This window comes from Bos indicus x Bos taurus, chromosome 20 (assembly GCF_003369695.1).
Source record: "Bos indicus x Bos taurus breed Angus x Brahman F1 hybrid chromosome 20, Bos_hybrid_MaternalHap_v2.0, whole genome shotgun sequence".
NCBI lineage: Eukaryota > Metazoa > Chordata > Mammalia > Artiodactyla > Bovidae > Bos > Bos indicus x Bos taurus.
The window spans coordinates 44,031,110-44,103,198 of record NC_040095.1 but is presented as its reverse complement, the minus strand read 5'-3'; the positions used below and the strand labels follow the sequence as shown (position 1 = coordinate 44,103,198).

General features: G+C 37.7%; 1 protein-coding gene across 1 annotated transcript; it reads right to left on the bottom strand.

Moving 5' to 3' along the window:
• Positions 1-30,844: 30,844 nt before the first annotated feature.
• Positions 30,845-65,341, bottom strand: LOC113879041 (histone H2B type 1-N-like). Its single transcript, XM_027520298.1, has 3 exons — positions 65,291-65,341; positions 35,914-36,236; positions 30,845-30,851 (listed from the first exon to the last, which is right to left on the bottom strand). The coding sequence occupies exons 1-3, from the start codon at positions 65,339-65,341 to the stop codon at positions 30,845-30,847; spliced, it is 381 nt and encodes a 126-aa protein (XP_027376099.1).
• Between the last annotated feature and the right edge of the window lie 6,748 nt (positions 65,342-72,089).

Here is a 72,089-nt window from a genome sequence, read left to right as displayed (position 1 = left end):
CATACAGGCTATAAAATGTGAAGATTCACATGCTCTGTGTTCATCTGATCTATTCCTAGTGGGCTCCAACATCCAATTTCTCTTGCCATGACTCTTCTGATTGCATTTTGCTAGTGGGGAAAGACAGAGAGGTTGAAATATTTCTCCCACATCTTTCCCTCCGTCAAAGATCTTCTATTTACTGCCTTCTTCCACAATGATTCTTCTTTTCCTGTGGTTGTTCTCAATGCCTTTCTTCTTTCTCTGGATTTTTCTAACATCATTTTCTTTCCTTGCCCTGTCATACCTATGGAGCCTTCCTCCTGCTCCTTATTGAGTGCTTCATCATCCTTTTCTGTACCCTAACTCCTACTCATACCTCAGTAAAAATTCATTCCTTAAAATTTCCTCATGATCCAAGGTGATTGTGCCATCTACCTCTTATTGGAACTGTACTAAATATAACACAATTCAAAAATATTTGTGAAGAGCGTACTTGACAAATTATACTTAATATTAAGAGTTTGTTGAGGAGAGAAAAAAATTTTATAAGATGTGGGATGGAGTGGTATTCATTAAGTGACATATCAACTGGGCCTGATTGCGACTTGGATTGGATTTCAACAGCTATTGAAAATTATTTTAACTTCTTCAGGAGGATGATATGTGATTATTGATTACACTAAATGTCCCTTGAATAGATCATTACAATTTTTCTATATGCTTAAGTTGAAATAAGTAATGGAGAATAAAATTCATGCAGTCATTACACATGATTACAAGCAGAACATTTTCAGTAACCTAATAAACTCTAGTTGTGTCCTTCCCAGCCACAAATCCTTTGTATTCACCCTTTATGCAACTTTACTCAAGCATTTATAATCTTTTTCTTGCAATTATGTACAGTTTCTGTACAGAATATGATTTAGTATTATTTGGTATTGGACTTTACATTTGCTTACATTTTCTATTGTAGGCCATTCTTTGTTGAACTGTTCTCAGTTTTCAATTTTATTGTTGTATTGTTGTTGTTCAGTTGCTCACTCTCATCTGACACTGTAACCCCATGGACTGCAGCATGCCAGGCTTCCCTGTCCTTCACTATCTCCCAGAACTTGTTCAAGCGCATGTGCATTGAGTAGGTGATGCCATCCAACCATCTTATACTTTTTCATCTTCAATCTGCCTTCAATCTTTCCCAGGGTCTTTTCCAGCGAGTAGGCTCTTTGTATCAGGTGGCCAATGTATTGGAGCTTCAGCTTCAGAATCAGTTCTTCCAATGAATATTCAGGGTTGATTTCATTGAGGATTGATTGGTTTGATCTCCTTGCTGTCCAAAGGACTCTCAAGAGTCTTCTCCAGCTTCATAATTTGAACACCTTAATTATTCAGCCTTCTTTATGATCCAACTCTCACATTCGGACATGGCTACTGGAAAAAATATAGCTTTGACTAGATGGACCTTTAATACGCTGTCTTGGTTTGTCATACCTCCCCCCCCCCCCCGCCCCCAAAGAGCAAGCATCTTTTAATTTCATGGCTGCGGTCACCATCTGCAGTGATTTTGGAGCCCAAGAAAATAAAATCTGTCACTGTTTCCATTTTTTCCCCATCTCTTAGCCATGAAGTAATGGGACCGTATACCATGATCTTAGTTTTTTGAATGTTGACTTTTAAGCCAGATTTTTCACTCTCTCCTTTCATCTTCATCAAGATGCTTTCTAGTTCTTTGTTTTCTGCCATAAGTATGGTGTCCTCTTCATATCTGAGGTTATTGATATTTCTCCTGGCAATCTTGATTCCAGCTTGTGCTTCATCCAGTCCAGCATTTCTCATGATGTACTCTACGTATAAGTTAAATAAGCAGGTTGACAATATACAGCCTTGATGTACACCTTTCCCATTTGGAACCAGTTTGTTGTTCCATGTCCAGATCTAACTGTTGCTTCCTGACCTGCATAGAGGTTTTTCAGGAGGCAGGTGAGGTTGTCTGGTATTCCTGTCTCTTTAAGAATTTTCCACAATTTGTCATGATCCATACAGTCAAAGGCTTTGGCATAGTCAATGAAGCAGAAATATATATTTTTCTAGAATTCTCTTGCTTTTTCTATGATCCAGTGGATGTTGGCAATTTGATCTTTCGTTCCTCTGCCTTTTCTAATCCACCTTGTACATCTGAAATTCTCAGTTCACATACTGTTGAAGCCTAGCCTGAAGGATTTTGAGTATTATCTTGCCAGCATGTGAAATGAGTGCAATTGTGCAGTAGTTTGAACATTCTTTGGCATTGCCCTTGTTTGGAGTTGGAATGAAAACTGGCCTTTTTATTGTTATAGCTATCTTTATTCCCAAATGTTGTTATTAATAGTAGTCCATGATACATATTATATGTGAATGAATATATATATATATATATATATATATATATATATATTCAGATAGATGTATAGCTAGAGATGAAATTACTTTCTTGGAGAGTATGTACTTTTTAAATTAATGACCTTTAAATATAGTGGTTGTATTGATTCATATGGATGATATTCCACATCTTCACCAGTATCTGGTATTGTCAGACATTTTAGTATTTGCGAACTAATAAAATGTTATGATACTTGGCCCAACACAGTTCTGCTTTTATAAATACTCTGTATATTCTTGAAATAGAATATATTGAATGCTTGTTGTATATACTGTGAGATGCCTATCTTCACCATTTGATCTAAATCAGATGTGATGCAGATATAAATCAAGGGAAAACTCTTTTGCTTATACAAAATTATATCTAAAGAATCATAAATGTGAAATGAAAAAAGGCAAATATAAAGGAAGTAACTCAATAAATATCCATTTTCATTAATATAAAATTGCTGAAACACTCTTTGTTTTAAAAAAATTTACTCATTTACTTAGAAACATAATTTTGGCTGCACCAGGTCTTCTTTGCTGTGCATGTGGGCTTTCTTATTTTGGAGAGCCAGGGCTACTGTTCACTGTGGTGCATGGGCTTTACCACTCACCAGCTCTAGCTTGTGGGATCTTCCCAGGCCAGGGGCAGAACTCATGTCCCCTGCATTGGCAGGCAGATTCTTAACCACTAGACCACCAGAAAAGCCCTGAAGCACTCTCCTAAATTTTATTTGTATGTGTATATGGAGGGAAATATTTTACATAGGTTGAAGTTTATTATAAATAATAGATGGATATTTTAAAATATACAATCCAAATATTTAAACTTTAGATACAACAAAGGCTTGTATTGCTTATCAATTTTGAGTTAATTTTGAATGTAAATTTCTTACCAAACCTAATTTTATTCATCATTTATATAGATTTTTGGTATTTAAGGTTTGGTTACAATCAATGGTCATACTTGTGTTCGAGATATGAGTGCCACTCACTGATGTTTCTGTACTTCTCTATTCTGAGAATTGAGTTGCAGTAGTAGGAAAATAGAAACAGGTTGAGGTGTTTAGAAAACAAAAAAAGTATTCATTAATGTCACCACTTATAAATGATTCAATGTACGTTATGCAACAGATCTTATTATTTTCCACTAAATATAAAAAACACCTCACTCATTACAGAGTCATGTGTCTGCAAGTATGAGGTTATGTGTACGTGGCTGATAATTTTTAAATTAATTTAATTTATATTAAATAGTGTAAAGGGTTTCTTTGCCACTGTCCAGATAGATTCTTGCTTTTATACATAAAACAAGCCACATAAATTTGCATCTATAGCAGAGAAAAAAGCTACTGTTAGTAAATGCTAAGTGAATGAATTCATATTACAAAATCATGCTCATTCTATGGCTTTCACCTGCCCTTCCTTTATCTGTGGAAGTCACAGGCTGCTCTGATTCTGCCTTGCCCCTCTCAACAGGCAAGTCCTTGTACACAGACAGCAGCTGTGTTTGGTGACCTATAGGAGCTGTGTCTTGCTTTCCACAGTCATCCTGTGGGCAGTATCTCCAGTTCCCATTGTGGTGTACATACTGCTCTGCCTTTGTTGCACTGTCCCATTATCTGCAGCCCCAGAGTCCCTCACTCTAAGACAGGCGGGCTGGAACTGGAGGAGTCACTGGAGCTGTTCAAATGGCAAGACTACCACTTGGTTTCTGCCTAATTGCTGATGGCTAGGCAGAAACTAAGTGAAAGGGTTCTTGTTTTGTTTTTGTTTTTTCTTCTGATAAACCTGCAGAAAGTATTTTTATTAACACTTGTCATTTTTATTCATTTCCAAGTGAGACAGCAACGTTTCCCAGTCCCTCTACTCAGTACACACCCTCAGGTGACTGTGCTGCCCCTCGCTGTACAGGATAACTCGGCTGACCTAGTGGGAAGGGTCAGCCTGACATTTCTAGAGTCATTATTGTCATAACTAGAATGAATCCCAAAGTTATAGTGTTCTTTTCATTCAATCCTTGAACAACTGTTAACTAGGCATCATGCATTTTCTTGACCTTTTGCAACTTAATCAGAATAGCCAAAGCACCTTTCTTCTTTCTGAAAGTTTGTGGTTAGACATAAACAATTAGAAGAATAAACTAAATATGTAATACAGAATTATAGGTTAGTAATAATTGTTACATAGTCTAATCAGGGTGATATGACAATGAAATAGTAATCGGTTGATTAGACAGGCACTCTAAAGAATTGTCTTGCAGCAGTTTCCCCCAAATTGAGCATTAAGCATGAAGGTCCTGTATCAGGGAAAGCAAGCTGGAAACAAAGGGCAGTCAAGTAGTAAGGGACCAGGACAGTGAAGCAGCAAGGGGCCAGACTCGATCTCAGATTTTTGTAAAAGTGTGATGGGACTACTTTGGAGAAGTGAGATTACAATATCACGATGAGTTGTACAATAAAAAATGACGTTGGTTGCTTTCTGGAGAAGAGATGGAAGAAAGACTAGATAATAGCAGCAGACAGATGTGTAAAAAGTATTTAGTGTCACTAAAGTGAAAGGTCTCATTTCACATAAGAAATGATAAGCAGATGTCCTGTCTAAAGGTGAAGAAAAGCACATTTTCTAATTGACTGGAATGGCATAGATGATGGTATAAATGGAGTAAAGATGGTACAGTTTACAACGTGGAAAGCTACTGGAATAGAAGCAGAATTGGGAGGATGCAGATTGAGAATTCGGTTTTACTTGTTAAATTTGAGATACCTCTTTGATGTTCAAGGCAGTTGCAAAATTGACTGTTCAAAGAGGAGCTACAGTTAGAGATATACATTAGGTGTTGTGTGTCCACATCTTAGCACAAGGAACAATTTTATGAACATCTGGTAAGAGTATAAATCAGCACAATCAATCTGGAGGGAAAAAAAAAAAGATGTATATATGCTATGTCATCCTGGGATCACTTCCTCCATTCCACCCAGTAAACAATTTACTGGGAATGTGATTGTAAAGGCAGAATGAGGAACAGATGAATGAACCAAGGGAAAAGAGTCAAATATGAATATATTATCAATTTATTGGATGCTTTAGGAATTGGATGCTTTAGGACCACTCACTGAAGTGAAACTAAAGGGAAATATTTATCCATTAGCTCTAGGGATTCCATTATTCAAGAGTTGCTACATGGGTGTTAACTCATTGATATGTCTAGATGGAATGTATGTGAACATCATACCAGGTTCCTCTAGGCATACGACATTTTCCAAGAAGTTCCAGGAAAAGTGAAGTCTTTCCAGGGCCTGAAGACTGATACTATCAGTTGAATTTTTATAAAGCTGAACAAGTCCACACTGGTAAATAAGGCTGTCCCTGAACAAGAGTTAACACAGAGAGGATTTGCAGTGGTGTAAGAGACATCCAATGAGTGACTAAGCAGAGCACACAAGAGGCAGCCAAGGTACCTGTGATGTTGAAATTGCATTCCTATGTGTATATCTGTAAGGAAATGAATGTCTATGTCCTCACCAAGCTCATATATTGAAATCTTAATTCCCAAGATGATAATACAGGAGGTGGGACCTTTGGAAGGTGGTTACATGATTAGGAATGTGATTAGTGCCCTATAAAAGACATGCCAGAGAGACTTTGTTCCTAGTCACATGAAGATGCAAAAAATTAGAAGTTTTCAACCTGAAAGACAGCTGTCACCAGAAGTCAACCATACCAGCACTTTGATCTTAGATTTATAGCCTCTAGAACAGTGAGGAATAAATTTCTGTTATTTACAAGCCACTCAGTCTATGGTACTTTGGTATAGCAGTCTGAACTGACTATGACAATATCCTAGAGAAATTCTGACCCATTTGTATAAGAATACATTCTCACTGAGGCTTTCCTGGTGGTTCAGATGGTAAAGAATCTGCTGCAATGCAGGAGCCTTGAGTTCAATCCCTGGGTCAGGAAGATCCCCTGGAGAAGGGAACGGCTACCCACTTCAGTGTTCTTGCCTGGAGAATTCTATAAACAGAGGAGCCTGGCAGGTTACAGTCCATGGGGTCTCAAAGAGTTGGACACAACTGAGCAACTAACACTAACACATTCTCATAGAAGCTATTTTTAAAATGCCAAAACACTTCAGAAAGGTGAACGGGAATATATTGAATAATGGATAATTTTATTGTGATGTTTTCATACAATGCTTGAGTGTTCAGTCATGTCTGATGCTTTACAACCTCATGGAGTGGAGCCCACGAGACTCCTCTGTCCATGGAATTTTCCAGGCAAGAATACTGGCGTGTGTTGCCATTTCCTATTTCAGGAGAGCTTTCCAAACCAGGGATTCAACCCGCATCTCCTGCATCTTCTGCATTGACAGGTAGATTCTAAATACCATTTAAAATAATGGGTAAGACATGTTAAAACAGATGGATATCATTAATGTCTAACGTGGAACAAAACAAAGCAAGGTATAGGTAAAGATATACATTTTTAACTTTTAAAAATACATAATCATCCAATTTTGTATATATACAAACTGGAAGATAAATAATTACAGGAATATATTCATTACCAAATTTAAAGCCATGGTTTATTCTATGAATAGAAAAGGAAATTTGATAAAAGTTCCCAGGGGCCTCCAGCTGAATTATTAATTTATACTTAGCTGAGTGGTTAATATATAAAGGTTCTTTGTTTTCTTTATGATTTCCATATGTATTGATACTAACAAAATAAAAGGACTAGCCTAAGAACTGGAACTTAATGTTTCTCTGATATGTAGAATTCTACAGTAGTAAAAGTTCTTGGGATATTAGCCCTTAGCTCTGAAGTTTGAAGCATCCTTCTAATTTTTTTCCAGTGCTTCCTAGACCTTTTTATCTTGGTGTTTTAAAAGTAAATATGGCTTCCAAATTGTTTTTTTAAAGGGGATATTTTTAGACAAATTAGGAATGATAGAGTACAAGTGTATGGCAGAAATCAACAAAAGAATTTTGTTCTCTTAGATAAGTATAACTTATAGCTCAGTTTCAAGAGGCTATTCTGGAAATGGGACTATGTGTGTGTGTGTGTGTGTGTGTGTGTGTGTGTGTATATATATATATATATATATATATATATATATATATATATATATATGAAGTTGTTGGGTCTCTCCTTATACACACTCCTCTCTGCAAAACCCTAAGTAAGTCACTATGCATCACAAATTCAAAATTGGGTAAGAAGTGCATCAAGGCTGTATATTGTACTGTGCTTATTTAACTTAACATCATGTGAAATGCCTGGTTGGATGAAGAACACAAGCTGCAATCAAGATTGCCAGAAAAAATACCAATAACCTCAGATATGCAGATAACATCACCCGTATGGCAGAAAGGGAAGAGAAACTAAAGAGCCTCTTGATGAAGGTGAAAGAGGAGAGTAAAAAAGCTGGCTTAAAACTCAACATTCAAAAAACTAAGATCATGACAGCCAGTCCTGTCACTTCATGGCAAATAGATAGAGAAACAATGGAAACAGTGATAGAGTTTATTTTCTTGCGCTCAAAAATCACTGCAGATGGTGACTGCAGCCATGAAATTAAAAGATGCTTGCTCTTTGGCAAAAAAAAAAAAAAAGGTATAACAAACCAAGACAGCATATTAAAAAGCAGAGAAATCACTTTGCCAATAAAGGTCTATCTAGTCAAAGCTATGGTTTTTCTAGTAGTCATGTATGCGTGTGAGGGTTGGACTATAAAGAAATCTGAGCACTGAATAATTGATGCTTTGAACTGTGGTGTTGGAGAAGACTCTTGAGAGTCCCTTGGACTGCAAGGAGATCAAACTAGCCAATCCTAAAGGAAATCAGTTGTAAATATTCTTTGGAAGGGCTGACATTGCAGCTGAAGCTCCAATACTTTGACCACCTGATGCGAAGAGCTGACTCATTAGGAAAGACCCTGATGCTGAGAAAGATTGAAGGCAGGAGGAGAAGGGGACGACATAGGATGAGATGGTTGGATGGCATCACAAACTCAATGGATATGAGTTTGAGCAAGCTCCAGGAAATGGTGAAGGACACAGAAGCCTGACGTGCTGCAGTCCAAGGGGTGTAAAGAGTCGGACATGACTGAGCAACAACAACAACAAATGGTAGATGAAAACACAGGGTAAAAAGTCATTGCAGGGACACAAGCTTGGGGAACGGCTTTGTAATAAATTCAAGTCTTCTGAGTTAAGATGAGTTACTTACTAAGTGCAATCAGTCCTCAGAAGCATGATGTAGGAAAGTGTTAAGCTCTCCACCACACATAGGTTTTATTCTTTGGGTTACAAATGTTGGAAGGATATCATTTGTATTTTCCTTTATTTTTTTCCAATATGTCTTATGATCTTCATTCCTATTCCATCCTCTCTTACTAGAAAAAAAATCTGTGATTAATGGAAGTAATATATTAAATATTTGACACTGTACTAAACATTACTAATATTTTATCTCCATATTACTCTTGACAGTACTTGAGTGTAGACAATATTTCTAATACATGAGTCATGAGGATATTGAAGAATAGAGAGTGTAAACTCTGTTTGCTACTACTACTAAGTTGCCCAGTCGTGTCTGACTCTCTGCGACCCCATAGACAGCAGCCCACCAGGCTCCCCCGTCCCTGGGATTCTCCAGGCAAGAACACTGGAGTGGGTTGCCATTTCCTTCTCCAATGCATGAAAGTGAAAAGTGAAAGTGAAGTCGCTCAGTCGTGTCCAACTCTTCATGACCCCATGGACTGCAGCCTACCAGGCTCCTCCGTCCATGGGATTTTCCAGGCAAGAGTACTAGGATGGGGTGCCATCACCTTCTCCGCGTACTATATATACTGTTGTTCTACAAGACCATGTAAGACATCCAAACTCTGTTTGCTAAGTTGCTTCAGTCGTGTCCAACTCTGTGTGACCCCATAGACAGCAGCCCACCAGGCTCCTCTGTCCATGGGATTCTCCAGGCAAGACCACTGGAGTGGGTTGCCATTTAAGAAAGGATACAAATTCTGATATCTGTGACTCTTTATGCTTTTTAAAAAAATCATTATACTCTACTGTCTCTATGATCTGAGGTGACCATTCCTAATGCATTTCTTAATAAACTATTTATTGCCCAGTATGTTATAGGCTTTTGAAATACAGCACAAAAAAATGTTAATGATACAAACGAACTTCTGACAAAACAGAAAGAGACTCATAGACTTAGAAAGTGAACTTATGGTAGCCGAGGGGAAGGGATAGTTAGAGAGTTTGGAATGGTCATGTACACACTGCTATACTCAAAATAGATAACCAACAAAGACCTATTGTATAGCACATGAAACTCTGCTCAATGTTGTGTGCCAGCCTGGCTGGGAGGGGGACTTGGGGGGAGAATGGATACATGTATACATACGACTGAGTCCCTTCGCTGTTCATCTGAAAGTACCACAACATTCTTAATCAGCTATACCCCAATAGAAAATATAAAGTTTAAAGTTTGGAAAAAAATAAAAAGAAATCTCTGTCCTCATGGAACTAATACTCTAATAAGGAAACAATATAATAATCAAAAATGTAAAATTTACAGTGTGTAAAATGACAGTAATGCTATGGTAAAAGTCAAGCATGATAAGTATCTATTGAGCACAGAGGAATTTAATATTTTAATGAAATGGCATGGAAATTGTCATGCAGAAGATGGTATCTGACCAAAGACATCAAGAAGATACAGGGCAAACTGTATCTGTTGCCATGTTCTGTAATAAACAAGAGGCTACTGAACTTGAAACTGAATGAGAATATGAATGACCCAAGAGAAGGCTAGAAGTTCACAGAGAAATTGAAGAGTTCATACAATGCAGCATCTATAAAACATTTGTACAAACTCTGGCTTCCACAATCAGTGAAATGAAAATAAATTTTAAACAAAATTGAGTCATAAGCTGAATTATGTTTTAAAGTGCATTTTTGAGATATGCTGAAGGACTCCTGACTCAGAATCAAAGACATCTGCTTCATACGACTGTAATAATCCAGATGATGAAAGGCAGGATGCTAGCAGTGGAAGTAACAAAAGGTAGCCAGAACCTCACTGCATTTTGAAGATACAATCAGTGGGATGTGATGATGAATAGATTCTGAGGTGTGACAGACTGTGGGATTGAACATTCTTATTGATTTCATGTTTAAAATTAAGTCATAATTTTAAAATTACATGTGGATGTCAGTAAAAAGGTGGCTCAGGGAAAAAAAAAAATTCCAATATTATAACCGGAGCTCTCTTCCATTGCTTTGAAATGGTATTTGAAATGGAAAACAAATATGGTTTTGGGAGACAATTATACACACTTTGGTCTCATTGACAGATTCATTGACTTAATTGTGACAGAGCAGTGAAGTAGAAAGAGAAAGAAAAAGGAATTTTGGAAGACAAGACCTTAAATTTATTCCCTCCACAAAAAGTATAGCTAATGTTGATAATGATAAAATATGTCAAATGCTTTTACTTGCATTATCTCATCCTCTCAGCAAATCTTGCAGAGTGGACATTGATTTCATTTGTATATATGAGAAAAATCATGACACTGAGAGTTTAAGTAACATTTTTCATGAGACAGTCAATATGCACATTGTAGAAACATTGGGAAAGCTATTTAAACTTAGTGAAATTACAGTCTCTGATTTTTTAAATTGAGAGTACACACCTAGATCAAATTAAAGTTGAAATATTTCACTTATGCTTAATACGTATATGATTTTAAAACGTGAATTGATCCCAAATATCTTTATTCTTTCAGTGGGCATAGAAAATTTAACAGATATCTGGTACAATGTTACAATGAAGTACTAACTTTCCTTAAAATTGAAAGGAACTGCTCTGAGAGTATTTCCAATAAATGTACAGAGGAAAAGTATTTTGGCTCATTTAATTTTGCAAGACCTCTCTCTTGTACATAATTCAAATTCCTTTTTTTGCCCATAGGAATAGTGAGGCAGGTATGCATTAATTCATGTCATAGTACAAGAATAGGTAGTAATAAAACAGTGGCATTTTCCAAATTGCCAGTATAAAGAATTGTCAGAAGAACATGAGTATTATCTTCAGAATCTCCAAGGGGTTAACCTTTATGTTATCTGTTAAATATGAATTATGTATTAGCTCCTCATATTTCCATATATAAAACTTTGTGCCTTGGTCCTGTTCCTTGGAATGACCTTGATGTAATCAAAGATAATAGTGTTCTTTACCAAAGACATTAATCAATAACTTTATAGTATGAAGCACTATGAATATTTAATAGCTAAGGCTTGAATAATTCAGATTTTGTATCTCTAAAAAATAAAGTCAATTGAGTGACTGAGACTTCTAAATCTCCTCTTTTGCTGTTCTATTTACTACTCCAATTTGAGGAAGGTATGGAATTATATATATAGGTATATATATATATGTGATATAATGCCTCTTATGCTCTCTTTTTGTGTATGTATAATTTCTATTTGTTATTCATTTCACTGCTGAATATGAGCAGCCATTTTGTTAAGTTCACAATTCAAGCACGAGTTCATATGGAAAGCAGTTTTAATTCATTGAAAGGTACTCTAAAATATATCTTAAAATTTTAACAGGTGAGACCATGAAATATCTATTTGAAAATAAAAATACAGAATCATAAATGCCTAATAAAATTGCATTGAGATCTTAAAGAGTAAATGATTGCAGATAAGATTGAAATTCAGTGTATAACTCATCTGAGAAAAGCCTTTGTGAAATTCCATTGAAATAGAATGCCAACATGAAATACATAGGCAACTCATTAATAAATGGAAATATATGTTGATATATTACATAAATGCTTATAATTGTAAGCCAGAGATTGGACTCTGTGTGTGTTTGTGTGTGTGTATGTGTGTGTGTGAGAGAGAGAGAGAGAGAGAGAATAACAGCTTAGAAAAAGTTTCTGTTTACAACTCTTCATTTCTGCTCTATTTCTATTATTGAAGAATGAAACCTGACCCAAAAAAAGATTGTGAGTTAGTTTTTGTTTGATTTTTTTTAAATTTTACAACACATGGGAAACTTCAAGCTGGAGGAATAAATTAGCAGATCTATATGGGTAGAGAGACACTTGCTAATTGCAAAACATATATCTTTATATATATATATATATATATATATATATATATATCCATATATATGCAAAAATATATCTTTACCAGTGAGCCACCTGGGAAGCCCCTAGTAGAGTAAAAGATGAGGCCAAATATATGACTTCCAATAATGAGAATCAATAAAGACAAAAAATGAAACTTTGTAATGAATAATGATCTAAATATTCACCTGAGGATTTATTCCTTTGTTGCAGGTTTTGGAGCAATGGGCTATATTGTTTGAATCAACACTGATGTGTATTGCCATAAATAAGGGATTTTTCAAGCTGGTTCCATGTGGTCTAAAATTATTTTATTTATTACTAAAAGGAATGCCTTAGACAAGTCCTGTGGTAGAAACAAATTTATTGTCTGTGCTACTCACCTGTGTTATTTCTCCATATATTACCATTGATATATATTATCCATTCTTCACAGCAATGGCTTTGCAGTGAGAAATTAAATATCTCATTGTCTTTCTCCATCCATTTTACATTATAATGTTTCTGAGCAGACTTTTACAATTCTCTCAGAATTATAGCAGATCTTTAAATAGAAACAAAGTTAAAACAAAAATTTTAAGATTTAGTTGAAAATTTCTTTTTTATATGTGCGATGTTTAAAATATGCTTTCTTCTAAAATATGCTTTCTTCTATTTTTAAGAAGAAAACAAATAAGTGGTATGCCAGTGGAATTATCTGGAGCTGACTCCGTCTTAAATAAAAGCAAGACTAGACTAGAGACAGTCTAAAATAGATATTGTGACAGAAACAGGAAAAATAATTATTTATTTTGCATTCCTTTATTCTAACATTTTAATCTATTCTATACTATGCTATACCACATGTTATAAAATGTGAAAATCAATAAAAGGAAACTTCATGTGAAGTTGTATCAGGAAGGTCTGAAGGCAGCACTCTCATGCACACACCAGACTGAGCCAGCAGAAGGAGTTCAGAAGTGATTGTAATGAGGTCTGTTTGTATAGAATTCTTTGTGTAACATTCTCTGGGTTTCAACTATTTATCCATGATGTTACAAACGTTACTGTTCTTCTGGTACAAGGAGGGACATGTTTTACACAGGAATTCCACCACCTGCTTTTAATAAAAGGAAAGAAGATCCCTCCCTGTCCTGGCAACAATGCATAAACCACCAGCAAGAAGCCAAAACAACCTTGAAGTCGGTTTTTCTCCGGTGAACTTTTATTCAAAAGGACCCTCCCCAATCTCCTCATTTGAACCTTTCTAGCAACCATTGTGAAGGATTGATTCCTGACAAATCTAGATAAATGGTGCTTTATATGTTATGTACTTTTCTGCATGTTTGAAATATTATATGATTGCATTGTTTTAAAAATGATGATTTTGTATTTCAAAGTTTTTTTTTTTTTTTTTGGAAATTTCCAGATCAGATTGAATTTTAAGGACTATAGTAATGATTTTCAAGGTGAAAATGATTTTATACCAACTCCATTAGATTAGCAATAGATATTCCTAGATACATCCACAGCAAACCTTTCTTTCTATGTATGCAAAGATTCTTGGCTAGCTTTATCTTTGTTGCTAGGGAATATACAAAATCATTATAAATTAGCAAAAAAATATCCATGCACAATGTATATATCTTCCATATGTGTGTGTGTGCTAAATTGCTTCAGTCGTGTCCAATCCTTTGCGACCCTATGGACTGTAACCACCCGCCAGGCTCCTCTGTCCATGGGCTTCTTCAGGTAAGAATAACGGAGTGGGTTGCCATGCCCTCCTCCAGGGCATGGAACCCGCGTCTCTTATGCCTCTTACAGGTGAATTCTTTATGACTAGCACCACCTGGGAAGCCCTGTCTTTCATATACCACTATCTTGAAAGGGGTTAAATTAAAATATAATGTATATATATAAATGCACAAATTATAAGTGTATAGTTCAATCAATTTGCACAGCATAAGGACATTTATCACTTACACAGTCCACAGAGCAGTACCTCATTATACTTCTCCTGCTTCTCCCTCCAAATAACCGTTGTCTCTATTTCCAGCAGCTTAGATAATTTTGTCCAGTTGTGCTTGATCTGTGTGTGTGTGTGTGTGCATTGTGCATGGTGAAGGTGTGGATTGTTGTTTATGAATGTATAATTGTGTATCAATATATGTCTTCTTTAGTCTACTTTTGGGTTGATGAGATTCATCGGAGATGTTGCTTGTAGCAATACTTAATTCATTTATGTTGATTTGTAATTTCATATTATAGAAATCTATAACAATCGATTTATTCAGTGCATTGCTGATAAATATTTGGTTTGCTTCCAGTTTAGAGCAAGTATAGTCAAAGCTTCCATGTTTATTTTTGTTTTGTCTCTTAATGAACATATTATGCATTTGTTTGATACATACAATTGAAGAAAAATGTTAGTACATGGGTATCAACAATAGATAGTGCCAGTTTTCCATTTTTATCTACCTAACTGTAGCTCCATCAGTGATATATGGGTTATTCTCAATCCTATTAACTGCAGCAACCTAGTGGGTGTATAGTATTACCTTGTTTTATTTATTTTTCCTCAAGATAACTATGTCTTATATTGCCCTCATGATTAATGGGAACATTTTCATACAGTAATTGACCATTTGGATGTTCTTTTTATTTAAGTGCCTCATCAACCATCCTGTCCATTGCTTATGAGATTCTCTCTATTTTCTTATTGATCGGTAGGACTTTATATATTGTTCTGGAGATAAACTTTTGTCAGTTATATGCTTTACAAATATTGTTCCTTAGTTTGTGACTTGAATATTTAATCTGATATATATGGTATTATATTAACTAGTACATTATTATATATCTTGTGGTGTTTCAAAAATTGACAAAACAGTATCTGTTGAACAGACCATCCTTTCTTTATTGTCATATATCATGTCCATATATGTGAGTGTTTCTGGACTCCCAAATCTTTACTGTTGTTTTTTGTTTTTTTGCTTAAACTTAAACCAAAACATACCTTTCTAATTTATTTTCCAGTATATGTAATAGTCATTAGAATAATCCACCAACTCTTTATTTTTAACTAATTACTTTTGCATTACTTATACTTCACATTTTAATATCTATTTTACAATATCCACAAAAGAAAGTCATTGTAATGTTTGTCTTGTGCAGCATGTTTAGAACAATCTGAGCAGATTAACATTTATCAATTTTGAATCACTGGTTGCAGGAATAGGATATCATCCTGCATTTATTTAGGTCTTTTTAAATGTACATCAATAAGCTTCATGGTCTTTAGTTCAAAGGACTTTTTCATTTAATATGAATATATTTCATGCCTCTTGATTTTGATGTCAGCTATATCATTTTGTTTCCATAAGGCTTATATCTGGTATATAGATTCAATCAATTGTTACACAGTAGTCACATACTAATGGCATATTAGTAACATACTGACAAAGTCTGAATTTCAAAGGATGCTTCATTCATGGACTAATAAACCCAAAGTGTTCATAAAGAATTGTCATTCATATATATTGTTTATATAAATTTTATTTAGTATTTAGGCATACTCACTTCTGAGTGAGAGATTGACCTGAATTTAGCAAGCAATTCTTTGTCTGATCTTCGCAGAGTTTGTAGAAGATTTACACCTTTTTTACTGTTAAGTTTCAAAGAATGTGTCAGAAAAATGCATTGGCCTTCTTGTGGAAATTTAATCAGATCCTCAAGTTATTCATTGGTTATAGTGAAGTGAAAGTGAAAGTCACTCAGTCGTGTCCGACTCTTTACGACCCCACGGACTTGTAGTCCGCCAGACTCCTCTGTCCATGGGATTCTCCAGGCAAGGATACTGGAGTGGGTTGCCATTTCCTTTTCCAGGGGATCTTCCCGACCCAGGTATCGAACCCTTGCCTCCTGCACCGCAGGCAGACTCTTTACCATCTGAGCTATGAGGGAAACCCCTTTCCATATGCTATGTTAAACTACTTCAGTCGTGTCCAACTCTGTGCGACCCCATAAACGGCAGCTCACCAGGCTCCCCGTCCCTGGGATTCTCCAGGCAAGAACACTGGAGTGGGCTGCCAATTCCTTCTCCAGTGCATGAAAGTGAAAAGTGAAAGTGAAGTCGCTCAGTCATGTCCGACTCCTAGCGATCCCATGGACTGCAACCTACCAGGCTCCTCCGTCCATGGGATTTTCCAGGCAAGAGTACTAGAACTATATAAAATCTTCTTTCTTTTTTTTTTTTTTTTATTACTTTTAATGAGTAGTAAGTTGCTTTACTAATGTTTTTCGATGTACTGAGATACCCAACTCAAAAACTCTTTATCTTGTTTAGATCAGAGTGTAACAAAATTGAAAGAGCAATAAAGTAGAGCTATATCCATTAATCCTAAGAAATTCTTTTTTATCTAAGTCCTTTAGAATTCTCCACAATTAGTTTTCTTTCTGTGTGGTTGTATTTATGCCTCATCATTTAAATATGATTTAATACATATAAAAATTTCTGTATAAGTGGTGATAGTTATTTCTAGGTTATCAAGGTAAATCACTAGTAATGTGAAGGTACTTGGACCTATGTTTTTGACTCTTGCTTTCATCTAATCTGATTAACACTTTGACATGAATAAAAAGTAAAATAATGATGTGCATGCATGCTAAGATCTTCAACTATGTCTGACTCTGTACAACCTATGAACTGTAGCCCACCAGTCTCCTCTGTCTCCAGGCAAGAATACTGGAGTGGCTTGCCTCCAGGGGATCTTCATGACCCAAGAATTGAACCCACATCTTCTGCAGCTCCTGTACTGCGGGCGGATTCTTTACTACTGAGCCACTGGGGAAGCCCAAAATAATGATATTTTATTGCAAAAATATGAAATAATATTTAAAATTAAATTTTTGGTTAGTTGGTGTGATGATGCAGCTCTTTGCATATCTCAGAAAACATGAGATGAAGGATGCCATTTATATCATTTTAGGTTAACTTCAAAGAAGAATCCTATGAAATATTAATGGGAGCAAGATTAAAGTATGTATGGGTTATTTCTAAAGATTCTACAAAGCATTTCTGCAGAGTCTGTAATAACCTGTAATACCAATAATTGGATAAACAGGATTATTATTTTCCCATATGATTTTCATTTTGCACAAGTACAAATTTAAATGATTCAAAATTTAAATATAGTAACAGGAAGTAACCAGTCCCATTATAAACCTATAAATGTAGATTTACAGGAGCCCAAGTGCTAGCTTATTCCTGCTGCTTCCCTCAAAGTAATTCTTACAGAAAATACTAGTCACATGTATAAGCTAACAATATCATTTTTTTCTTGTGACCTATCATTTAATTGTAGAGAAGTATATCATTAATCATCATTCTGATTATAAAGTTAAAGCAAAATGAAAATTCAGTTTATTTATTCAACACATGGAAATAACAATATTCCTTGTAATATTAAGGAGACTATAAAATACATCTCAGTCTCACCACAATTACAAGTTACATCAGTAAATATAATTGCTCTGTACCATAGCAATTACTTTAAACTACTTAGCCTTCAGTTATATGAGGGTTTTGTTTTTTGAACAGTATCAGGTCATTAAATGTGCTGAATGGTGTTATCATTTCATTTTCCTTTCCTTCTGAAGCTCGTGACAATGAAAGCATTTCTGCAGATTCTATACAAAGTCACAAACAAAGTCACCGGGCTGGAGCTTGTCACCCAATAATAGACTTCGTCATTTATGAGTTCCCACTTTATGGCACTCCTGAAATGCTTTCACCTGAACCATTACTGAGCAACCTGAATCATGAGGATAAATCTGCCACTGTGTTCTGCATACAATGACAGATCATCTAAAGGGCGAAAGAGTCTCACTGAGAAGAGAGCCACTTCTATTACACCTCCCCTCTGCCTATCTATATGCATGCCTGAGTAGGAGGAAACTCTTGCTTTCTTACAATATTATTTATTGGAAGCTGTTACTCCATTGCATTTTTCACTCACAATTTGACAATTCCTCCTACAGTGTAGTTGCTGCAGCAAACACATACTTCTCTTCTGTAGTAACTGCTGTCAGCAAAGGAGAGTTAATTTCCTTCTTGCTGATTCTCAATTTGAGCATCTATGTGCCAGGCATTCTGCCTGCATTTTGCTTCATTATTTCATTTAGTTCTCATGGCAGACCTATGGAATGGATATTATTATTTTCATAATGTAATGGATATTATTTTTTTTCATAAAAAAAAAATCTCAGTTACAAACCTAGTTAAGTAGTGCAATAACTATTCAACCTTGATTTTCTCTGATTCCAAAATCTGCCCTTTCAATGGGCTGTGTCTCTAGCTTTTGTGCACATAATGTATGATTAGCATTGTATTCTTTTCATTTTTTAAACCATGAAATATATATACATAGACATACATACAAGTATGTAATCAGCTGCTGCTGTATATAACTTAGATATGCAATTAAATTTGATGATAAGCCAAACAATATATTTAGAAGTCAGCTTCATACCTTAAAAAAATCCTTGTTTGCTCCCTGTCAAATTCATTCTCTTGGGAGTAATAACATCACTTTTTCCAAATTACGTGTTATTAAACATCTCTCTTTTCTTTAGAGTTTTACTATCTGTGTTATGTATACATAGTTACTTAGTTCATTTTTTTCATTTCCAGTGCATTTCCAATTTACATAAATGAAATTAGTTTTGTTCTTTTGAAGCTTGCTATTCTCAGTTAATGTTATGCTTTGAAGATTCATCCAATCTGACACATGCACCTGCAGTCTTGGGCTTCCCAGTTGGCACTAGTGATAAAGAACCCACTTGCCAGTTCAGGAGACATAAGAGACATGGGTTCGATCCCTGGGTGGGATAGATCCCCTGGAGGAGGGCATGGCTATTCACTCCAGTATTCTTGCTTGGAGAATCCCATGGACAGACAGAGCCTGGTGGGCCACAGTCCATAAAGTTTGCAAAGAGTCGAAGACCACTGAAAAGACATAGCATGCACGCAGCTGCTATTTTTTTTCCATTGTTGATGGAAATTTGGTTTCCAGTGTTTTACTATTATGAACAGGACTGGAAGGAAAATTATGATTTCATGTCCACAGAAGCACATGTGCAAGATTGTCTCTAGGGTATACACCAAGTAGTGGGATTGCTAGCTCATAAAATATGCACATGTCAAATATATGGGTAGTGGTTTAGCCATTAAGTCATGTCCAGCTCTTGCCACTGCCTGGACTGTAGCCCTCCAGACCCCTCTTCCATGGAATTTTCCAAGCAAGTACTGGAGTGGGTTTCCCTTTCTTTCTCTAGGTGATCATCTAGACCCAGAGATAGAACTGGGGTCTCCCGCATTGTAGGCAAATTCTTTACCAACTGACCCACCAAGTATTGTCACAATCATATGGCTTTCTTTCTTTAATTTGTTAATGTTTGAAAACATATTGATCAATTTTATGTTGTTAAATTAATCTAGAATTTTTGAGAAACAAATAGTTCATTATTTATTATCTTTTAATATATAGTCTTGAATTGTCTTGGTATTTTTGCTCTCAATAATTTTCATTTTTAGAAGCTTAACATTTTGTTTGTTTCTTCAACTCTCTGCAAGTACATGTGTGAGACTGGACTTAAATATCTCTTGATAAATGCTTAGAAAAAAATAATTCTAATGCTATCTGATTATTGTGTGGAATATTAAGAGGTTACTGATTTAGACTCTCTAGAGTTAAATATACATTTAAATTTTCTAGTTCTTTACATCTTAGTAAAATTATATTATTCAGAGAATTTATCCACATAAGTTTTCAAAACTACTAGCACACAGACATTCAATTTTAGCATGTAATATATTTAAATTTTAATATCCTACTTTTGTACTTTTAGTTACTTCTTTATTCCTGTTGTAGTACATTTGTATATTCTCTTTTTATCATTATCTTGCCAAATTTGGTCTATTTGTCTCAAACATAATCCAAACACTCGTAAGTAAATATATCATTTTAAAATAATTAAAAAGCCTCAGATATTTAAAATTACTCAAACCAATGGAAACAATAAGAAAAAAGTCTAGAAAATTAATGTTTATTTGACCCCAGTTTCATATTTAAGCAAAAAATAAGTAATTATAAACTTTGGTTTCCTGTTATGAATGATATAATTTCATAAACAAAAAGTTCATCCTTCTAAAAATTGAGATTTAAATATATTAAAAAATTAAAGATTTATTTTAAAATAATGAATGCTGTTTCTATTTTAGGTAAAGGTATTATCACATGGTTTTGTTTTAGAGTACTATCTCCATATAAAGGCCTACCCTTATTTCTCTAAGATATTATGATACAAGCGGGATACTCATGAATGAGCCACTCCTTCAAGCAGTAGAAAATCATCATGGTGACAGAAAATGTAATGTTTACAAAGGGAAAATGCTATACTTATTATAAAATAGGTCATTTACTCCTAAATTTAAGAGTCATAAATATTGTACCAGTACATATTACTCTTTTAATAATGCTTTTATATTATCCACCTTGTAATAAAATTTTGAATCCCTTTTGAAGAAGGAAAAGGCATATGGTTTCCATCTTGCAGAAGTATAATTTTATAAATATACTTGCAGGAAAGAGTTGCTAAATGATAATAAGTAACATGCTGTGATGTTTTAATGAATTCAGGAAGTCATTTGCTTTTTCAGTGTGAATGTCTTGAAAAATTTTTGAATATTAGTTGAATAGTGATGAAAAAGTAAACACTAAATTGCTTTGAAATGATAGAAAGAGCTATTTGACATTCATATACAATGGAGTGACTATTTGAGGGTGTTAAATATTTTATCACCTGCAATCCTTAGTTAAAAATTGTACCTTGACCCCCAGTAAAAATCATACCATGGAGAAACTATGATCATAAAATTTGTACATAAGGCAGAATTTTTTAATACCCCTTATATAATGTTTCCAATAACCCTGTAATATGCCTGCTGCATTAAGGTAAAGGGAGGATATAGCAAGGAGAAAAGTGAGATAGACGACCGTCCTTTCTGATCTAAAGAAATTGAAGGAGAAAGTGAGTAAAGTACGAGAGCCCATTGCTCATATATCTGCTTCCTCACAATGAAACCTCAAGGTGGGATTTGGAGTTCTAGGAGAGGCCTCAAACCAGTGGAGACACCTGAAGCTGCAGATTCAGGAGCCTGAAAAACAGATTGTCCAGTGGGACAGATTCAGTGAAGAGAGAGGGTAGGTTTGGCAAAGGGAAAGAATCGCCAGTGGACCTTGCAGCAGCACGGCTGCATCCATTTGAACTGTACATTGTTTAGTAGGTCAGTATCTTCCTTGTTTCCTGTTTGTGGCCAAAGTACCAGAGGACCATGGAGTAGCAAAGGCAAATATCATGACCAGTCACTAGCAATGAAGTCTTTAATCTAGCACAGCGAGCTCTAGTTTTTGGTGACAGCAAGGCATAGTTTAAGCCAGGTGCAATTACTTATACCAGAACGGGGTCCAGTCAAGCGGAGACAGAGATTCCAGATAGAAAGGAGGGAGAATTTTGTAGTTATAGTTGTGAAATCTCAGGCCTCCTGCCCTCCACCCACAAAATGTTAAGGCTTAGAAGCCACAGAGCCTCAATCCCACTTATATTTGGTGCATTGTTATAGAAGATATTTATCTAATCAGAAAGAAAAAATAATTGTATCAAGATAAATTTATCAACGTCAAAAACAGATTAATGCCCCCCACCAAAGATGTCCATGTCCCAATTCCCAGAACAGGGGGCAATGTTACATCGCGTGGTAAAGAGGAAAGTAAATTGTAGCTGGAATTAAGGTTATTCATCATCTGACCTTAAACTAGGGAGAATGGCTTGAAGGAGCCAGGTGTGCCTAATGTAATCACAAGCCTCTTTAAAAGTGGATGTGACGGCAGAAGAAACAGTCAGTGATGTGAGCTGAGAGCTCGCTCCATCAATCTTAAAAAGTCTTCCCCCAAGAGTCACCAGAAAGGAACACAGACCTGCCAGTACCTTGAGGGGAACACCCAAGCTACAGAAAAGAAAGTAAGCTTGTGGGGGATTTTTTGTTTTGTTTTGGCTGTGCCAGGCAGGCAGCATGTGGGATCTTGGTTCCCAGACCAGGAAAGTTTGTGTTTTAATTCACTCATGTGGTAATTTGTTACAGCAGCTCTAGAAAACGAAAACAGTGAGATTAAACCAAAGTTGTTTTATGTTTTTATTTCTTTGTTTATTTTTCTCTGTATTCAATGATGGGGTATTTATGGGGAAAAAATTAACTTGGTTACACAGAGGTAGAAAGAAATGTGAATATACTTGTAACTCTGACAAACAGCTCTCAAAGATGGAGAAATGACCAAATTTACATTTCCTGATAAATCTTTGCAAGTGCCTAATGAAATTTGAGTTTTCTTCTTACAACTTAAAGATATTTTTCATCTATTCCCCTCAAAATCTACCCAGTATAAGTTCTCCTAGTATCTTAATGTCTAGGCTTCATTTTTCTTTTTTTTTAAAGCTGAAAAGCAGTTTCATGTAGATCTTGGATAATGAACTGGTTTCTGAAACTCATTATCTCTGATAGCAAGTTAATTGCATTCACTTCCAACCTGTTTTGGCAAGAGCACACTATGTGTGCTTTGTTAAGACTTTGCTACTTACATAGCCATTGAAATTAAATCCTTGGGCTATGCTTTACTAATAACTTTCTTCTATCATGTCCACCTGGTCTCAGGCCTCTTGAACCTGGCATTATTCTTTCCTTCACCTTTGCCACAATCTCAGATTATTCTCACCATTTCTCACCTGGACTATGGAAATAACATATAGTTGGTCTCTCTGTTGCCATTCTATTTCCCTTCTAGATAGAGGCATGCTCCTGTGACGCTTCCCTTTCAAAATCCTGCTTTGGATATCAATTTGTTGGAAGTCATCACTGTATCTCTGCTCCCTACAGGCCATAGGCCATCACCACTCCTTCTCTACAAGTTACATATTGTGATCTCTTCATACTCTGTGCTCAGTCATGTCCCACTCTTTGTGGCCCAGTGAACTGTAGTCCGACAAATTCCTCTGTCTGTGGAATTTTCCAGGCAAAAATACTGGAGTGGGTTCCCCTTTCCTCCTGTAGAGGATCTTCTGAGCCCAGGGATTGAACCTGCGTTGGCAGGCAGATTCTTTATCACTAGCACCACCTGGGAAGCCCTCTTTTCTACTGTAATGTCTAATAAAGAGCTTGGAAAACTTAATGTACCAAATAACGTGTGTAAATAAATACTTCAAAATAGTTAAAACCAATACTTTATACAGTAATGGATCAGAGATTATTTTGATCTTTGCTGGTATTCCACTGACAGAGGAAGAAAAGGAATCTTTTTTATCTCTTGCAGCTGAACTTGCATTAATCACAATCAACACTCGATTATATTCATTTTTGACAAACTAAAATTTGATCTGTGTAGTATGAGACTGATATAACTATTTTAAGAGGCTGTTGTTAATTAACCTAGGACCAAGGAGACTGAAATTAGCACATCAAAAAATACACCTTCTGTCCAGTGACTTCTCTGTATCTTTTGTTCAATGAATAATTTTTAGCATTATTGAAAGTTGTGGCTTCACTCAGTCTATTGATATTGATATGATCTACGGTTCATAAAGTTATCAACACCTTTAAAAGGGTGTTTAACTCACCTTTAAAAGGGTGTTAACTCACCTTTAAAAGGTCGTTTCCTGGGATTAAAAAAATAGGAAAAGTATAACAAAGCAGTTCACTATTTGTTACCATCCTTAACCACTGGTCCTCACCTGATTATTCCTAACAGGCCATTGTTTTTCATTCTCTAAGTTTACTTTTTTTTCACTTGCTGATATTACTATTTGTTTCATGATTGATTAGTGTAACTTTAAATTATGGCACCCTGCCTAGCATGGAACCCAGTCAAACTGGGACCAACCCAGACTTTAAATGGATCCTTGTTTATTTTCCCTGAGCTCTTTGTGAGGGATAGAAAAGCAAAATGTTATTATAAAATTGTTCCCTTGTTATAAAACCTCTCCATTTGTAAATTATACTGTTTCAAGAAGTCTTATACTGTCTTTCATATTACTTTACCAAGCACCAGTGTTAATAAAAAGTATTAAAAAGGCACATAACTGATGATAAAAAGGCTGAGGTTTATAATAGAAATATAAGTTTTCTAGGTCACTCTGTGTATACTTTCTTTAAAAAAAAATAGAGACAAGTGTTTCTACTTAAGAGAATTTGGAGATTCTACCCTCCTTGTGAGAGGGTTGTAAAGATGACAAATGACCTATACGTCTATGCTGAGATCAGGATGGAGTTATATATCAGTGAAATAAACTAGTTTGCAGTGAAAATATATAGGCTCTTTTAAGATTTTGAACATTTGATAAAACTTAATACAGATTCCATGAAAAACGCTAGCAAAGTAGAAAATTCAAAGGAGAAATGTTTGAAATTCCAGATTTTTCCTTTCTTAAGGAAAACTGCTGAGTCCTTAATCCTGGTTTCATTTTTTTTGTTTTTTAAGAAACTTTGCTATTGTTGTCTTTAACCTTAGAAAATTATCTTTCAAATGAGAAATAATGCTTCATTTTATTTATCCCTGTTATGAGCAAACATCTCTCACAATGTTAGGTCATTCAATTGTCAGTGAAGATATGGAAATTTAGAAAGCTTACAGATTTATTCCAGCTCCCAAATAAGGAAGCAGCAGAGTAGGTCTCTAAGACTAGCTTTCTCAACTACAAATCAAGTCTTATCACTACATAATACAATGTATTAGTTTTCTTGTTTTTGTTGTTTAGTTGCTAAGTTATATCCAACTCTTTTGCAACTCCATGGACTGTAACCCACCCAGCTCCTCTGTCCATGGGATTTCACAGGCAAGTATACTGGAATGGGGGCCATTTCCTTCTCCAGGGGTTCTTCCTGAATCAGAAATCCAACCTGCATCTCTTGAATTGGCAGGCAGATTCTCTTACCAATGAGCCACCAGGGAAGCCCATTAGTTTCTTAGGGCTGTTGAAACAAAACACTATGAACTGTGTGGCTTCAACAAAAGAAATGTTTTCTTTCACAGTTCTTGAGGTTAGAAGTCCAAGATCAGGGTGTCAACAGGGTTAGTTCCCTCTGAGGGCTGTTAGGGGAAATCTGTTCAGTGCCTCTCTTCTAACTTCAGGTAGTTTGGCAGGAATTTTTCACATTCCTTGACTTCTGCTGCATCACTCAGATCTCTGCCTTCATCGTCATGTGACATTCTCCCAGTGTACGTGTCTGCCTCTGTGCCTGCCTTTGCCCACTTTGTGTTGTTGTTGTTGTTCAGTTGCTCTGTTGTGTCCAACTCTTTGAGACCCATGGACTGCAGCATGTGAGGCTTCCCTGTCCTTCACCATCTCCCGAAGTTTGCTCAAGTTAGTGTCCATTAAGTCCGTGAAGCCATCCAACCATCTCATCCTTTGACATCCCCTATCCTCCTGCCTTCAATTTTGCCCAGCATCAGGGTCTTTTACAAAGAGTTGGCCCTTCCCATCTGGTGGCCAAAGTATTGGAGCTTCAGAATCAGTTCTTCCAATGAATATTCAGGATTGACTGCCTTTAGGAATTAATTGGTTTGATCTCCTTGCAGTCCAAGGGACTCTCAAGAGTCTTCTCCAGAACCACAGTTCAAAGGCATCAATTCTTCAGCATTCAACTTTTTTCATTGTCCATTTCTCACATCTGTACAAGACTACTGGAAAAACCATAGCTTTGAGTATAGGGAACTTTGGAGGCAAAATAATGTCTCTGCTTTTTAATACACTCTCTAGGTTTGTCATTGCTTTTCTCCCCCCATTTGAAAGATTCTAATTAAATTGGAGTACAGCTGTTAAGTAAAAACTGCACCAGACAGGACGAGTGGCCAAAGAAGATTGTATTCACAGATATCGCAGAAGTTGTCTAGACTATTACAATAGAGAAATTGAACTCAACTCTGTTGAGACAAATGGCAAGAGAATTTTTAAGCTCTGGGGTGAGCTAGTGAAAAAGTAGTGGCAGGGATATTAGTGGAGGGAGGTGCACTGGCTTCCGTGACTAGGCCATCTGTGTCTGCTAATTGGGGCCTATTGTAGTCAGGTCCCTACCCTGCCACAGAGACTAGGAGAAGGGCCTCTGTCTTAATGATTATATTTCAAAGGGATGACTCCCAGGTCTTTGGGAAAGACATTCTTAGTTCTAAATCAAGGTTATTTCAAGGTTAAAAAGGCTGGCAAGAGGCTGAGAGAGGATTTACATCTTAATGGAGCAGAAATAATTTACAATTGCAAGCTTTCTTTAATGTCTAAAAAGAGAGGTCAGGGACCCAGAGTTAGGAAGAAATCTATCTAAAGCTTAGTCAAGCTAAGCAGAACTATTAAGGTCCCTTTAGGAAGAGAGAGCCCACACTAATGACAACACTGAATTTATTCCCCGAATAAAGACCCTCTTCCAAATAACCTCACTTTCTGTTTTAGCACTTCAATGTATTTGAAATGGTGGTGAGGGTAGGGGAATTCAGCTCAAAACACATGGATATGTAACTCACTAATCACTGAAAAGGAAGAGAAATATTTCTAAAATATTTTTGATTCTTGAGATATTTTAATAGGTCAAACTAGAAAAGTTTTATAATAGAAAAGTATAAATTCCAGTGTCATGTTGAATGTTATTTTGATGTCTTCTAATGTATAGCAGAATTTTATGAAAGGAGTAATGTACAATAATGGTGAGTGAATAAAGTGTTTTATCCATTATAATGTGGATGACAAAAATAAACAATGAAAACAATTTATGAAAAATTAAATGTTAGATTTATTATGGTAATATAAAAAAACCCTACAATAAATTTAGCTAAACCTCTCAAGATGAATAAATATAAGCAAAACAAACATTATTCATATACTTGTATAATTATGCTTGGAAAAAATTAAATTTTAAAAACATCAGATTTCCAGGACTCTTAAAAATTCTATGACCCAGCAATCCCACTGCTGGGCATACACACCAAAGAAATCAGAATTGAAAGAGACACATGTACCCCAATGTTCATTGCATCACTGTTTATAATAGCCAGGACATGGAAGCAACTTAGATGTCCATCAACAGATGAATGGATAAGAAAGATGTGGTATATATACACAATGGAATATTGCTGCTAAGTCACTTCAGTCGTGTCCGACTCTGTGTGACCCCAGAGATGGCAGCCCACCAGGCTCCCCAGTCCCTGGGATTCTCCAGGCAAGAACACTGGAGTGGGTTGCCATTTCCTTCTCCAATGCATGAAAGTTAAAAGTGAAAGTGATTTCCCTCTGTCGTGTCCAACTCCTTGCAACCCCATAGACTGCAGCCTACCAGTCTCCTCTGTCCATGGGATTTTCCAGGCAAGAGTACTGGAGTGGGGTGCCATTGCCTTCTCCGCAATGGAATATTACTCAGCCATTAAAAATAATACATTTGAATCAGTTCTAATGAGGTGGATGAAACTGGAGCCTATTATACAGAATGAAGTAAGCCAGAAAGAAAAACACCAATACAGTATACTAATGCATATGTATGGAATTTAGAAAGATGGTAACAATAACCCTGTATGTGAGACAGCAAAAGAGACACAGATGTATAGAACAGTCTTTTGGACTCTGTGGGAGAGGGAGAGGGTGGGATGATTTGGGGGAATGGCATTGAAACATGTATAATATCATATAAGAAACGAATCACCAGTCCAGGTTCGATGCAGGATACAGGATGCTTGGGGCTGGTGCACTGGGATGACCCAGAGGGATAGTACGGGGACGGAGGTGGGACAGCAATTCAGGATGGGGAACACATATATACCCATGGCAGATTCATGTTGATGTATGGCAAAACCAATAAAATATTGTAAAGTAATTAGCCTCCAATTAAATAAATTTAAAATTAAAAAATTCTAATTCAGATGGTACATGTGTAAGATGTGTAATTTGTATGTAACCATATCCCATGTGGTGATGGTTTTTCAGTCACTAAGTTGTGTCTGACTCTGTGATCCTGGGACTGAAGCACCATATGCTTCCCTGTCTTTGAGTTTTTCTCCAAATTTACTCAAACTCATGTCCATTGAGTCACTTCAGTGATGACCCCAACCATCTCATTCTTTCTTGCCCCCTTTTCCACCTCTCTTAGCCTTGGAAGGAAAGTTATGACCAACCTAAATAGCATATTTAAAAGCAGAGACATTACTTTGCCAACAAAGGTCCATCTAGTCAAGGCTATGGTTTTTCCAGTAGTCATGTATGGATGTGAGAGTTGGACGATGAAGAAAGCTGAGCACCGAAGAATGGATGCTTTTGAACTCTGATGTTGGAGTAGACTCTTGAGAGTCCCTTAAACTGCAGGAAGATCCAGCCAGTCCAGCCTAAAGGAGATCAGTCCTGGGTGTTCATTGGAAGGACTGATGTTGAAGCTGAAACTCCAATACTTTGGCCACCTGATGCAAAGAGTTGACTCATTGGAAAAGACCCGATGCTGGGAGGGATTGGGGGCAGGAGGAGAAGGGGATGACAGGATGAGATGGTTGGATGGCATCACCGACTAGATGGACAAGGGTTTGGATAGACCCCGGGAGTTGGTGATGGACAGGGAGGCCTGGAGTGTTGCGATTCATGGAGTCGCAAAGAGTCGGACCTGACTGAGCGACTAAACTGAACTGAACAGCCTTTCCCAGCATCAGGGTCTTTTCCAGTGAGTCAGCTCTTCACATAAGGTGGCCAAAGTATTAGAGCTTCAGCATCAGTCCTTTGAGTGAATATTCAGGGTTGCTTTCCTTTAGGATTGACTGGTTTGAACTCCTTGTTTTCCAGGGGACTTTGAAGAGTCTTCTCCACACTACAATTTGAAAGCATCAGTTCTTTGGTGGTCAGCCTTCTTTATGGTCCAGCTCTCAGACCCATACATGACTACTGTAAAAACCATAGCTTTGTTTATATGGACTTTTGTTGGCAACGTGATGTCTCTGCTTTTTAACTTGCTGGCCAAGTTTGTCATGGTTCCAAGGAGCAAGCATCTTTTAATTTCATAGCTGCAGTTAAACATCCACAGTGATTTTGGAGCCTAAAAAAATAAAGTCTCTCACTGTCTCCATTGTTTCCCCATCTATTTGCCATGAAATAATGGGACATGATGCCCTGATCTTAGGTTTTTCAATGTTGAGCTTTAAGCCAGTTTTTTCACTCTCTTCTTTCACTTTTATCAAGAGTCTCTTCAGTTCCTCTTCACTTTCTGCCATTAGAGTGGTGCCATCTGCATATCTGAGGTTATTGATATTTTCCCCTGCAATCTTGATTCCAGCTTGTGAGTCATCCAGCCTGGCATTTCTTACGATGTCCTCTACATATGTTAAATAAGCGGGGTGACAATAGACAGCCTTGAGGTACTCCTTTCCCAATTTGGAATCAGTCAGTTGTTTCATGTCCAGTTCCAACAGTTGCTCCTTGACATGCATACAGGTTTCTCAGAAGGCAGGTAAAGTGGTCTGGTATTCCCATATTGTTAAGAATTTTCCAGTTTGTTGTGATATACATACACAGTTTGTTTTAATCTTATGTGATTATTATTAGGGGATTTTTGACAAAATAAGATTTAAAGTCCTTTAAAAAAAGGTGGAAAAGGAAACTTTTTAAAGGTAAGAAATATGATCAACTTTGGGAGAAGATTATTTCTGCAAAAGTACATCATGAATTTGTTCATATCAAATATGGTTAAATCTAGCCGGAAAACTTACAAAAAAAAAAAAAAAAGCTATTTCATGCCATAAGAAATTAAGTGATTTTTCTGAATAATAATGGTCTTTTGGACTGAATATACAGCTTCTGACTAATCATTTTCTTCCAATGGATGTATTAAGTGCTTAAAATATGTTAAACATTAAAACTGAAATACTGTCATCTCTTCCTTTAAATGATCTTCTTCATTGCTTGGTAGATAATTTAGAAACTCACAGCTTTTCTGTATATAGAAACAGAAGGTATAGGTGATATTTATGTTACATATCTGCATGTAATTCTACTTCAGTAACTGTTAAAATTATTATTGGTCTTCCCTGGTGGCTCAGTGGTAAAAACTGCCTGCTAATGCAGGAGACATCAGTTCAAGCCCTGGGTCAGGAATGAACCCCTGGAGAAGGAAATGACAACCTACTCCAATATTCTTGCACGGGAAATCCATGAATGAGGAGCCAGGTGGGCTACAGTCCCTGGTATTATAAAAGAATCAGACATGACTTAGCACCTAAAAAACAACCACCATGAATAATTATTCATGATAGGACATATTTGTGGACTTATTTTGGAGCCTGTGTATAAAATAACAAGCCTGTATGTAGAATAACAGGGCTATCTTCTGAAGTTGGTCATTCTTTGGATCCAGTCCAAAGGGTGTTGCGTATCTCTTAGCTCAGAAATGAATTTGAGTTGGTGGCCCCTAGCTTGGAAACAGTGTAAGATAATATCTTGAAATTGGTTTTATTTCTTGGAGGCTAGTTTCATTGTGAAGGTAAAAATATGGATATAGACATGTGGAGAAATAATCAAATCTAGAAAATAAACAAAAAGCTGGCAAAGTTGTACCACCCCAAAGACATCAAGAAGTTAATCATGTTTTTTTTTTCCTGGATTTGCAAAGCATAAAATAGAATTGCAGACACAATTCAAGCCTGTCACTTTTCTAAGTTGAAGGCATGTTACCGTAACTTGATCATTCTGTAATGAAATCCATGAAACAAGAAAAAGAAAACGAGGAAAAGTTACCTGAAGTTCAGTTCAGTCATTCAGTCGTGTCTGACTCTTTGCTACACCATGGAACACAGCACACCAAGCCTCTCTTTCCATCATCAACTCCCAGAGTTTACCCAAACTCATGTCCATTGACTCAGTGATGCCATCCAACCATTTCATCCAATGTCATCTCATTTTCCTGCCTTCAATCTTTCCCAGCATCAGGGTCTTTTCAAATGAGCCAGCTCTTTGAAATAGGTAGCCAAAGTATTAGTTTCAGCTTCAACATCAGTCCTTCCAATGAACACCTAGGATTATCTTTTTTAGGATGGACTGGTTGGATCTCTTTGCAATCCAAGGGACTCTTCACAAGTCTTCTCCAACACCACAGTTCAAAATACCAATTCTTCAGCATTCAGCTTTCTTTAGAGTCCAACTCTCACATCCATACATGACTATTGGACAAACCATAGCCTTGACTAGACGGACCTTTGTTGGCAAAGTAATGTCTGCTTTTTAATATGCTGTATATATTTTTCATAACTTTACTTCCAAGGGGGCAAGAGTCTTTTAATTTCATGACTTCTGTCACCATCTGCAGTGATTTTGAAGCCCCCAAAAATAGTCTCTCACTGTTTCCACTGTTTCCCCATGTATTTGCCGTGAAGTGATGGGACCGGATGCCATGATCTTCGTTTTCTGAATGTTGAGCTTTAAGCTAATTGTTTCATTCTCCACTTTCACTTTCATCAAGAGGCTTTTGAGTTCCTCTTCACTTTCTGCCATAAGAATGGTATCACCAACATATATGAGGTTATTAATATTTCTCCTGGCAACCTTTATCCCAGCATGTGCTTCTTCCAGTCCAGCATTTCTCATGGTGTACTCTGCATATAAGTTAAATAAGCAGGGTGACAATATACAGCCTTTACGCACTCCTTTTCCTATTTGGAACCAGTATGTTGTTCCATGTCCAGTTCTAACTGTTGCTTCCTGACCTGCATACAGATTTCTCAAGAGACAAGTCAGGTGGTCTGGTATTCCCATCTCTTTCAGAGTTTTCCACAGTTTATTGTGATCTACACAATCAAAAGCTTTGGCATACTCAATAAAGCAGGAATAGATGTGTTTCTGGAACTCTCTTTCTTTTTCCATGATCCAGCAGATGTTGGCAATTTGATCTCTGGTTCCTCTGCCTTTTCTAAAACCAGCTTGAACATCTGGAAGTTCACAGTTCACATATTGCTGAAGCCTGGCTTGGAGAATTTTAAGCATTACTTTACTAGCATGTGAGATGAGTGCAATTGTGTGGTAATTTGAGCATTCTTTGGCATTGCCTTTCTTTGGGATTGGAATGAAAAGTGACCTTTTCCAGTCCTGTGGCCACTGCTGAGTTTTCCAAATTTGCTGGCATATTGAGTGTAGCACTTTCATAGCATCCTCTTTCAGTATTTGAAATAGTTCAACTGGGATTCCATCATCTCCATTGGTTTTGTTGGTAGTGATGCTTCCTAAGACCCACTTGACTCACCGTCCAAGGATGTCTGGCCCTAGGTGAGTGATCACACCATCATGGTTATCTGGGTCATGAAGATCATTTCTCTACAATTCTTCTGTAATATTCTTGCCACTTCTTCTTAATATCTTCTCCTTCTTTTAGGCCCTTAAAATTTCTGTCCTTTATTGAGCCCATCTTTGCATGAAATGTTCCCTTGGTATCTCTAATTTTCTTGAAGAGATCTCTAGTCTTTCCCATTCTATTGTTTTCCTCTATTTCTTTGCATTGATCAACGAGGAAGGCTTTCTTATCTCTCCTTGCTATTCTCTGAAACTGCATTCAAATGGGTATATCTTTTCTTTTCTCCTTTGCTTCTTTTCTTTTCACAGCTCTTTGTAAAGCCTCCTCAGACAGCCTTTTTTTTTTTTTTTTTTTGCATTTCTTTTTCTTGGGGATGGTCTTGATCCCTGTCTCTTGCACAATGTTATGAACCTCTGTCCATAGTTCATTAGGAACTCTATCAGATCTAGTCCCTTAAATCTATTTCTCACTTCCACTGTATAATCGTAAGGGATTTGATTTAGGTCATACCTGAATGGTCCAGTGGTTTCCCCTACTTTCTTCAATTAAGTCTGAGCTTGGCACTAAGGAGTTCATGATTTGAGCCGTAGTCAGCTCCCAGTCTTGTTTTTGCTGACTGTATATAGCTTCTCCATCTTTGGCTGCAAAGAATATAATCACTCTGATTTCGGTGTTAGCTATCTGGTCTGTCTACTCTTGTGGTGTTGGAAGAGGGTGTTTGCTATAACCAGTGCATTCTCTCGGCAGAACTCTATTTAGCCTTTGCCCTGCTTCATTCTGTATTCCAAGGCTAAATTTGCCTGTTACTCCAGGTGTTTCCTGACTTGCTACTTTTGCATTCCAGTCCCCTATATGCAGGTCAGGAAGCAACAGTTAGAACTGGACATGGAACAACAGACTGGTTCCAAATAGGAAAAGGAGTACGTCAAGGCTGTATATTGTCACCCTGCTTATTTAACTTATATGCAGAGTACATTATGAGAAACGCTGGACTGGGAGAAACACAAACTGGAATCAAGATTGCCGGGAGAAATATCAATAACCTCAGATATGCAGATGACACCACCCTTATGGAAGAAAGTGAAGAGGAACTAAAAAGCTTCTTGATGAAAGTGAAAGTGGAGAGTGAAAAAGTTGGCTTAAAACTCAACATTCAGAAAACGAAGATCATGGCATCCGGTCCCACCACTTCATGGGAAATAGATGGGGAAACAGTGGAAACAGTGGCAGACTTTGTTTTTCTGGGCTCCAAAATCACTGCAGATGGTGACAGAAGCCATGAAATTAAAAGACACTTACTCCTTGGAGGGAAAGTTATGACCAACCTAGATAGCATATTCAAAAGCAGAGACATTACTTTGCCAACAAAGGTTCGTCTAGTCAAGGCTATGGTTTTTCCAGTAGTCATGTATGGATGTGAGAGTTGGACTGTGAAGAAGGCTGAGTGCTGACGAATTGATGCTTTTGAACTGTGGTGTTGGAGAAGACTCTTGAGAGTCCCTTGGACTGCAAGGAGATCCACCCAGTCCATTCTGAAGGAGATCAGCCCTGGGATTTCTTTGGAAGGAATGATGCTAAAGCTGAAACTCCAGTACTTTGGCCACCTCATGCGAAGAGTTGACTCATTGGAAAAGACTCTGATGCTGGGAGGGATTGGGGGCAGGAGGAGAAGGGGACGACAGAGGATGAGATGGCTGGATGGCATCACTGACTCGATGGACATGAGTCTGTGCAAACTCCGGGAGTTGGTGATGGACAGGGAGGCCTGGCGTGCTGCGATTCATGGGGTCGCAATGAGTCGGACACGACTGAGCAACTGATCTGATCTGATCTGATAGTGAAAAGAACATGTTTTTTGGGTGTTAGTTTTAGAAGGTCTTGTAAGTCTTCATAAAACTGTTGAACTTCAGCTTCTTCAGTGTTACTGGTCGGGGCATAGGCTTGGATTACATTGATATTGAATGGTTTGTCTTGGAAACCAACAGAGGTCACACTGTCGTTTTTGAGATTGGCATCCAAGTACTGTATTTCACACTCTCTTGTTGACCATGATGGCTACTCCATTTCTTCTAAGGGATTCCTGCCCACAGTAGTAAATATAATGGTCATCTGAGTTAAATTCACCCATTCCAGTCCATTTTAGTTCACTGAGTCCTAGAATGTCGACGTTCACTCTTGCCATCTCCTGTTTGACCACTTCCAATTTGCCTTGATTCATGGACCTAACATTTAAGGTTCCTATACAGTATTACTCTCTACAGCATCAGACCTCGCTTCTATCACCAGTCACATCCACAACTGGGTGTTTTGGTTTTCCTTTGGCTCTGTCTTAAAGTTACCTTAATATTAGTGAAAGTCTCATAAAATCATGTTTAACATATTTAAATAAATGCATAATTATTTAACCTGCACATATTTACATTTTTGTTTAACATGCTGAATTCTTACAGCTAATGCTTATAATGTCTTTGTTGTGTATTTCCCTTAGTTTTATTCTAAAAATTGTTAGAAATATTATCAAAAGTTGTGGCCTTACATAACATTCACTAGTACACCTTAATGAATGCTTATTATGTAAAAGGCATTACTCTGAAGAGTGTCCCTGTATTTGCCTAACTCTTACCAGTTTATATAGATCCTCACAAATGAATAAAATGATACATGGAGAACTGGATACATGGAGAATTTGAATGTCTTTCTCGAGGTCAAATACATAATAGTTGATGTCATAAGATTCACAGCCAGTGTCTATGTTTTGTTATGTCAGAGAACCTTAAATGTTTAATGTTCACAAGTATAACACATATATTTTATATAAATATTTTGAGTGAAAGTGAAGTCGCTCAGTCGTGTCCGACTCTTAACGACCCCATGGACTATACAGCCCACCAGGCCCTCTGTCCATGGGATTTTCCAGGCAAGAGTATTGGAGTGAAATGTCATTGCCTTCTCCATTAACAGCGGCTAGGCATATTGTATTTACTTGGAGCTGGTATACTTGGTGACAGCCTTTGTGCCCTCGGACACAGCGTGCTTGGCCAGCTCCCCAGGTAGCAGCAAGCGCACGGCGTTCTGGATCTCCCTGTTTGTGATAGTCGAGTGTTTGTTGTAATGCGCCAGGCGTGATGCCTTGCCAGCGATGCACTCGAAAATGTCGTTGACGAAGGAGTTCATGATTCCCATGGCCTTGGACAAGATGCCAGTGTCCAGATGGACTTGCTTCAGCACCTTGTACCCGTACACGGAGTAGCTCTCCTTGTGGCTGCACTTGTGCTTCTTGCTGTCCTTCTTCTGGGCCTTGGTCACAGCTTTTTTAGAGCCCTTTTAGGTGCAGGAGCAGACTTAGCTGGTTCAGGCATGTCTATAATGACAACACCCAACAACACAGAAAGATCTTGAAATAAATATTTTGAAAAACACCCCAAATTTCAAGTAGATAGGTTTTTAATCTTTATGATTCTTAATATTCTATCATTACAGGTTGTGACAAAACAGCCTCTAAACTATCCTAAGTGTAATAATGAGTTTACTACTTGCAACTCTATCTCTCCCTCACTAAGGAATAGTGTAACAGTATACTAGAAGTACATAAAAGAGGCAGTACTATGGAGATTTACAGTCCCTGAAAGTTACATTGAAATATAAATTATTTGCTGTTCTATGCAGGATATATTTTTAGTGCCCCTAAAAACAATTACCCACCCTAGATGGAAGTCATCCATGAGACTGATTCTGGTATCCTCTTGTAGTTCTAGGTTTGTCCAATGGGGAGCAGCAGATGGCTGTAGGTGGAAATGTGTGTAGTAAATCTGGATATTTATCTGCTAACCATCTTTGGGGTTACCACAGGCTGATTACTGACTGGATCCAAGAGCACAGCCTCTGGTAGTCAGTTGTTTGGATACAGTTCATGACTGTGTTCAACATCATAGCCCATCTAAGTGTGTCTTGAGAGCTAGGGGTGTTAAGAGTCCTGCTTTTGCTAGCTCCAAAGTATTGTAATTTTGTGGGTTTTCTATACCGTGGCTTTATCTTGTAATTTTTTTCCTTTATTAAGCTCTTCCAAATTACAAAATTTCCGTGTGCCATCTGTTTCCTGTAGGAACCCTGCCTGGTACCTTCACTATAATTGAAAATAACTTAGTTATGGAATCACTTTGATTTTTCCTTCAGTTAAGCATTTAAATCACCCCCATTTTATTCCAGTACTATCCATCACTATATACTTTCATGTATTCCAATGCATAATAGATTAGATTATTATGCAGTAAACTGTCACTCCTCTGCCCTACCAGAGTAATACTCCTTTGGACAATTTAAGCCTCCAGGCATAGTGTACAGTCTACTGTTTGGGTTTAATCATATCATGAGATTCAGTCAAGAAAGGATCAGCAAGTGTTATGAAATCAGAGCTTTTAAATATTCTACTGTATTTACTTACTCACCTGTGCTTCTATTATCTATTATGCTAAGAAAATATCTTGGGTTGATGCTGCTTCCAGGGGAACAAGGAGATACATGGAGCATCAGTTCAGTTCAGTCGCTCAGTCATGTCTGACTCTTTGCGACCCCATAAATCCCAGCACGCCAGTTGGAGAAGACTCTTGAGAGTCCCTTGAACTGCAAGGAGATCCAACCAGTCCATCCTAAAGGAGATCAGTCCTGGGTGTTCATTGCAAGGACTGATGCTGAGGATGAAACTCCAATACTTTGGCCACCTCATCCAAAGAGTTGACTCATTGGAAAAGACCCTGATGCTGGGAGGATTGGGGGCAGGAGGAGAAGGGGACAACAGAGGATGAGATGGTTGGATGGCATCACCGACTCTATAGACATGAGTCTGAGTGAACTCCGGGAGTTGGTGATGGACAGGGAGGCCTGGCGTACTGCGATTCATGGGGTTGTAATACTCGGACCCAATTCACAGAGTCTCAAGAGAGTTATACACAGTAAGGCATATGATGGGATTAGCATAGTGTCTTTAACAAAGGCTCAGTGCTAGTTGTAGCTCTTACCACCTGATTTGAACATGCACTTCTATAAATATATTTTTACCGAATTTTCTCCATTTGCTTGTGATAAAAGCCAGTTCCAAAGTCACATTTGAATCTAAGTTTCTACAAGGATAGCCTGTGGTTTTTATTTGGTGGGGGAGGTGGAATCAGCATAACACACAAATATTATATTGATACTACTGAGATTTTTGCCTATGCCTCAAGGATGTCACGAAGAGAGATACATTAATTACTTAAAGAATTTATGTATTTGACTATTCAAGCTGAAGTGAATAATTAAAAAACTGAAGATGACATATTCATATTTTACCTTGAATGCTTAAATCAACAGCCTCTGATAATCACACATACCCTTTTTTCATTCCTCCACCTGCTCTTGAGTCTCTGCCAAAACATGTGTGACCGCCTGTCTATAGTAAGCTCTGCATGAAGAGTCTTTGCATTTCTAAAAAAATAAAAATAAAAAATAAGGTAATTGGAATACTGTCCTGTACCTGTCAAATTGGTTTAGTAACAAAATGTTTGCTATGTATGCATTTCCTAAAAGAATGTTTATTACTATGCTGCTAGATTTTTGATCTATAAAGAAGACTAAAAAATGGTCTGTTTTGGAGAGATTTCTAGTCTATTCTAGAAAAGAGTTGCATAGTAGGTGGTTATAATTCAGTTTAACATATTAGTAAGTGAATGTGGATTATAAAAGCATAAAACAGTGCATGAATCCCTTAATATTGGCACAGTGTTAATCTGATTTGAATGACACCTATTCTTTTTGGGCTCAGCTTGGTGGCTCAGATGGTAAAGTGTCTGTCTACAATGCGAGAGACCTGGGTTCGATCCCTGGGTCAGGAAGATTCCCTGGAGAAGGAAATGGCAACCCACTTCAGTACTCTTGCCTAGAAAATCCCATGAACGGAGGAGCCTGGTGCAGGCTACTGCCCATGGAGTCGCAAAGAGTCGGAAACGACTGAGCGACTTCACTTTCACTTTCACTTTTGCATTGCTTAGGCCTGCTTTAAAAATTACACTATCTTTGCAGCTTCTCAATCTTCCTCAATAAATTTATGTATTCTAAGTTACAGGAAAACAACACAGTCAGCTCTGAAATGCCTAATATATATAAGTAGGTCAATCACAATCCCTAATTATTCAAACTCTCCCCATCCTGGTCTTAGCCCTTTATATTCCTTTACAAATCTTGCATAAATTCATTCAGCAAGAACTTATTAGCATTATCACTCTAGACAATAAGTATATAAAGTTTACAAGACAGAGAAAATACAGTCTATATTCTAGTAGAGGAAACCAACATAAAAATAATAGTCTTTTGATTGTGAAAATTTTCAGATATTTTTTACCAGTTTACTTTTCACATTTATTTATTTGATCTTCACTGTATATATGGTTCCATTTCTTCATTATACAAATACATTGTAAGTGTATGTCCTAAGAAAACCATTCATTTACCACAAAGAAAAAGAGACAAATGATTATTTACTTTCCTATCTTCCTGCTTCCATTCAAACCACTATCAGACTTGCTAATTCTCTGATCACCTTCAACACCTAATACATTGGACTTCTGGTTTTCCTCCAACATTCTCTGGAAATCACTCTTACTGAAGCGACTGTGCCCTGTGATTTTTTCTCAGTCAGTGAGCCCTGTATCTTTAGGATTTAGACTACAGATAAATTTCCATGTACTAAATATAATTCAATCCTTTTGTTTCTAACTCAAGAAATCTCATCAAAGGACATCAAAGTTTTATAACAACTCATATCAGCTCTAAATTATATTGAAAATGAAGTTATTTGAAAAAGCACAGTATGAAAGCAGTGACTTAAAGAAAAAGTGTGTTACCCTTTGGCAAATATTTAGAACATTTTTTGAAATAATATCTTCCTTTTGAGGTCTATTTTTAACTATCACTATCCTTTAAAACATCTGGCCACTAACTCCTGTAAAACAGTTCTTGCTTATGGGGTGGATGTGTGTGCTTTGTACCACAGTCACTTTTATCCTTAATAGTGAATAGGCACATAAACTTTGGTTTTATATACCATAATAGCATAACTACAAATACATTAAGAATTTTTAAGAATGTTTAATCTGAGAATGGAAATTAAAAGTGTATGCAAATCACACCTGTTAGAGTGTGGCAAAGAATATGCTCTCAAAAGATAGTGATTGTTTAATACAATGATTAGGTTCCCCCCCCCCATATACTTTTTAAGAATATTTTGAAATACCTCTAAACTGATGTTTTTGTTTGGAAATAACATTAAACTTAGTATTTCTTGGGCTTCCCTTGTGGCTCAGCTGGTAAAGAAGCCACCTGCAATGTGGGAGCCCTAGATTTGATCCTTGGGTTGGGAAGAACCCTGGAGAAGGGAAAGGCTACCCACTCCAGTATTCTGGCCTGGAGAATTCATGGACTGTATAGTGTGTGGGACCTAAAGAGTGGGATCTGACTGAACAACTTTCGCTTTCACTTTCATTTAGTATTCCAGTGAAAATTATGCCTGTTGCACCTCAAGAAAAGTGAAGAAGAAAATTACTTTTTTATTAGTAGGGAATGAAATTGAGCATTTGAGGGGAAGGTAAATCTTATTTCCCTTGAGGAAGGTAATATCAACCAACTGAGGATAAGCGCTGGCCCAAAGGAAGTGGCCAAATACAGATATAGTCAGCTGTCCATATCTGGAGGCTCTGCATCTGTGAACTCAACTGCAGGCTGAAAATATTTAAAATTTCTGAAAGTTCCAAAAAGCAAAATTTGAACTTGCCATACCCTGGCCCATTTACATAGCATTTACATTGTATCAGGTATTATAAGTAACCTAGAGATTATTTAAACTACACAGAAGGATGTGTGTAGTCTATATGCAAATACTAGACTGTTTTATACAAGGGATTGGAGTACCTGCACATTTTTACATCTACCAGAGTCCTAGAATCAACCCTTCCTGAATATTGAGGGATCATAGATCCCTTTAAAATTCTTCAGGGAGACGAACCAATACAGGTATGTTATGTTTATAGAAATGCTAAAAAATGAAGCCAGAGCATATATAGATGTAAATTGAATTGGCTAAGTGTCATGTATAGAAAGTGATGCAGTATGTTTAAGAAGATAAGCAATCAGAAATAAGAACTCCCCTGAAACTCACCCTTTTTTTTCTATTTTAATTTTTAAAATTTCTATTGAGTTATAATTGTATACACATCAAGGTAAGAGAAACCCAAGTAAGATGGTAGGTGTTGCAAGAGGGCATCAGAAGGCAAACACACTGAGACCATACTCACAGAAAACTAGTCAATCTAATCACAGTAGGACCACAGCCTTGTCTAACTCAATGAAACTAAGCCATGGCCGTGGGGCAACCCAAGATGGGCGGGTCATGGAGGAGAGATCTGACAGAATGTGGTCCACTGGAGAAGGGAATGGCAAACCACTTCAGTATTCTTGCCTTGAGAACCCCATGAACGGTATGAAAAGGCAAAATGAAAGGATACTGAAAGAGAAACTCCCCAGGTGAGTAGGTGCCGAATATGCTATTGGAGATCAGTGGAGAAATAATACCAGAAAGAATGAAGGGATGAAGCCAAAGCAAAAAGAATACCCAGCTGTGGATGTGACTGGTGATAGAAGCAAGGTCTGATGCTGTAAAGAGCAGTATTGCATAGGAACCTGGAATGTCAGGTCCATGAATCAAGGCAAATTGGAAGTGGTCAAAGAAGAGATGGCAAGAGTGAATGTTGACATTCTAGGAATCAGCGAACTGAAACGGACTGGAATGGATGATTTAACTCAGATGACTATTATATCTACTACTGTGGGCAGGAATCCCTCAGAAGAAATGGAGTAGCCATCATGGTCAACCAACGAGTCTGAAATGCAGTAATTGGATGAAATCTCAAAAACGACAGAATGGTCTCTGTTCGTTTCCAAGGCAAACCATTCAATATCACGGTAATCCAAGTCTATGCCCCAACCAGTAATGCTGAAGAAGCTGAAGTTGAACGGTTCTATGAAGACCTACAAGACCTTTTACAACTAACACCCAAAAAAGATGTCCTTTTCTTATAGGTGACAGGAATGCAAAAGTAGGAAGTCAAGAAACACCTGGAGTAACAGGCAAATTTGGCCTTGGAATGCGGGATGAAGCAGGGCAGAGACTAATAGAGTTTTGCCAAGAAAATGCACTGGTCATAACAAACACCCTCTTCCAACAACACAAGAGAAGACTCTACACATGGACATCACCAGATGGTCAACACCAAAATCAGATTGATGATATTCTTTGCAGCAAAAGATGGAGAAGCTCTACACAGTCAGCAAAAACAAGACCAGGAGCTGACTGTGGCTCAGACCATGAACTCCTTATTGCCAAATTCAGAGGTAAATTGAAGAAAGTAGGGAAAACGACTAGACCATTCAGGTATGACCTAAATCATATCCCTTATGATTATACAATGGAAGTGAGAAATAGATTTAAGGGCCTAGATCTGATAGATAGAGTGCCTGATGAACTATGGAATGAGGTTTGCGACATTGTACAGGAGACAGGGATCAAGACCATCCCCGTGGAAAAGAAATGCAAAAAAGCAAAATGGCTGTCAGGGGAGGCCTTACAAATAGCTGTGAAAAGAAGAGAAGTGAAAAGCAAAGGAGAAAAAGAAAGATATAAGCATCTGAATGCAGAGTTTCAAAGAATAGCAAGAAGAGATAAGAAAGCCGCCTTCAGCAATCAATGCAAAGAAATAGAGGAAAACAACAGAATGGGAAAGACTAGGGATCTCTTCAGGAAAATCAGAGATACCAAAGGAATATTTCATGCAAAGATGGGCTCGATAAAGGACAGAAATGGTATGGACGTAACAGAAGCAGAAGATATTAAGAAGAGGTGGCAAGAATACACAGAAGAACTGTACAAAAAAGAGCTTCATGGCCCAGGTAATCACGATGGTGTGATCACTGACCTAGAGCCAGACATCCTGGAATGTGAAGTCAAATGGGCCTTAGAAAGCATCACTACGAACAAAGCTAGTGGAGGTGATAGAATTCCACTTGAGCTATTCCAAATCCTGAAAGATGATGCTGTGAAAGTGTTGCACTCAATATGCCAGCAAATTTGGAAAACTCAGCAGTGGCCACAGGACTGGAAAAAGTCAGTTTTCATTCCACTCCCAAAGAAAGGCAATGCCAAAGAATGCTGAAACTACTGCACAATTGCACTCATCTCACATGCTAGTAAAGTAATGCTCAAAATTCTCCAAGCGAGGCTTCAGCAATATGTGAACCGTGAACTTCCTGATGTGGATGCTAGTTTTAGAAAAGTCAGAGAAACCAGAGACCAAATTGCCAACATCCACTGGATCATCAAAAAAGCAAGAGAGTTCCAGAAACACATCTATTTCTGCTTTATTGACTATGCCAAAGCCTTTGACTGTGTGGATCACAATAAACTGTGGAAAATTCTGAAAGAGATGGGAATACCAGACCACCTGATCTGCCTCTTGAGAAACCTGTATGCAGTTCAGAAAGCAACAGTTAGAACTGGACATGGAACAACAGACTGGTTCCAAGTAGGAAAGGGAGTATGTCAAGGCTGTATATTGTCACCTGTTTATTTAACTTATGTACAGAGTACATCATGAGAAACGCTGGACTGGAAGTAACACAGGCTAGAATAAAGATTGCTGGGAGAAATATCAATATCCTCAGATATGCAGATGACACCACCCTTATGGTAGAAAGTGAAAAGGAACTAAAAAGCCTCTTGATGAAAGTGAAAGTGGAGAGTGAAACAGCTTAAAGCTCAACATTTAGAAAACGAAGATCATGGCATCCGGTCCCATCACTTCATGGGAAATAGATGGGGGAACAGTGGAAACAGTGTCAGACTTTAATTTTCTGGGCTCCAAAATCACTACAGATGTTGACTGCAGCCATGAAATTAAAAGACGCTTACTCCTTGGAAGGAAATTATGACCAACCTAGATAGCATATTAAAAAGCCAGAGATATTACTTTGCCAACAAAGGTCCGTCTAGTCAAGGCTATGGTTTTTCCAGTAGTCATGTATGGATGTGAGAGTTGGCCTGTGAAGAAGGCTGAGGGCTGACGAATTGATGCTTTTGAACTGTGGTGTTGGAGAAGACTCTTGAGAGTCCCTTGGACTGCAAGCAGATCCACCCAGTCCATTCTGAAGGAGATCAGCCCTGGGATTTCTTTGCATGGAATGATGCTAAAGCTGAAACTCCAGTGTTTTGGCCACCTCATGCGAAGAGTTGACTCATTGGAAAAGACTCTGATGCTGGGAGGGATTGGGGGCAGGAAGAGAAGGGGATGACAGAGGATGAGATGGCTGGATGGCATCACTGACTCTATGGACATGATTCTGAGTAAACTCCGGGAATTGGTGATGGACAGGGAGGCCTGGAGTGCTGCGATTCATGGGGTCGCAAAGAGTTGGACACAACTGAGCGATGATCTGATCTGATTGTTTGTATAAGTTATTTGCACTAATATATTTGGGGTATTAACCACTTATTCAACATATCATTTGCAAATATCTTTTATTAAGTAAGGGGCCTTTATGTTCAGTTTATTTCACTGTGCAAAAGCTTCCTAGTTTAACATAGTCCCATGTATTTATTTTTGCTTTTGTTTCCCTTGCCAGAGGAGACATACAAAAAAATTACTTCTAAGATAAATGTCAAAAAGCATATTGCCTAAGTTTTCTAGTAGGAGTTTTATGGTTTCAGGCCTTAAATTTAAATCTTTAATCTATTTTAAGTTTCTGTATATGCTGTGAGAAAATAGTCGAGTTTAAAGCATTTGCATATAGCTGTTAACATTTTCTCAGCACCATTAATTGAAGTATCCCTTTTACCCATTGTATAATCTGCCTCCTTTGTTGTAGATTAATTGACCAAATAAGTATGGGTTTATTTGTAGACCCTCTGTTCTATTCCTTTGACCTATGTGTCTAGTTTTATGTCAGTACTCTATTGTTTTGATTACTGGAGGATTTTAGGATAGTTTGGAACTGGGGAACATGATACTTCCAGATTTGCTCTTAAGATCACTTTGGCTAGTTAAGGTCTTTTGTGATCACAATAAACTGTGGAAAATCTGAAATAGATGGGAATACCACACCACCTGACCTACCTCTTGAGAACCCTATATGCAGATCAGGAAGCAATAGTTAGAACTGGACATGGAACAACAGACTGGTTCCAAATAGGAAAAGGAGTACGTCAAGGCTGTATAATGTCACCCTGCTTATTTAACTTATATGTAGAGTACATCATGAGAAACCGTGGGCTGGAAGAAGCACAAGCTGCAGTCAAGATTGCCAGGAGAAATATCAATAACCTCAGATATGCAGATGACACCACCCTTATGGCAGAAAGTGAAGAGGAACTAAAAAGCCTCTTGATGAAAGTGAAAGAGGAGAGTGAAAATGTTGGCTTAAAGCTCAACATTCAGAAAATGAAGATCATGGCATCTGGTCCCATCACTTCATGGGAAATAGATGGGGAAACAGTGTCAGACTTTATTTTTGGGGGCTCCAAAATCACTGCAGATGGTGATTGCAGGCATGAAATTAAAAGACGCTTACTCCTTGGAAGGAAAGTTATGACCAACCTAAACAGCATATTCAAATGCAGAGACATTACTTTGCAAACAAAGGTCTGTCTAGTACAGGCTGTGGTTTTTCCAGTGGTCATGTATAGATGTGAGAGTTGGACTGTGAAGAAATCTGAGCACCCAAGAATGGATACTATTGAACTGTGGTGTTGGAGAAGACTCTTGAGAGTCCCTTGGACTGCAAGGAGATCCAACTGGTCCATTTTAAAGGAGACCAGTCCTGGGTGTTCTTTGGAAGGACTGATGCTGAAGCTGAAACTCCAGTACTTGGGCCACCTCATGTGAAGAGTTGACTCATTGGACTGTGATGCTGGGAGGGATTGGGGGCAGGAGGAGAAGGGGATGACAGAGGATGAGATGGCTGGATGGCATCACCAACTTGATGGACATGAGTTTGTGTGAACTCCAGGAGTTGGTGATGGACAGGGAGGCCTGGCATGCTGCGATTCATGGGGTTGCAGAGCCAGACACGACTCAGTGACTGAACTGAACTGTGATTACATATAAAACCTTAGAATTATTCTAGTTCTTTAAGAAAACTTTTGGTATTCTTATAGGGATTGCATTCAATCTGTAGGTTGCCTTGGAGTTTGATTATCTTAAAAATTTTCTTTTAATCCATGAGGATTTTAATCCACAGCATATCTCTCCATTTGTCTGTTTCATCTTCAGTTTCTTTCATTAGTATAATAGTTTTCCAAGCACAAGTCTTATATTTATTTTGTGAAATTTATTCCTAGGAATTTTATTCTTTTTGGTACAGTTGTAAAAGTGATTGTAAGTGGGATTGTTAATATCTTTTTGATAGTTTATTGTGTGTCCTGTGCTAAGTCGCTTCAGTCATGTCTGACTCTTTGAGATCCTATGGACTATAGCCTGCCGGACTCCTCTGTCTATGGGATTCTCTGGGCAAGAATACAGGAGTGGGTTGCCATGCCCTCCTCCAGGGGCTCTTACAGCCCCAGGGATCGAACTCTGAGTCTCTTATGTCTCCTGCATTGGCAGGAGTGTTCTTTACCACTAGTGCCATCTGGGAAAATAGTATATAAAAATGCATATTTACTGTGCACTCTTGAAAATTTATTGAATTTATTTGAGGTCTGTTTTGGGATGTAGACTTTAAGATTTTACATATAAGTCATATTGTTCACAGATAACTGACAGTTTTACTTCCTTTTCCAATTTTATTTTTCTTTGAATGCATTTTATTTATTTTCCTTGTCTAATTGCTCTGGCTAAGACCTACAATACTGTGGTGAATAAAAGGGGCAAGAGTGGGCATCCTTGTTTTGTTCCTGATCTTAGAGAAAATACTTTCAGGTTTTCACTGTTGAATGTTATGTGAGATGTGTGTTTGACATATGGCTTTTATAAGGTTGAGGTATGTTTCCTATGTATGTACATTGCTGAAAGTAATTATCATAAATGAATTATTATGTCAAATTTTTCCTGTGTCTATTGATCATATAAATTTTACTCAGTTTATGTGGTATATTAGGTTGGTTTGCAGATATTGAACTTTCCTGTTATCCCTGGGGTTAATTTTACTTGAAGATTTTATGGATGATCCTTCTGATGTATTTTTGAGTTCAGTTTACTAATATTTTGTTGAAGATTTCTGCATCTATGTTCATAAGAAATACTGACCTGTAATTTTTGTGTGTATGTGTGTGTGCATGGTGTCTGGTTTGGGGATCAGCATATGATGATGCTCTAGTAGAATGATTTTGGAGTCATTCCTTCCTCTTGGATTGAGAGAGACAGGAATTAACTTTTCTTTAAATGTTTTGTTGACTTCACCTGTGAAGTTTTTTGGTCCTGGACTTCTGTTGGCAAGGAGCTTTCTTTTGTAATTCAATTTAACTGGTAATCAGTTTGTTTATATTTATTATTCCTGATACAGTAGGGAGAATTTACATTTCTAGGAATTTATCTATTTCTTCTAGGTTATCGGTTTAATTAGCATGTAATTGTGTTCAGTACTCTCTTCTGAACACTTGTTTTTCTGTGATGTTGGTTGTAATTTATTTCTTATTTTATCTGAACCTCTTTTTTCCTTGAGGGTTTTGTTAAGGCTTTATTACTGTTGTTTTCTAAGTAACAGGTCTTAAGTTTTGTCCCCACACCCCATTCTCTATTTTATTTCCACTCTGATCTTTCTTTCCTTGTACTAACAAGTAGGTTTTGTTTGTCCCTTTTCTAGTTTCTTTAGAGATAAGATAGGTTATTTCAGATTTGTTTCCTGAGGTATACTTGCATCACCATAAACTTTAATCTTAGAAATGCTTTTGCTGTCTGCAATAGATTTTGGATCGTTTTATTTGTGTTTTCATGTCTCCAGGTATTATCTTTTATTTCATCAGTAACCCATTGGTTGTTCAGTAACATGTTTAGATACCATATGTGTATTTCTTTCACTTTTGCTTTTCATGTAGTTAATATTTAGTCTCATGCTGTTGGTGGTTGGAAGACATGCTTGATGTTTAAATTTTAATTTATTGAAACATATGATCTATTCTGGATAATGTTCCATGTGTACTTGAAAAGAATGTGTTTTTTCCTATCTCTGAAATACATCTATTACTTTTTTATCTATTAATTGTATACTATATCTGATCTAACATTTCATTTAAGGCTAGTGTTTCCTCATTGATTTCTTTTGTATCTGTATGATCTGTCCATTGACATAAGTGGGATGGTAAAGTCCCTTACTATAGTATTGCCAATTTCTCCCTTTGTTTGATCTTATTTGCTGTATGTATTTATATATGCTCAAGTAGCTCAGACAGTGAAGAATACACGGGCAATACAAGAGACCAAGGTTCAGTCCCTAGGTTGGAAAGATCCTCTGGAGAAGGGAATGGCTACCCACTCAAGTATTCTTGCCTGGAAAATTCCACAGAAAGAGGAGCCTGGTGGACTACTGCACATGAGGTCACAAAGAGTCGGACATGACTGAGCAACAAACACTTCACTTCCTTCACATGTTGGGCGCATATATATTTACAATTGTCCTATCTTCATATATTTATGTTTTGTCATTATGTAATGACCTTCCTGGAAAAGGTCTGTTTTCATTCCAATCGAAAGAAAGGCAATGCCAAAGAATGCTCAAACTACTGCACAATTGCACTCATCTCACATGCTAGTAAAGTAATGTTCAAAATTCTCCGAGCCAGGATTCAGCAATACATGAACTGTGAACTTCCAGATGTTCAAGCTGGTTTTAGAAAAGGCAGAAGAACCACAGATCAAATTGTCAACATCCACTAGATCATGGAAAAAGCAAGAGATTTCCAGAAAAACATCTATTTCTGCTTTATTGGCTATGCCAAAGCTTTTGACTGTGTGGATCACAATGAACTGTGGAAAATTCTTCAAGAGATGGGAATAGCAGACCACCTGACCTCCCTCTTGAGAAACCTATATGCAGGGCCAGGAAGCAACAGTAAGAACTGGACATGGAACAACAGACTGGTTCCAAATAGGAAAAGGAGTACATCAAGGCTGTATATTGTCACCTTGCTTATTTAACTTATATGCAGAGTACATCATGAGAAACGCTGGCCTGGAAGAAGCACAAGCTGCAGTCAAGATTGCTGGGAGAAATATCAGTTACCTCAGATATGTAGATGACACCACCCTTATGGCAGAAAGTAAAGAGGAACTAAAAAGCCTCTTGATGAAAGTGAAAAAGGAGAGTGAAAAAGTTGGCTTAAAGCTCAACATTCAGAAAATGAAGATCATGGCATCTGGTCCCTTCACTTCATGGGAAATAGATGGGGAAACATTGGAAACAGTGGCTGACTTTATTTTTGGGGGGCTTCAAAATCACTGCAGATGGAGACTGCAACCATTAAATTAATAGATGGTTGATCCTTTAAAGGAAAGTTATAACCAACCTAGATAGCATATTAAAAAGCAGAGATATTACTTTGCCAACCAAGGTCCATCTAGTCAAGGCTATGGTTTATCCAGTAGTCATGTATGCATGTCAGAGTTTGACTATAAAGAAAGCTGAGTGCTGAAGAATTGATGCTTTTGAACTGTGGTGTTAGAGAAAACTCTTGAGAGTCCTTTGGACTGCAAGGAGATCCAACCAGTCCATCCTAAGTGAGATCAGTCCTGAGTGTTCTTTGGAAGGACTGATGTTGAAGCTGAAACTCCAATCCTTGGGCCACCTGATGCAAAGAACTGACTCATTGTAAAAGACCCTGATGCTGGGAAAGATTGAAGGCAGGAGAAGAAGTGGGTGACAGGGGATGAGATGATTGGATAGCATCACTGACTCAATGGACATGAGTTTGGGTAAACCCTGGGAGTTGGTGATGGACAGGGAGGCCTGCTTGCTGTGATTCATGGGGTCACAAAGAGTTGGAAATGACTGAGCAACTTAACTGAACTGAATGTCCTTTTTTGTCATTTTTTAGCCTTTTTTTTTTTTTAAAGAATATATTGTCTGATAGAAATTTTGCTGCTGCTGCTGCTAAGTCGCTTCAGTCGTGTCTGACTCTGTGCAACCCCATATATAGAAGCCCACCAGGCTCCCCTGTCCCTGGGATTCTCCAGGCAAGAACACTGGAGTGGGTTGCCATTTCCCTCTCCAATGCAGGAAAGTGAAGAGTGAAAGGGAAGTCGGTCAGTCGTGTCCGACTCTTAGCGACCCCATGGACTGCAGCCCACCAGGCTCCTCCATCCATGGGATTTTCCAGGCAAGAGTCCCAGTCTCTTTTCATTTTCTGTTGCATGGAATGCCTGTTTTAATTCCTTCAATTTCAGTCTGTGTTTGTCCTTACATCTGAAGTGATTCTCTAATGGACAGCATAAGTATGGGGCCTTTCTAAAATTCAGTCACTCTTTTTATTAGACTTAGTCCACTTACTGTCATTTTGTTCATTGTTTCTGGGGGAATTCTTGTAGATTAGTTTTGTTTATTTATTCTTGTGACTTTATGGCTACCTTTAGCATTTGGATTCCTTTCTCTTTTTGCTTGTGTATATCTATGATAGGTTTTGAATAGTGTTTATGAGGTTTTAATATAAAAATGATTACTTTAAGTTATTTAAATTTTGAACACATTCTAACCACCCTATATTCTTATTCCTCCCACCATTTATTTTTTTTTTGATGTTATAGTTTACATCTTTCTGTGTGCATATTCTTTATATACTCAATGTAAATATATTTTAATGTTTTTGTTCTTGATCGTGTTTTCTATTTTATTAGTTTACTTTAAATCTTTATTGCATGTTTACCATTACCAGTGAGATTTTTCTTTTATCGTTTTCAAGATAGGTGTAGCCTATTTCTCAGAGAAGGCAATGGCACCCCAGTCCAGTACTCTTGCCTGGCAAATCCCATGGAAGGAGGAGCCTGGTGGGCTGCGTCCATGGGGTCGCTGAGGGTCGGACACGACTGAGCAATTTCACTTTCAATTTTCACTTTCGTGCATTGGAGAGGGAAATGGCAACCCACTCCAGTGTTCTTGCCTGGAGAATCCCAGGGACGGGGGAGCCTGGTGGGCTGCTGTCTGTGGGGCCGCACAGAGTCGGACGCAACTGAAGTGACTTAGCAGCATCAGCAGCCTATTTTTACTTGTAGCCTTTCCCACTTAAAGAATTTTTTTCATTTCCTGTAAAGCCATTTTAGTGATGTTAAATCAGCTTTTGATTGTCCATAAAATTCTTTATCTCTACTTCAAATTTGAATAGTAATTTTGCCAAGTAGACTATTCTTGGTTGTAGGATTTTTCCCTTTTACCACTTGAATATAATGTGCCACTGCCTTCTGACAGGCAAAGTTTCTGCGAGAAAGTCAGCTAGTAACGTTATGGGAGTTCTCTTACATGTAACTCACTATTTTAATCTTGCTTTCAAGATGCTTTTAATTGTTGACCTTTTAGTTACAGTGTCTTAGTATGGCCTACTTTGGGTTCATGTTGTTTGAGACCTTCTGCTTCTCGGACTTGAGTATCTTTTACTTCAGGTTTGGGAAGTTTTAGGCTATTATTTCTCTCTCTTTCTCTCTTCCCTTTCCTCCTATAATGCAAATGATGATAGGCTTAATGTTGTCACGGGTGTCTCTCAACCTATCCTCATGTCTTAAATTTTTTTTTTTTTTCCTATTCAGACTGAGTTGAGCAAGCTGAGTGAACAGCTTGTGTCTTCCAGATCACTAACCAGTTTCTGTGTACAATCTATAGTTGATTTCCTTCTACTGTATTTTTAAATTTCAGTATTTTATTCTTCAGCTCTATTTGGTGGGGTTCTTTAGATTTTCTTACTCTTAAAATTCTCACTTGTTTTTTCCATTCTTGTGAGTTCACTGAGAACCTTTAGATGATTAACTTGAGTAACACTTTATCAGATAGATTGCTTTTCTCCAGTTAAATATTTTTTCTGTGGTTTTATCTTTTCTTAACTTGGAACATACACTTTTGTCTCCTCATTTTGCCTAAATTCTGTGTTTCCTTGTATGTGTTAAGTAGATCAGTTACATTTCCAGTCTTGGAGAATTGGCCTTATGTAGGAGATGTTCTAAGGGCTCAGTGGCACCCTCCCCTGATCACCAGGGATTCCCCCCATGTGGACATGTGCACCCCTCGCTTGTGACAAGCTGACTACTGTGGGTGTATTAGTAGTCTGAACTTGTTCCCAGCCCCTGTGGCTACACAAGTCTGTGCCTTGGATGGTGACTGAGAGCCCTCTGCAAGGTAGGCTGGCTTCCCACATGACTGGGTGTATATTACAGGGGTCCTGGGGTAGCTGGTGTCTCACTGGAGGAAGAGCCAGATCCCTGCTTAGCTGGCTACATAGCCCAGATAGCTCAGCCTGCTCATGCCAGGTCCTTGTGTGGCTCTCTACACAGCTCAGAATGTGGCGAGCTGATGCCAGCACTGGTAACAAATGAGCCTGCGGAGCTAACAAAGTAGTGGGAGGATTCCAAAATGGCGTTTGCCAGCAGCGCTGTTATATGGCTGAAATGAGCTTCCAAAAAATAGCTGCCACTAATATCTGTATCCCCAGAAGGATTCCCAGTTGCCTCCTGCCTCTCCAGGAGGCTGTCCAGGATGAACTGTGTCTAACCTAGGCTCTTTTCAAACTACTACCTCTCTAGGACATAGTTTGAGATTTTGTACATATTCTTTAAGGGCAGAGTCTCTGCTTTCCTATTATCTGCCTGTTCTTTGAAGCATAAGCTCCACTGGTTTTCAAAGCCAGACTTTCTAGGGGCATGTCTTCCCAGTACAGGACACCCAGGCTGGTGAGCCTGGTGTGGAACTCAGACACCTCACTCTTTGGGGAAGATCTCAATAACGGTGGTATCCCTCCTGTCTGTGGGTTGCTTACCTGAGAGTATAGATCCTGACTATATTGTCTGTGCCTCCTCACCCATCTCATGCTGGTTTATTCTTTATGTCTAATTGTGGGAAATCTTTTCTAGTAATCTTCAGGCTGTTATCATAATTTCTTTTTAAATAGTAATTTTGATGTGCTAATGGGAAGAGATGGGTTCAGGATCTTCCTATTCCACCATTTTGGCTACCACCTGTGTTTACTAAATTATTTTATGATAGCTTTTTTTTTTTTTTTTTTGATGAAGACATTGAGGTTTTCTATATATAATGTCAGCTGCAAATAGTGAGTTTTACTTCTTCCAATGTGGATGTCTTTTACTTGCCTAAGTGCCCTGGCTAGGACTTAATACCGTGTTGAATAGAAATGATGAAAGTCAATCTTTGCTGTGTGGTTTAGAAAGAAGTCAGAAAACTCACATAAACCCAATGTATCTTGTATCCAGTTGTCTGGATTGGAGGTCACCTAACCTGGTTACATAAATGTGGAAAAGAATGAGATACTCTACTAGCATAAATTACAAGTAAAAGCCTAAGCCAAGGGCTAGAGTAGACTCATTATTCATGGTGCTAATGAACTGAATGGGATCTAAGGTCAGAAAGTTCAGATCCTAGTGGTTTCTTTTATAAAGACTAAGATACCTCTCCATGAGGTGCCCTAATTCTGAAAACTTCAGAAATCAGTGTATTGAAGATAGGTTCAGTTCAGTTCAGTCATTCAGTCATGTCTGACTCTTTGCAACCCCATGAACTGTAGCACTCCAGGCCTCCATGTCCATAAATAACTCCCAGAGTTCACCCAAACCCATGTCCATTGAGTCAGTGATGCCATCCAACCATCTCATCTTCTGTTGTCCCCTTCAATATTTCCCAGCATCAGGGTCTTTTCAAATGAGTCAGCTCTTGGTAGCAGGTAGCCAAAGTATTGGAGTTTCAGCTTCATCATCAGTCCTACCAATGAACACTCAGGACTGATCTCCTTTAGGATGGACTGGTTGGAACTCCTTGCAGTCCAAGGGACTCTCAAGGGTCCTTTCCAACACCACAGTTCAAAAGCATCAATTCTTTGGTGCTCAGCTTTCTTTATAGTCCAACTTTTACATCCATACATGACCACTGGAAAAACCCATAGCCTTGACTAGACAGACCTTTGTTGACAAAGTAATGTCTCTGCTTTTCAATATGCTATCTAGGTTGATCATAACATTCCTTCTGAGAAGTAAGCATCTTTCAATTTCATGGCTGCAATCACCATCTGCAGTGATTTGGGAGTCCAAAAAAATAAAGTATGACACTGTTTCCACTGTTTCCCCATCTATTTCCCATGAAGTGATGGGACCAGATGCCATGATCTTAGTTTTCTGAATGTTGAGCCTTAAGCCAACTTTTTCACTCTCCTCTTTCACTTTCATCAAGAGGCTCTTTAGTTCATCTTCACTTTCTGCCATAAGGGTGGTGTCATCTGCATATCTGAGGTTATTGATATTTCTCCCGGCAATCTTGATTGATGCTTGTGCTTCTGCCAGCCCAGCATTTCTCATGATGTACTCTGCATATAAGTTAATGTTTGAAGTTAATCTCAGAATATTTTTCAATGAAAAAATAGTATAAAAAGGCAGTATATGCAAGAGGAACCCAGGTTCAGTGCCTTGATAATGTGTAATTTTATCCTTGTATCCTTGGAATAAAAAATAACCTAAATACCATAGGGAAACAATGAACAGTCTTTCTAGAGAGAGATTGTATTTTAAATTGAGTGGATATACTGTATTATTTTATTTATTAAATGTAAGCCATCCGTAATGGGAGTGAGCTTTGGGATACTTTGCTTAGTTTTAGATAAGCACATTGAGATGAGATGCTTGTGCTCAGTCCTGTCTGACTCTTTGCAACCTCATGGACTGTAGCCCACCAGACTCCTCTGACTGTGGAATTTTCCAGGCCAGAATACTGGAGTGGGGTGCCATTTCCTTCTCCAGGGGATTTTTCCAACCCAATGATCAAACCCAGGTCTCTTGTGTCTCCTGCTTTGGCAGGCAGATTCTTTACTGCTAATGCCACCAAAGGTTATATACATTTTCTCAATTTGCTTCAGAGGCCTCTTCTCTGGTCTTTATTTCTCACACTGTATGGTCATCTGTTAAGCCTTACCTCTACTCTATAAACTACCAGCATTAAAATGGCCATCTGCCCTACATTCCTCCACTGAATCTATATACCAGTATCATAAAACTGATAGAATTTTACAAAGTTAGGCTGACTTATTAATGAAGTCGTGAGAGATTCAAGAAATTCTCTGCTTACTAAGTGTATAAGGCAGATGAAACAAATGCCAAAATCAAGAATTAAAGGGAGGGAGAGCAGGCATCAGTACTGATATTGACAAAAATCCTCCAATTTCTGTAATGCTTTGCCAAAAAAATAGATAAAAGAAATATAGAACAATGCAAATAGTGAAACTTACTAAACAACTTAAATAGAAGTATTGAAACTAAAAAAAAATTAATCAAAGAATTATTTTTACAAAAGACTGAGAGCAGATGTTTTTATCTGTTCTAACAAAAACAAACACAATCCTTCACAAATTCTTCAGAAAATAGAAAAGAAAAATGTTATCCAACTCATTCCTTAAAGTCCGTATTAATCTAATACCAAAAACTATGAAAAGATGTTACACAAATTATTGATGAATATCTCTCATAAGCATGGACACATGTCTTCTCAAAGTAAGGACAAACCATTCAGCAGTGGACATAAAAGGTGAAACAGCATTAGCAGTTTATCCCAGGAATGCAAATTTGGTTTAACATCTGAAAATTAATAGGATTTAACATTAATAGGATAAATGATAAAACCACATGATCATTTCAATTAGTGTAACAAAAGAAATTGAGAAAATGCACATCCATTAAATTTGAACATTCTCACCACATGAAGACTAGCAATAAACTCCTTAAACACAATAAAAAAGAAACCTATTTTAAACCTACAGCTTACATGAAACTTACTGATAAAAAGTTGAATCCTTGTTTTCTTGAAGTTCACAATTCTTGACTTATTTACATACTTCACATGCGTATGGAAAAATTAGTTATTCTTGGAAACTAGTGTATGAATAACCAGGAAAAACTCCTATTTTTCCATCGCTCACTAACTTTGAGGTTTAACATTATTGATTGACCACTGGTGTGAAGTGACTTAGAACACATGGAAACACTTTGTTCAGTGGTGATCATACTGACTTTTTAATATCTAATTTTAGAAGGGTATGCTGTAACCTAATTCACTCTGAACTGTATACTTGGAAAAATTTTCTAGTTGTATCCAGGACATCTTAATAAAAAAATATTACATAGAATTTAGAATAAAGGAACACAATTTAAATAAGATAGTTAGAAAAGACAGAAAATATCAATACAATGTAAGTATTTTGGGGTACTGACAAATTGTAGAAGTAATTAATATATTAGGAACCAGGAAGCATTAAAACCTATGCTTCTAGAAATATTTGCCTCTGAAGGAACATTTTCATTTCCAGGGGAAAATGACACTTGCCATAGCAACAACAGCAACAAAATTGGGATCTAAAAACTGTAAGATACAGAGCTAACTTTTTAATTTTCAAAGAAAAATTGTAGAGACATCTTACCTAGAGAAGAAGAAAAATAAAAAAACCTTATGCACTATATTTGGGCTTCTTATATATACAGTTCAATGCACAGAGAAAATGAACCCAGTTCTACAACTGTTGAAAGAATAAAATGTGTTGCCTAATAAAAACATGTCATTTTTGTTCAAATACAGAGGAAATAAATACAAATTCTAAAACTGCATATGCTAAGTACGTGCAGCACTTTTTTCTTCTTTATTTTGTTCCCATTAACAAAATGAAGACAGTCTAAGGAACTCAGGTAATTCCCTGGCAATCCAGTGGTTAGGACTGTTAGCTGTCACTTCTGAGGGCTCAGGTTCAATCTCTGGCTGGAAAACTAAAATCCTGGGGCCAAAAAAGAAAAAATGACCAAAAAAAATCCCAAGAATGAATAAACTTTGAAATGATAGTGGAATAACTACTGCATTTACTTAATTGTGGAAAACAATCACAATTATATTTAAAAACTACATTATACGCATGATAACATAAAATATGAAACAATACTAACAGATTTGTGGATGTGATAAGTGCTAGTGAATTATTATATTTCTTTTTTTTTCCATTTGTCTTGTAATTTTTATTTTATTTTTTTAATTAATTAATTAATTATTATATTTCTAATTGTCCCATTTTTTATGTTAAAGAATTAAGAATCTGGTTAAATTTTAATTAAAAACCATGATAAAAGGGAACTCTATTTTTCATATTTTGATATTTTAAGAGACTAATGGCAAGAAAAAGGTTACTTAATTATACTCTATATTATAGTTTGTTGTTAAATTCTCCTTTGATATTTATGAAATCTGGACATATATATTGGGAAATCTATCGACCAACACATGCTTTAAAAATATTTACCATTACTATATCTTCTAGACCTCTGTGGAACTTCTTCTATGAAAGAAGTAACCCTGACTTTTGTCTCCTGTTATGCTAGTGTATGTCAAAGGAGAGTCACTTTTCATACTAGAATGTTTCAAACATATTAACTCTGAAATTTTAAAAAATGAGCTATAGGCTTCCTTCTCACTTCTGAGAAAGACATCTATCATCAATAGTGTTTAAGTACTTTGGTCAAAGTCTATAAATTTAAGCTTTTACTGAGGTCTACACATAGATACAATATTTTTCTCTGTTTTAAAAAAAAAAAACTACTCATGATTTTCAATTTTATTTTTGCTTTCAGTTGAGGTTTTGGTCTAGTCCTCAGAAGACACATTGTTCTGGGTATTTCTTGCTATTTACTAACTTTATAATAGTAGATACATCTAAGAATCCAGCTGCCAATGCAGGAGACATAGGCAACATGGGTTCAATCCCTGGGATGGGAAGATCCCCTGGAGAAGGAAATACCGCCCCCCCCCAGTATTTTTTAATTAATTTTTTAATTGAAGGATAATTGCTTTACAGAATTTTGCTGTTTTCTGTCAAACCTCAACATGAATCAGCCATAGGTATACATATATCCCCTCCCACCTGAACCCCCTCCCATCTCCCTCCCCATCCCAACCCCTCTGGAATATTACTCAGCCATAAAGAGGAACATCTTTGAGTGAGTTCCAATGAGGTGGGTGAACCTAGAACCTATTAAACAGAGAGAAATAAGTCAGAGAGAGATAAACATCATATTCTAATGCATATAAATGAAATCTAGAAACATGGTACTGAAGAATTTATTCACAAGGCAGCAATGGAGAAACAGAGAATAGACTTATGGACATGGGGAAAGGGGAGGAGAGGGTGAGATGTATGGAGAGAGTAACATGGAAACTTACATTACCATGTGTAAAATGGATGGCTGATGGGAATTTGCTGTATGGCTCAGGAATCTCAAAAAGGGGCTCTGTGTCAACCCTCCAGTATTCTTGCCTGGAAATTTCCATAGACAGCCTGGCAGGCTGTATAGTCCATGGGGTCACAAAAAGTCAGACATAGTTGAGCACACACACACTATTACACACTAATCTTCCTGAACCCCAAGTGTTTACCCATTTGTTGTTGTTTAGTCTCTAAGTCAACGGAGAAGGCAATGGCACCCCACTCCAGTACTCTTGCCTGGAAAATCCCATGGACAGAGGAGCCTGGTAGGCTGCAGTCCATGAGGTCGCTAGGAGTCGGACACGACTGAGCAACTTCACTTTCACTTTTCAGTTTCATGCATTGGAGAAGGAAATGGCAACCCACTCCATTATTCTTGCCTGGAGAATCCCAGGGACAGAGGAGCCTAATGGACTGCCATTTATGGGGTCGCAAAGAGTTGAACACAACTGAAGCGACTTAGCAGTAGCAGCAGTCTCTAAGTCAAGTCTGATTCTTTTGCAACATCATGGACTGTAGCCTGCTAGGCTCCTTTGTCCATGGTATTCTCCAGGTAAGAATATTGGAGTGGGTTGCCATTTCCTTCTCCAGGAGATCTCCCTGATCCAGGGATCAAACCTGTGCCTCCTACATTGGCAGGCAGATTCTTTACCACTGAGCAAACAGGGAAGCCCTCATCGACCCAGTAGGTAAAAATAAAATAGCTATCTATTCTCTCATCCAGAGTGGTTGTAAGGGTGAAATGAATATTGAAACACTTCATTCCCTGTGATACAAAATGTTCCTGGTTTTTCTCATATCTCATTGAGGTTTAAGTCTCATCCTTATCTGATATACCCTTCCAATCTTTTAAGATGCCCTCCACTTGTTAAGTTTGGCATCTCCTAGAATTTAGTCCTCACTTCATTTCTCATTTCTCCATTTAAGTCCCTTGTGAAATTTCCTTAGTCTACCTCAGTTGTGTTGCTGGCCCTCAAGTATCCTCCCTGTACTGCAGAATCATACATCTGTCTTGGATGTTTAAGAGACATCATGGACTTAACCTGTATGTACTTCTTCCCCAGTATTTTCTAACTCAGTAAGTGGCACTGGCATTTTTCAAGTTACTCCTACCTGAAAACTTGGAGTTATACTTGTCCCTTTGTTCTCATATCTTTGCATGGACTATTAGTAAATCTTGTTTGATTACATTTTAAATTTACAGCACATTTTAGATTTAATTCTTTCTCCACATGTCATATACCACCACCATAGCCACTCAGAGCATCTAATGCCTGCTTGAACAACAACCTTTTTAATTGATCTCCATGCTCCCACATACCCTGGTTCTTTATATCAGTTTTCCACACAACAACCAGAATGCATCTTTTCAAATGCCAGTTAGGTCATGTTATTCTCCTCAATAGCATAGTCTCCTGACCTTTCAGCACACTGGGAATAAAACCTAAGTTTCTTCCTATTGACTACTGCATCCTACATAATCTTGCTGCTCATGCCTTAACTCTCCCACTGGAGCTGCTTTGCTAAGACTCGCAGGTCAACTGGCAGCTCATTAAACAGTCAAGACAGGCTCTGTCTCTAGTTTTTGTATCCATTTTTCAGACTACCAAAAATAGTCTTTTCCAAGACACTTTCAGGGTTCCTCACCTTTAGTTACATGTCTCTTAAACTCACGTTTGCAGAGAAATCTTCCCTTATCAACTCACCTAAAAATATACCCTTCTGTATAACCTTAGCCTGCTTAATAGATGGAAAATGTAACAACTAGTTTTCACTCTTCCATATTTGCAATATCTTTATCTTAAGAGTATGGACAAGAAGAGGAACTAAAAGAAAATGATTATGTGACTAAAACCAGAATCACTTTGCAGACAAAGGTTCATATAGGTAAAGCTATGGTTTTTCCAATAGCCATGTTTGCATGTGAGAATTGGATTATAAAGAAGAATGAGCACTAAAGAATTGATGCTTTCAAATTGTGGTGCTGGAGAAGGCTCTTGAGAGTCCCTTGGACAGCAGGGAGATCAAACCAGTCAGTCCTAAAGGAAATCAACCCTGAATATTCATTGGAAGGACTGATGCTAAAGCTTAAGTTCCAGTACTTTGGCCAGCTGATGCAAAGAGCAAACTTATTAGAAAAGACCATGATGCTGGGAAAGACTTAAGGCTGTAGGACAAGGGGGCAGCAGATGATGAGATAGTTAGATAGCACCACCAACTTGATGGACAATAATTTGAGCACACTCCTGGAGATAATGGACAACAAAGGTACCTGGTGTGCTACAGGCCATGGGATTGCAAAGAGATACGACTTAGAAACTGAATAACAATAGCATTGGGACTGCATCTTGTATGGAGGACAAATCAACCAGGGATCTGACCAGAGGATTCCCACAGTTTGCTCACTTAAATTCTGTTTAACGCTACAGTTGTTTTTAACCTTTTGGCATTGGTGAAAGAGTTGGCAGTGTTTACTGGCATATGTAAAATGTTTCTAAACAGTGATAATGATAAACTGTTACTTCTTTGTTACAAGCATAGAAGTTATGATCTTTCAGCAGCTTATGGTTATACTACCAAGTAAAAGTTACATTTCTTGAAAATTTGTATTATATTTCATTTGCATTTTATTGTTGGTCATATACTCCTATTTTAGTTCCTGGGGAAAAACGTGAATAAGTTTGTTTGTTTGTTTGTTTGCATTATACTATGCCATCAGACAATTTTCAAAACATGGGGTTATGTTTGATCGCAAATCAAAGCAATTAGTATAGTATATATAGTCCTCCAACTCGTTGGAAAAGATCCTGATGCTGGGAAAGATTGAAGGCAGGAGAAGAAGGGGACGATAGAGGATGAGATGGTTGGATGGCATCACCGACTCAATGGACATGAGTTTGAGCAAATTCCAGGAGATGGTGAAGAACAGGGAAGCCTGGTTTGCTGTAGTCCATGGGATAGGAAAAGGAGTACATCAAGGCTGTATATTGTCACCCTGCTTATTTAACTTAAACGCAGAGTACATCATGAGAAATTCTGGGCTGGAAGAAGCACAAGCTGGAATCAAGATTGCCAGGAGAAATATCAATAACCTCAGATATGCAGATGACACCACCCTTATGGCAGAAAGTGAAGAGGAACTGAAAAGCCTCTTGATGAAGGTGAAAGAGGAGAGTGAAAAAGTTGGCTTCAAACTCAACATTCAGAAAACAAAGATCATGGCATCTGGTCCCATCACTTCATGGGAAATAGATGGGGAAACAGTGTCAGACGTTATTTTTGGGGGCTCCAAAATCACTGCAGATGCTGATTGCAGCCATGAAATTAAAAGACGCTTACTCCTTGGAAGAAAAGTTATGACCAACCTAAATAGCATATTGAAAAGCAGAGACATTACTTTGTCAACAAAGGTCCATCTAGTCAAGGCTATGGTTTTTTCAGTGGTTCTGTGTGGATGTGAGAGTTGGACTGTGAAGAAAGCTGAGCGCCGAAGAATTGATGCTTTTGAACTGTGGTGTTGGAGAAGACTCTTTAGAGTCCCTTGGACTGCAAGGAGATCCAACCAGTCCATTCTGAAGGAGATCAGCCTTGGGATCTTTGGAAGGAATGATGCTAAAGCTGAAACTCCAGTCCTTTGGCCACCTCATGCAAAGAGTTGACTCATTGGAAAAGACTCTGATGCTGGGAGGAATTGGGAACAGGAGGAGAAGGGAACGACAGAGGATGAGATGGCTGGATGGCATCACCAACTCGATGGACATGAGTTTGAGTGAACTCCGGGAGTTGGTGATGGACAGGAATGCCTGGCGTGCTGCGATTCATGGGGTCCCAAAGAGTCAGACACGACTGAGCAACTGAACTGAACTCAACTGATGGGATCTCAAAGAGTCAGACACTACTGAGCAACTGAACAATAGTAGTATAAAAATAGTATATTCTATATATATGTATATAATATCATGGGGCTTCCCAGATTTCACTAGTGTTAAGAACCCACCTGCCAAAGCAAGGGAGGAAAGAGATGCAGCTTCAATCCCTGTCTCAGGAGGATCCCCTGGAGGAGAGCATAGCAACTCATTCCAGTATTCTTGCCTGAAGAATTCCATGGACAGAGGAGCCTGGTGAGCTATGGTCCATAGGATGGCATGCAGTCAAACACAACTAAAGCAACTTAGCACACACATAGTATATTACATGGTACATAAATTAGAATCATTAAAATATTGAAATAGCATGTGTGATTATTATTGCAATAAATGGGTAAAAATATCATTCTCAGATAAAATAGCTTACTGCATACTCAAGGCATAGTCCATGAGTTGACTTGACTAATTGACTTAATCATGTGCCTAAATACTCATTAATGGCAATCTGACATTTTCAAAAGCATTGATTTATTTTTGTTTTCAGATTTTTTAATTTATAACATTATACATTTCATGTGTACTGTGTTATATCTTGACTTCTGTATAAATTTCAATGTGCTCACCACCAAAGACTTTGTCTCCATCCCTCCCCATACAGTTGACCTCCTTCATCCTTTTCACCTTTCCCCCACCCTCTTTCCCTCCAGTAATCACTTCTTTTTTCTCTGTATCTGTTTTTGTTTTGGTTTGTTCATATTTGTTTTAAGAAAAAAAAATTCACCTGTGAGTGAAATCCTATGATAGTTGCCTTTCTTCATCTGACATTTCATTCAGCCTGAGCCCCATCCACGTTGTCACAAATGACAAGTTTCTTTCTTTTTCTTTTTATGACTAAGTGGTGTTACATTGTATATATCTATTTTATCCATTTATCTGTCTGTGGGTACTTAGATTTTTTTCCACATCTTGGCTATTGTAAATAGTGCTGCAGTGAACATAGGAGTGCATATATTTTTTCAAACTTGTGTTCTTGTTTGCTTTGGATAAATACTCAGAAGTGAAACAGCTGGATAATATGGTAGTTCTATTCTTAATTTAGTGAGGAACCTCTACAGTGTGTTCCACTGTTGCTGCACCAACTTATATTCCCACCAGAAGTGTATGAAGATTCACTTGTCTCCATCCTCTCTAACACTTTTCATTTCTTGCCTTGCTTTCTAGTAGCCATTCTAAAAGGGGTAAAGTGATCGTTCATTGTGATTGTGATTTTAATTTCCCTAATAGTGATGTTCAACCATCTGTATGGTTGGCTATCCATATGTCTTCTTTGGAAAAATATGTATTCAACTTCTCTCCCTGTTATTTTATTTATTTTTTGGTATGAGTTAGTTATATATTTAAGAGTTAACCGCTTTCAGTTATGATTTGCAGATATCTTTTCCAAAATATGTTTTAATTAGGTTGATGGTTTTCTTTGCTGTGCAAATCCAGCTTGTATCCCATTTATTTATTTGTGCTTTTGTTTCCCTTGCCAGAGAAGACATACTCAGAATAATATTTCTAAGGTCAGCGTTAGTGTACTGCTTATGTACTTATAGCTTATTAGGGTGTCCTGGAAGAAGTATATAGTTGGGTCTTATTTTTTAATTCATTCAGTCACTCTGTGTCTTGATCGACTAATTCAACCCATTTATATTTAGGGTGATTATTAATAGATGAGGTCTTAGTACTTCATTTTATCTTTTGTTTTCTGGTTTCTCTATATCTGTATTATTCCTTTCTCCTTGTGTTTTTCTGCAATTTTAGTTTGATAGTTTTGTATGATTTTCTCTGTTTCCTCTTATGTTTCATATCTCTTCTCTAGATTTATGTTTTGTGGTTACCATGAGGTTTGTATAAAACATCTCATAGATAAAGTAGTCATTTTCTGATGATATCGTCTTCATTTGTCTATACAAGTCCCATGTTTTTCCTCTTTCCTTTTAGTTTTATCAAATTACCAAATTATGCCTTTTAACATTGTGAGTTCTTTACCGATTTGAAGTGGTTATTTATTTTTACTGCTTTTATTTCCCTTGACCTTTATGATACAATTAAGTATTTAACAACCTAGTCTGATATAGAGTTGCAGTTTTCTGATTCTAGTACCTTACTCAAAGTTTTTCCTTACATTTGCCTTTTTTGTCCCAGGTAGAAGCACTCCTTTCAACAGTTCTTGTAAGACAGGTCCAGTGTTGACGGAATTCCTCAGCTTTTGTTTGTCTGGAAAACCCTTTATTTCTCCTTCATATATGAATGAAAGCCTTGCTGAATAGAGTATTCTTAGGTGAAAGGTTTTATCTTCCAGGATTTTGAATGTCATCTGAGCTCTCCTTGCATATATAGTTTCTGCTAAGTAATTTGCTGCTAGCCTAACCGGGGTATATCTATAGATTACCATCCTTCTTTTCCCTGGATGTCTTTACAGTTCTTTGTCACTGACTTTCACAATTTAGATATAATGTGTCTCAGAGAAGGTATCTTTGGAGGTAGTTAGGAGTTTTCTTAGCTTCAGGCCTTGTATACCTAGTTTCCACCCCAGGTTTGGGACATTCTCAGCTCCAATGGCACCCCACTCCAGTACTCTTGCCTGGAAAATCCCATGGATGGAGGAGCCGGGAAGGCTGGAGTCCATGGGGTCGCTGAGGGTCGGACACGACTGAGCGACTTCACTTTCACTTTTCAATTTCATGCATTGGAGAAGGAAATGGCAACCCACTCCAGTGTTCTTGCCTGGAGAATCCCAGGGATAGGGGAGCCTGGTGGGCTGCCATCTATGGGACCACACAGAGTCGGACACAACTGAAGTGACTTAATAGCAGCAGCAGCTCCTATTTCTTTGAATGTACTCTCTGTTTTCTTCTCCCTCTCTTTTCCCTCTGGATCTTCCTTATTTTAATATTGCTCTTCTAATAGAATTGGATAGTTTTCAAATAATTTTTTCACTGAAATTCTCCCTTCTCCTCTACCTGTATCATTTCAAAATTCCCATCATCTAGCTCACTAATCCTCTCTTCCATGTGGTCTGTTCTATTTCCATTGCTTTTAATGTATTCTTCATCTCTTTGAGGTTTTTCGCTTCAGAATTTGATTTTTTTAGAATTTCAATTCCTGTAGTAAAGTGTTTCTTCTGCTGATTAATTTTATTTCTGAGCTCAATGAATTGCCTTTCTGAGTTTACTTATAGCTCTTTGAGTTTCTTTATGACAATTGTCTTGAATTCTCTGTCAGTTAGGTCATAGTATTCCATGAGTTTGTTGGTTACTGGAGGATTGTAATTTGTACCTTGTTATTGTAGCTTTTCAGGCATGAGTTATTCCTCTGCTGGCACATTTGAAGTAACAAGCGCCTTTCTTCTTGAGATAAAATCTTTGTTTTTTTGTTTTTGTTTTTGTTTTTTAATCCTAAAAGTCCATCATGCTATCATTGAATAATTAGAGGTCTGTCTTTTGTTTTTCAGTAAGTAGCAGTATAGCACAAATTTTAAGTTTCTCTTAGCTGAGCTGCCTCTGGCCATATTACAGAATGGATAGTTTTACCCTTCACTACCTTTGTCAGAATATCCCCATGAACAGAGGAACCTGGCGGGCTACAGTCCATGGGGTCACAAAGACTCAGACACGACTGACACCTAGCACAGCACCTTTGTCAGAGGTGTTGTCTGGAATCCTTGTCAGTGCTTATACTTCTGAAATCATAATATCCTGCTACTGCTCGTGTTGCCACCTGGGGCACCAGCATGCTGGACACCGTCACTGCATTCAGAGTCTCTTGGATCACAGGCTCCAACACTGCAGGAAAAGGGGACCTAGAGGAAAAGCCGGGATAGGGGTGTCTCTGCTGTGAGCAGGGTTGTCAGGTCACAACTCCTAGATAAGATTTCAAGTCCTACTGCCACCTGGTTCCCTGTGACCATAAACACCTCTGCATTTTTGTATGCTCACATCCATATTTTCTGGTTCTCTGGAGCTGTAGGCTGATCTGCTGCAACTGGGGGTCCAGGATTGCAAGTATCATATCTGTTGTTTCTCTCATTGTGCCTCCTCTTTTATTCCACTCACTATTTAGATGTATGGATGTGAGGAATTATCTGCTGTTCATGTATGTTAGACTGACACACCTTTGAGTTATAGAAATGTTACTGGTGGTAGATTGAAGGGAAGAGACAAAGGGAACATCTCACATTGTCATGATGCTGACATTACTCTTGTTGTTCAGTTGTGTCCAGCTCTTTGCAACCCATGGACTATAGCATGCCAGGCTTCCCTGTCCTTCACTATCTCCTGGAATTTGCTCAAACTCAGTGATGCCATCCAACCATCTCATCCTCTGTTGCCCCCTTCTTCTCCTGCCATCCAAGTTCCCAGCATCAGGGTCTTTTCCAGTGGGTTGGCTCTTTGCATTAGGTGGTCAAAGTATTGGAACTTTAGTTTCAGCACCAGTCTTTCCAATGAATATTCTGGGTTGGTTTCCTTTAGGATTGACTGGTTTGATTGCCTTGCTGTCCAAGGAACTCTCAAGAGTCTTCTCTAGCACCACAGTTCGAAAGCATCTGTTCTTTGGCACTCAGCCTTCTTTATGGTCTACCGCTCACATCTGTACATGGCTCCTGGAAAAACCATAGCTTTGACTATACAGACCTTTGTTAGCAAAGTTATGTCTCTGCTTTTTAATATGCTATTTTGGTTTGTCATATATTTCTTTTCAAGGAACAAGCATCTTTTAATTTCATGGCTGCAGTCATTGTCCACAGTGTTTTTGGAGCCCAAGAAAATGAGATCTGACACTGTTTCCATCTTTCCCCATCTGATTGCCATGAAGTGGTGAGCCTGATGCTATGATCTTAATTTTTTGAAATTTTTTTAAGCTAACTTTTTCAGTTTCCTCTTTAACCTTCATCAAGAGGCTCTTTGGTTCCTTTCCGCTTTCTGTCACTAGAGTGGTATCATCTGCATATCTGAGGTTGGTGATCTTTCTCCTGGAAATTTTTATTCCATCTTGTGAGTCATCTAGTTTGGCATTTTGCATGATGTACTCTGCATATAAGTTAAATAAGCAGGGTGACACTATACAGCCTTGACATACTCCTTTCGTAATTTTGTACCAGTTCATTGTTCCATGTCCAGTTCTAACTGTTGATTCTTGACCTGAATACAGGTTTCTCAGGAGATGGGTAAGATGTTCTGATATTCCCATCTCTTTAAGAATTTTCCACAGTTTATTGTGGTCCACACAGTCAAAGGCTTTTAAAAAGGATTTATTAAGGAGTCTTACAAACAGCACTTTCTAAAATAAAATTTTCTTTCCTTTAGTAGTTTAACTCTAGTTAGTCACTTACTCTTTTTTGTAATCTTCTTATCCCTCTTTTTGTGGTAACTGCATTGAAATAGGCTTTGGAATGAGGAACATATTAATGGGAAATAAAAACATTCTATTTAAAATATTCCTTTCATACATATCTAAAAATATGTCTTTTATTATTCTGACTAAAAAGCAGAGATGATGACTAAGCTTGGGTATTTTCAGAGGTAGAGTACAGGGATGGATTTGAGGGAAAGGAATTTTCAGTTACTCTGCCAACCCCCACCATTCATCATCCCATCTTCATAGGCCAGAGATGGCATATAAACTAGAGATGGGCTAACATTCATAATAATGTTCCTTGTTAGCTTTATTCCGTAATTTTAAAAATCATAATGCAAAAAGAAGTTCAAATCAGTTATTCCAAAATACTCTGCCTTATCTCATTCTGACTGCTTCTCCTCAGTTTATTCTACTGCTAAATAATCTTGGGGATATATGACCTCATTGCATCTTCTCTTTCCTTTCTCTTAAACCTAAACTTCCCTCATATTTCTATCCATGCCACTCCTCTGTTTAAAAACCATCAGTGGCTACTCATTTCCTACAGAATAAAATTTAAACCACTCAGAGTTTCAAAACTATTTGCATTCTGACCCCAGACTGCCTATAAAGTTGATTCCATATTAGAAGCTCTTGTCCTCAATAGCACTAAACAAATAGCTATTCTTTTACCCAATCTATGCTTTTCTGGGTCCAAGGTTCTCTTTCCCTCCCTAATGGCATGCACTGCACTCACTAAATCTGTAACATTACATGTTGTTTACTATGCCATGCCCATATCATCTGCAATGGCCTATATGAGCTTTTTAAAATCATCCGAACATTCAGTGTCTTCAATTTCATATAGTCTACTTTTATATAGTTTTTGCCATGGGGATACACATCAAATTCTTACAGTGATGTGTAGGTCACTTTTTCCCTTTCACTGGAAATATGTAAGAAGAGAACAGATATTTGACGGAACAGCTAAGGAAGGATGATAACATTGTCTCTTACCAGGATATTTAGAGTCAAAGAATAACCATGTGCCATTTGATACACTTAGCTCTTCTTAGGTAATTTCTCACATTACTATGATAGATTTCTATCTATTAATCCAAATCTGACCACTGCCCTTTCTGGATTTAATTGTTGTGCTTTCTGTAATGTTGATTTAAAATTAATAAAATAAAATAAAAATTTTATTTTTTCTATGTGACTTTGAGGGTGACATAACCTTCTTTTTATACATTCTGTTCCTCCTATTACACCTGTCCTTTTATTCTTATCATAGCATCTAGTCATATGATGTCTTCTTCTCCTGATTTTAAAATTCTTTCTGGCCTTCATTTCCTTTTATTATAGAAGTTGTTAGTCAATTATTTTATTTCTAACAAGCCCTAAACCTGATCAATCTGTGTACTATCCTGGAACAAATTTCTAGAGTCTCTAGTACTAGTATAAGCTATTAGTATCAGGTCCATGCTTTACAGAATAAAGGCAATATGTTGAAAATACCTGTGATCTTTGTTTAAAGATGCTTTTTTTTTTTTCTCCTGCCCCAAGAAGTCCACTGGTCCAAATTTAGGGCAAACCAGAGTGACAGAGTGCAGGTGCCCCAGAAGAGACCCTCATCCAGTGACATTAGTGATTTGGTATATAAATACCACATAATTTTTGTTCCCTAGTTGGGAGAACCAAGGCATATATTTGATTTTACTCAGACTACCCCCAGAGCAGCTGAGCTTCTAGAGTACACAATGGTAACTGGCTTGACAATGCATACTTTATTTCTCTACTTTTTCCTCTTTCTGTTTTTGTTTCCTACTCCCCTACCAATGTTTTGCTGTGTACTTTCTAAAGAAACAATACTCAGGTCTCCTTGCAGGAGAACTCAAATCAAGTGAGTTGAAAACAAAAGAGGTTTTAGGAAGTAAACCCTGAGGATGGAGTTGGAGAAAATCCGATCACTTGCTGACCAGATGATAGTGGAGACTGCATTACTGATAGTTAAGTAGGGTATTGAAAATCCCTGGCTTGCTGAAGTACTTCAGTTCCTAAGACTTTATAAGCCGTATGAATCATGATACTGCTAGAAAGGTATCAACCAGCTTCATAAATATCAGTACATAAGAGATGTAGGGAATGCTGTTAGATGAATCATGGTGTTGTCTGGTTACCATAAGAGCAGTCAAACCTTAGTCACAAGGTTTGCTTTCTGCTGCAGGTAGTATGATTAACTAGAAAAGTTCAGCACAACTTCTCACACATGGCACATTGTTATTGATCGGCAAATTCATTCCTTCCAATCCCTATTGAGTAGAAGAAGCAGGAGTATTTCACATTCATCTGACATAGACAGTAGCTTATCTCTGATAGTTCCCCCATGGACATATTTACTCTCTATAGTACAAATAGGCTTTACTTGTAGCTCAGTTGGTAAAGAATCTGCCTGCAATGCAGGAGACCCAGGTTCGATTCCTGGGTCAGGAGGATCTCCTGGAAAAGGGAATGGCAACACACTCCAGTATTCTTGCCTGGAGAATCCCCTGGACAGAGGAGCCTGGCAGGCTACAGTCCATGGGGCCACAAGAGTCAGACATAACTTAGCAACTAAACCACCATAGTGGTTTAGTGTATAATGAAGTGGACCTTCATTATACACATCCCACAGATGAGCACATTAGTGCACTCTACTGACAATATGATAAGAATGAGAACTGGTAAGCCAGAAGTGACAAGTAATCTGGACATCCTCATGTGAGGACATGTGCATGAGAAGATGGGAAATAATATTACAAAGATTCAGAGGTCTATCATTTTGCATTATTTGGGGGAGAGGGTTTATTGCTCTGGGGCATGCTGAAACATCCAAGGTAAAGTCATTATGCTTTGTATTATCTACAAAAAAACAGCACTTAGTAAGCTTTTTAAGTTTTGAAGAGAGCTCATAGCAGATTTTGGGATATGTATTGAACTCATTCAGCAAGTGATTTGTTTACTTCTCAGTTTCAAATGGAGCCAGAACAAAGGAATGTGCAGCATGTTAATGTCTCAGTATACATGACCCTATCTGATCACTTAAGTCATTAGATCCCATGGTGTTGGAGGTATCTAAGGTAAATTAAAACATTTTATCCATAAAACATTTAGAGGGTATGCTGTTGCTGCTGCTGCTAAGTCACTTCAGTCATGTCCGACTCTGTGCGACCCCACAGATGGCAGCCCAACAGGCTCCGCCCTTCCTAGGATTCTCCAGGCAAGAACACTGGAGTGGGTTGCCATTTCCTTCTCCAATGCATGAAAAATGAAAAGTGAAAGTGAAGTCACTCAGTCATGTCCGACTCTATGCAACCACCTAGACATCAGCCTACCAGGCTCCTCTGTCCATGGGATTTTCCAGGCAAGAGTACTGGAGTGGGGTGCCATTGCCTTCTCCGTTAGAGGGTATAGAGTCTCTCATAATCTTAATAGAGTTTTAGTGACAGTTTTAGCTACAATCATACAATCTACAATCTATGATTATTCACTATGTGTGAAGCAGCTTTAAGACTGCCACAAAGCCATAGTAAAAACTAAAGACTTGGCAGTATGGCTGAAAATTATTATACAACCAGAGATGCCATCAAGAACTGTGTAATCAGATGCAAGTCATGAGATTCATTAAAAATAGTCACTACAATACTAACTCATTGTAAAATGGAAACAGTATTTTTGGGATAAGTATGAGAAAGGTCTGGGGAGTATCAGTAAGTTATTGTTCCAAAGAGCATTAACTAGAGTCAGATGGGCTACTGAAGAAAACAAGCATATGGACTGTCTTCTTCAGTGGAGGTCAGCCATTTGCTGTCTACAGCCACCCCAATGGACGCAGAATTAACACTTGAAATGGATGAGACATGGAAGCAATATATGGGGCTTCTACTGCAGTATATTGGCCCTGATAGCATCAGAGACTCACCAGAGCCTTAGGCAATACTTCCAACTGAGGACTCAGAAAGCCTCCAACTAATATCATGACATTCTGCATAATATTACCTCAGACTAAGGGTGCATGAGATATAGAACAATGGCACATGTCCATGAGATACTCGGGTCCTATTGTATACAATCTTGTCTAGAAACTGACACATAAATCGAACATGACCTTAAAACACAACCAAGATATTATCAAGACACCCTGAAAGGTTTGATGACTGTCTTGAAAATGAGTTATAAACTTTTAACTGTTGGCCATCACATAGTTCTGTGATGATAATAGTTTTTTTTTTTTTTTTTTAAATGAGCTAGGGAAGTAAAGTCTGAAGTAGCAGCTCTTTGCACCATCACTCCTCTGAGTAACATGTGAAATTTGTGCTTCCAACTTTGTTACTGTAGTTGCTAGTGGGCTAGAGATTGCCGGCATCAAGATTGCTGGGAGAAATA

Bases quoted from the DNA above. Each gene is read 5' to 3' on its own strand.
- LOC113879041 (XM_027520298.1), bottom strand. From the start codon at position 65,341: ATGGAAGAGAGGATTAGTGAGCTAGATGATGGGAATTTTGAAATGATA. The intron at 36,237-65,290 runs GTAGAGGAGAAG...TGCACCTAAAAG, and splicing joins GGAATTTTGAAATGATACAG to GGCTCTAAAAAAGCTGTGAC.